This window comes from Chelmon rostratus, chromosome 17 (genome assembly GCF_017976325.1).
Source record: "Chelmon rostratus isolate fCheRos1 chromosome 17, fCheRos1.pri, whole genome shotgun sequence".
Taxonomy (NCBI): domain Eukaryota; kingdom Metazoa; phylum Chordata; class Actinopteri; order Chaetodontiformes; family Chaetodontidae; genus Chelmon; species Chelmon rostratus.
In genome coordinates, this window is record NC_055674.1 from 17739162 (window position 1) to 17798842 (window position 59681).

General features: G+C 43.4%; 3 protein-coding genes across 4 annotated transcripts in view; 2 read left to right on the forward strand and 1 right to left on the reverse strand.

The window, feature by feature from the left end:
* Positions 1–5523, forward strand: part of zgc:65811 (uncharacterized protein LOC393524 homolog) — a 7694-nt gene extending 2171 nt beyond the window's left edge. The window contains exons 5-9 of the mRNA XM_041957313.1: positions 1342–1416; positions 1533–1634; positions 2255–2350; positions 2567–2650; positions 4242–5523. Coding sequence (XP_041813247.1) covers positions 1342–1416; positions 1533–1634; positions 2255–2350; positions 2567–2650; positions 4242–4331 — 447 coding nt within the window. The 3' untranslated portion in view covers positions 4332–5523. The remainder of the gene's footprint in view (positions 1–1341; positions 1417–1532; positions 1635–2254; positions 2351–2566; positions 2651–4241) is intronic.
* Positions 5524–24779: 19256 nt separating this feature from the next.
* Positions 24780–30379, forward strand: LOC121621021 (epithelial membrane protein 2-like). Its single transcript, XM_041957316.1, has 5 exons — positions 24780–24917; positions 26591–26678; positions 27391–27502; positions 28731–28871; positions 28984–30379. The coding sequence occupies exons 2-5, from the start codon at positions 26601–26603 to the stop codon at positions 29142–29144; spliced, it is 492 nt and encodes a 163-aa protein (XP_041813250.1). The 5' UTR covers positions 24780–24917; positions 26591–26600; the 3' UTR covers positions 29145–30379.
* A 9634-nt stretch (positions 30380–40013) lies between these two features.
* tcf20 (transcription factor 20) lies at positions 40014–51046 on the reverse strand. 2 transcript variants are annotated; one of them, XM_041957292.1, is made up of 5 exons: positions 43251–51046; positions 42873–42966; positions 41902–41951; positions 41591–41691; positions 40014–40298 (listed from the first exon to the last, which is right to left on the reverse strand). In XM_041957292.1, exons 1-4 carry the CDS (start codon positions 50472–50474, stop codon positions 41632–41634), a joined length of 7428 nt encoding a protein of 2475 aa, XP_041813226.1. In that variant the 5' UTR covers positions 50475–51046; the 3' UTR covers positions 40014–40298; positions 41591–41631. The 2 variants fall into 2 exon arrangements, with proteins under 2 accessions (XP_041813226.1, XP_041813225.1); XM_041957291.1 differs by having other exon boundaries at positions 41888–41951.
* Positions 51047–59681: the final 8635 nt, after the last annotated feature.

Below are 59681 nucleotides of genomic sequence, written 5' to 3' on the forward strand. Positions count from 1 at the left end.
GGCGGGGCTCTTAAGAAGATGGGTGAACTGCTTTCTGTCAGAGGCAGAAGCCCATTTTTCATCCAAGGCCAACTGTTATCTAGTAGATAAGATCTGCTGCATATCTAAACCCATGTTTCCGTTAGAAAGCATCCACAGTGCCTGTTAGCTTGTACTTCCTGTTGCTGTGCTGAGATCACGTTTGCTCGTGCAACTTCACTGTAAATAAGCCACCCCCTAAGGTTCAGTATGTGGAAGTTGTGTTTCTCTGTAGCGCTCCGTCCCTTCACGTTCTGCTTAAAACGATCTCAGTGACTTGCTCATTCTTGTTCTTCATTATCATGATTGAACTTGCTGAAGCCTGCAGACACGTTGTTTTCCCCAATTTTTTGACCACAAAGTATCAAAACTGTCTCAGTTTCATGTTGAGAAACCAACGGGTGCGAGGGAGGAATGTAAAGAGATCCTTTTGTTGCTCAGAGCTCTTTGGGATTCTGCACTTCTTGTTTCCATTCGTCATCAGGTCAGCGTACAACGTTACATCCCAGACAAAGTGGGTATTATAAACCGACAGTGGGGTCAGAATATGTTGAAAAATCAAACGCATACACATTCTTTAAACGATCTGTGATTACCTCCAAAAGTTCGTTCATTCTTGCTCCTCAGATTTTCCTGTTCCATGGCATTTCCCAGTTTTATCTCGGTGTCGTCTCAGTGTCCCTGTGGGAAAGTTCAGAGGCATTCCTCTACTGTTACATCGCACAAAGGCGGGAGGCTGAGAGGGCTTTTGTGCTGCAGGAAAAAACAGGCTTTGCGACACAGAAGAGAATGTAATTCATGCATCAGACAGACAGAAACAAATTGCAACACATCATTTTGAAATGTGAGCATCGCAGCTGATTTCAGGCTCAAGGCGACTAAAACACAGAGACTCAACTGTTGTTATGACTTGCATTAATAGAAGCGCCTGCTTCCCTGTACAAGTTTTATGAGGTGGAACAGCCTGAATATATTAGAACATCTCTAAATCATTAGTTATTGCACGCAGTCAAGAGACGTTATATGCCTCAGTGGCCAGTAAAATGAATAGATTGCATATTAACTCAACATTTTCTAAGATAGCAACCAACTTTCATATAAGAGGTGAAAATGCTGCTCTTTAAAATATTTTGTATGTCATTTTTACATTTCTGTGAAGTTGAATGTTCAGCGTTCCTCCTACTGGTGAAAACAAAAACAAGCAGACTTTTGCATGTTCTTGTTTTTATGCACATGCACAGCAGTGGTCGGAGCGTGTTGAGCTGTTTATTAAACTTTTTCAGGCGTTATAATTCATTTACTTGCCTCTTCTTCTTTTTTCAGTTCTCCACTCTTCTGGCCATTCTGGCTTTGGCTGAAGTTGTTGTTGGAGTGCTTGCTTATTCCAGGAGTGATGAGGTGAGAGAGAAGCAGAAAAGGAGAGGAGGAAGACATAAATAAATACCTGAAACACCCATAAGTAAATGCCTCATATTAATGAGCATGATGTTGTGTTTTTAATCGTTGTCATGAAGGTTGCGATGAGCATCGTGGAGTTCTACGGCAGCATTTATGCTCTGTATTTGAAAAATGGAGACCCAGTCATTGGTGCCACTCTCACATTCATCCACAAAACGGTAAGCACAAACTCCATTTGATCAAAATAAAAGCGCAATTTAACTCAAAACTATTGCCTTAACGTGCTTAGAACTTAATGGTTGTACAACTACAAAAATCCTGAATAAATTGTGTAAATGATCCAGCAAATTGTGAAACAGTTGCGGAAAAATATTAACATTTCATTATACGGAGTGAATTTTTATTTCATCAATCATTTTTATGAAAAGTGAATTTGCTGGAAACACTTTTTATCTCAGCATAGACTTGTTCTTTTCAAAGATGCCCCTTTTCAAAAGTCTGTTTTATTTCATGTGAGTGACATGAAAACATTTTAAAAAAGGCATTTAGAAAAAATAAACTTCATGATAAAATAAAAATGGACAAGGCTCACTTAAAAACAGCTAAAAATTTGAATGATGAAATAACTTTCCATAATAAAGAGCTGAGTTTTAAAAATGTCTCAAATGATTTAACAAATGATTGACCATTTATTTACATATGGATGTAACTAATTATTTAACACATAAAGACTCCATATATTGCTGTGAAATAGCGAATGTGATGGTTTGCCGCTCATTCATTTCATTTGGAGGCTTCTTGCGTGATCTTAATCTGTCTTCATCCTCCTCCCCTACAGCTTCACTGCTGTGGAGTGACAGGGGTCCCGGTGGTAGAGTTGGCAAAAATGACCTGTCCCAAACCAGATGGGATCTTTGAGCACATCGTCATGCCTGTAAGTAAAAGAGTTGATTTATGTAGCCTATATGTTGCACGGTTTTGAGTTGGTGTCAGTCTTCACAGTCTAAGGTGACTTTTGTTTAAAAAGGAGAATTAATGAAACTTTTTTTATGTTCCTTCCACTGGAAATTAAACTTATATATGCTGTAGACTCTGGGTTAGCTACAGTACAGAGGGTGTAACCGTGTCTCTTATCTTGGTGTTCCTACAGAATTGTCCTGGGGTCATCGCAAATGTCTTTGACAGTAAAGCACCACTGGTGATGGGCATCTTTGTTGGAACTGGAGCTCTTCTGGTAGGCAAATGTTAAATTTTTATTTTAAAAGTCACTGCACATTTTCCTTGTTATTTTGTATTTAGAATTAAATACTGTGTGTATTTGCCCACTCACTTAATACAGATTATTATGAAGTGTACCACTATGCAAAGTAGAGCAGAGATGTACTGTAGATGCGACTGACTTGGGTAATGCAACCGTCATATCAAACAGCCAATCAGAAGCCAGATACAGACTTTGCAGTGCTTTGATTGGCTCATGGTCAAAGCAGGTACAGTGGCCTGCAGGGACAAAGGCTGAAGCAATGCATTACCCTCTAAAAACACCTGGAGGAGGTAATATGCAACCCTAGATTCAATCATTTCAAACTGATGACCAATTGTCCTTATTTATCATTTTTATTTTAAAAACTGTATTTGAATTTATGTTATATGTTTGTTGTAAATAATATACAATGGTTGAAAATAGGACCAAAAAAAATCTAAAAAGTTTCTAAATCTGATTATTAACAAGACTAAGAGTCCACAGCCAAGCTAACAGCTGTGAGGCAGGAAGCACAGCTGTGCTTTGAGCTAAATGCTAATCTCAGCATGCCACACTGACAACACCAGCATTCTAGTATTTAGTCCAGGGATCACCAAACCGGTGCCCGCAGGCACCAGGTCGCCCGCAGCATCCACATCAGTCGCCCGTAAGCCAGTTCTAAAAAAAGCACTAATCACGAATTAGCTATGTCAAAAATTTTATTTAATTGTGTTGCTATTCTTTTTGAATTACATTTACAGTGATGTAAATTTAAAAACGAATACATAAAAACGTAAAAATAATGTATATCATAAAAAAAGTTTAATATACGAACTCTGACGTAGTATGGGTCAGAGGTCAGTCTAGTGCGAGATGAGCTCGTAAGTGCTGCAAAGATGAGGAGACGAACACGTTTTCTACCCACAAAAACATGGCAGAAAAAAGGAAGAAAACTTATCATTTTCACAGTGAATGGGAGGAAGAGTTCTTTTTTACTAACGTGAAAGAAAACTGTGTGTGTCTCATTTGCGGTGCGACTGTGGCGACGGCTAACTTTGTTATTTCAGAAGTGTATTATCAAAGTGGTAGCCCTTTGCATTACTCAGTGCCCTTGAAGTAGCTCTTAGTTTCAAAAAGGTTGGTGACCCCTGATTTAGTCAGTATGTTATTTTTCAGATTTGCCATCTTAGTTTAGCCTTTAAGGATGCTAACACTTGCTAATTAGTATTACACAAAGTACAGAATCATAAACCAAAGTAATTGGGCAAATGATGATGCTGGATCGAAAGCCACGGGATCACTAAGTCATTACAGTCATTACAATTTTTCCTTTTTGGCATATGAATCTAGAGTTTAAGGATACATTGCCAAGGCTGGATTTCTCCTTTAACTTTCTCTCTGTGTGGCTGTGTGCAGATTGGTACTAGGAGCTTATAAATGCAACCTCTCTCTCACACACACTAACTCATTCTGTGGCTGGTTTAATCCTGGATGTGATAAGGAGGGAGAAGCAGGCTGATCACTGCACAGCTCTGTCCCATCCCTGCTCTTTACGCCCCTTCCTCCTCCTGTGTCTGCATGACAGATTATTGCCCTGGTCTGCGCCATTGTCCTGCTGAAGCAGATCAAGAGAGTCCAGCAGGAGGTCTCTGCCTACTACTCGACTGTGTACTAAGAAGTGGATTCAGTTTCCAACCCATACCCTCCTCTGCCTCATCAACGAAGACCATTGCTGGAAGTCAGGCTCATCCAGCAAATAAACGTGTACAGATTGTTTTTTTCTCTGTACGTGAACCACTGATTACACTAGTTTCAGAGCTGAGCTAGAGTTAAAATGACATTTTTATAATCCTAAAACATTACATTGTACTAATAATTTGACCCATTGTGGGGAGAAAACAAAAACCTGCTTTGTTCAGAGCTGTTTACAACCATCAGTATTTTACTGTGCTTTTTAAAATAATCACACAGCAGCTCCTGGTTAAATGGACGTTACTTATAATGAGCCATTATTCATCCAACAAGAACTGTCACAGCTAGACAGAGTGTGCTTTCCTGCCTGACAGGCCCCTACATCATTGTGGACTACACGATAAGTCATCTGAGGCTGACAGCACATCCGTTCACTAACAAACTGTTTGGTAGAGAATGAGAGGCTGTATTTTAAATTCAACTTCTACTTGTCTGTTAGCTTTTATGTTGCACTACGCTGACAGCAGCGCTTTAACACTGCTGCTGCTTTGTGATTTTTGTTTGTTGCTGCATGTGGAAGAGTTAAATACTCACTAAACCACGGGACAGTTATCGCTGTTTGTGTTAGATTTAGGTATAAATGCAAAAGGGTTAAACTATTTCATTAGCTTTATAATCACATCAGCCATTAAGTATGTCAGGGTGTATGACTAGGCAGCTAGTTTCACTTTACCTATTCATTTCTATACATTCAGGTGTCATGTTACAATTACACAACAGACAAAATTTTCATTTGCTATAGTTTTTGCAAAAAAAAAACAAAAATGATGATGATGACGGCCATAGGACTGATTCTGCAGGCTTAAACTGATTGTATAAACATTTCAAGTGTTGCATTGCTTTAGAGCTGTGAAGCAGAAGTGCAGCCTTCCTATCAACGCTGGTATGAATCCGAGGGAAACACCTTGCCGTTAACGACATTATGCTAATCATTTGCATTCCCATGTTTTCCGTCTGTGGCCAAATAGAAATACATAAAGTGTCCTGTTTAGAAAGAAAACTGAATGCCTTGAATTGCTTTTCATGCTCAGCACTATTTGATTGCATTATATTGTTTTTAAGTTCACACATTTTGAATAAATATTCCAGAGGGTTTTTCCCCTCGTCTTCCCGAATGAGTGGTGTACTTGTTATTTCCATGAAACGAAACAAAGAGTGCAGTTGCGTAAAAGTGTCTTTATTTCATTGTTCACACCTCAATGTCGGCACCTATGAGGAAAAAAGAAGTTAATGTCGCAATGACCAAAGCTGATGAGTCTCATTTTTACCAGCCGTCACCGGCATGATTCTTCTGTTGCCTTGTTTGTGTTGAATTTATGGTGCTACTGGCTTTTAGAAGGCACTGTTTTTAAAGCTCTTTGGAATTATGCAGTGCAAAGTGAAATATAATGACTTCATTGGTTAATGGGAACGAACATTATGTCACCACAACAAACACTATTCATTCATTAAAAAGGAGTCCATCTGTGTGGTATTTGTGTCGAAAACAGGGATTTCTAACAAATACATAAGGAGCCTCCTCAGTTTCTCCTTTATGTTGCCACTGTGTTGAACTTACTGTCAATGCAGCCTACAGTGCAGTCACCATTTGCAGCAGAGCACACTTCTGTCAGGCACAAGAAGAAGATCTGAGGGGAGGAAAAAAAATATGAGAGGTTTTACTACAAAATGGCAGTAATCCCAGCCTGCATGCAGTCAACGTTATGGTTTTTAGTGTTTCAGGCAGCCTGAGCCCAAAAGAACCACAAGTCATTCCAAAGACCAGGGTAGATTTTTATGAGATGGTGGTACCTCTGGGTCCTCCAGGTGAGAGTATCCACTGTTAGCCATGTATTTGGGACTTTCTGCTGGCAGCGACAGGAAGCTGGAGATCATGATCCTCCGGATGTGGTCGGAGTGTGGGGAAGGAAGTAGCTGAGAACCACCTCGGCTGGGACAGCTGAACAACACACAGCAGTGACAATTGAAACTAGAGAAAAAGAACAACTAATATGCAAAAAGTACAATCTTATTTGGATTCACAGCTGGAAGACTGCTTGCATTTTGACAAGATTCCTCCAATGGTAGGATTCATCCTCAGGACACCGTTGACGCTCATAGGATACTTTTCTAACGGTCGTGCCTGATGCTCATTGTTGTTCACGCCCCTGATCCGACATCCAGATCAGTCCATGACCACATTGAAAAAGGTGTCGTCTGGTCAACTACAGGAGGGGCAACAATCTTTTCCATAATTTGGCAATGGCTGCTCAGATTTCACATGAATTGTAGGAAAATACAAACTATATGAAGGAGAACAGATAATATCCCAACTGACTGACTCCTGCAGCTTCATGCGAAAAACAGTCACATAATACAACATACTGTATAGATACAAATGAGCTCCTACAGACAGAAAGCAAGAATTCTGGTGCAACAACACATTAACTCAACAACACACAGTATTAATATCTTCTGAAGGCACAAGATGCTACATATTTACCAGGCGCTGAACAGATCAGCTGTTCTTAAACTCCTGAGCTTTGCGACTATAAAGCAGCATTCAGGGAGAATCAACACAGAATGATTTGAACAGTCAAGAGGCACGCTGGCCTTTGACATAATCCTGTGAAAAGATCAAGCAGGCTGTACTCAAATAATCATCTGCTTAGTCCTCTTGCTGTGTGTAACGCTCATGACTGAAGCTGCCAACACTGATCACAATACAAACAACCCATATTTAATCATGTTGACTCCGCTGGTTTTCTTTTATCTCTGTGCAACACACCCATCGTAGACAAGCATCCAGCCGCTGTATGGAGCTTGGGTGTAAGCCAGGCAGGAGTGAACCAGCAGCACCAGGCCAGGCTCTGGGGGGTCCAGCAGGCTCACTTCCGCATAAACTGGTCTGCCTCGCATGACGCCGAGAGGCAGGTGAGCCTCGGGGTGGAAGCTGGCGAAGGACTCGTCTACGAGGAAAGGAATATTTTAACAGGCTCTTGTGGCTCGTACATCAGCTCGCTGATATTGAGCACCAGGTGAACACGTCAAAAGGCGGGCCTTAAAGAGGAAGATAAAGACAATCACCTGTGGCAATTCTCAGCTGCACCGTGGCCATGGCTGGTGTAGGCTGAACAGGAGGTGGAGGCAGTTGATCTACCACATGGAGCCTCACATCACCTGGAGAACTACATTCCACCATCAACCTATGGATCAACACAGGCAGCTGGCGTAAATGCTGGAAGACAGTAAACCATGGAAACAAATCTAACATGGTGGCTGCAGAGCGTGTCAACATCCTTCCATACTTCAATGATTTCATGTCATACAACTGCGTGTCACATCTCGTTTATTTTGACACAATGTTCATCGTTCATCCATCCGTGCTGCGTCTTTTCTCTTTCACTGGGACAGAACGTGGAGATGTGTCTGCGTGCATCTGTTGTTTTGTGAGCCCCTGCTTCGAATGACTGCAGCAGTATTTCCTGCCCGGTGACAGTGCAATAACTTTAAAAGTCAGGCGATGCTCGTGTCTGCCTTTCACCTCCCAGCAAACGGATCTGCGGCTCCGTATTCAAATTGCTGGAGATTTTGTTGCTTCTGTAGCTAGTTGACATTGTAATATTTGACCGTAACAGTAGAGAGGATGCACTTTCCAGGGATGGGAAGTGTTTTTTGTCTTCTTAGTGTAAGGGTTTGTGACAACAATTATAGGAAATGAATGTAAAATAAGCATGTTTTGGGATCAAAGCCATATCATTAATTCCTGCAATATCAAAAACAAGTGGAGAAAAATATCATGTTTTCATTTCACTGATTGCACCGGCAGACTACTCTCTGTTGGTTTGTGGACGTCCTCAGCCAAGCAACTGATTCTAGTGTGCTGGGGGTGAGAGAATAAAAGTAGAACAAATTTGATCAAAGACAATGGAAAAAAAAAACACCTAAAAGTAGAACTAATGTGCACCACACAGCCAACAGTAGACAAAATGCCAGCCTGTAAGAGACACACATTACCCATAACTGATGAATGTGTTTTGTTTTTTTAATCTAACTCATACAGAACACTTCAGCGCCACAGGATTGGTCGCGATGCAAACGTCCCACTGAAATATGTTAAACTCCTCCTCCTTTGCACATACCTGACAGAGTTCTCAGGCACAGAGCTGTGGTCTTGTTGAAGAGAATGGATACCTTGGACTTCCAACAGGTGAAGCACTGTCTGACCAAACACCTAACAGGGATGTGATGTTGGAAAAATGGTTTACACAATGTCACAAAAGCAACAATCTGATGCACGCCTCTCCAGTGAACAGAAGTTAGGTCAGAGCAACTTTGACAGAGCATCATCACACGACTGCCTTGTTTTGGAGCTCGACATTGCGTGGTGTGCATACAGTAGCAGTGTGCCTTACGTGTTTGTTTACTCCACAGCCTTCCAGGGGGACAATGTAGATGTCAGGGTCGGAGGTCAGCCTCTGCAGTGTGCAGGACACATCACTGGCCTCAGAGGGATGAGCCAGGGGGGCCACTGTGGGCTCCAGCACAGAGTCAGGCACTGCAAAGATTAAATGCTGCTGTACAGTACACACACACACACCTTAATTTTGTGTCTTGGGTGTCAGCCCCACACATAAATCATCTATTTTTCTCTTGTCAATTCATTTTTGTCAGACATGTGTTGACAAGATCTGTTCTGGCAGAGACTCACCCTTCGCAGGGTACAAACAGCAGCCCGAAGAGACGCTGCAGTGGAAATCTGACACGAGGCCAAGGCCACAGGCCCAGGGAGAGTACGGGCTGGCATTGAGGTGATCTGAGCGCAGGGAGTAAACAAAGTGAGGAGAGCTGGTTATACTTGAACAGCATGAGCAGCATGAGAGATGACAATATATTCCATATAGGTGTCTAGTCACGGCCAGAACCAGATGCTAGATCTTTATCAAGAATCAACACATCATTGAAGTGTCAGAGCAGTCAAAGGAATTTGGTTTGGTGAGGTTACAAAACCAAAAAACAAGAAGAGGCCTGTCAGCACTGAGTAATGTTCTGCCCCCTTGTGGTGATCCGAAGTCAAGACACAAAGTTACTTCTGGAGAATACATATGTAACCCATTAGCTCAATATGACGCTTACACAGGTAACTAAAAACATATGGCTTTCTAGCTGCTGGAGTTGCTATATCACTAATTACCTTTCATGTCATTATCCAGCCTCCCCCCTGCTTGTTCCCCATCATGTCCAAAAGGATCATATGGATGTTGCTGAGCGATATCATGGGAATAGACGCTATGAAAGGGACTTGACTGAAGCATGCTGGGATATCCGGCCTCAGCAGCGTGGTCCAGCCAACCCATCTGGCTGTAGTCAGCGTCTGATGGAAGCTGAGATTCTGCTTTTGAGTTCATGCGGCCTGCAGGATGTACGTCCTCATCGTCTACGGACACTTTAGGCTGGTGGTACAGGTGGTAATAATAGTAGTAAGGATGTAGGGGGCCATGGTGAATACTGTCCATTGATTTTGTGGGTGGAGTTTGAGGTTTGCCAGAGGATGGATGCTGTGGTGGGGATGAGAATGCTTGAAGAAGAGGGTTTAAAGTTTCTTGGGATGAAGTTGGAGACACAGGATTGTCAGTGTTGAGTAAACTCTCAGGTCCATAATACATCTGATAGTAGTGATAAGGGTGGTAGTAGTATGGGTAAGGAGGAAGACGTTGGTTGGGTGATGGCGTGGGGAAAAATGGTTGTTCAGGAGCAGCATCTGGTCCCGGAGGCTCCAGCTCTGCTTTTACACCATCACTGTCAGACAAAAGCAGATGTTCGATCCATCTATTTTTTGATTTGTGATTCATTTTATCCGGGTTTGACTGATCTACGTATGGATGTAAGTCGAGTTCGTGATGAACCTGTGATGAATGAGGAAGTGCATGAACAAAGACGTTTTGATTATGAGACAATTTTGTTTTCGCTGCCGAGTCGGGATTGAGAGGAGCTGATCGCTTGGCCTCACCTCTAGCAGCATGTGGAAAGTAAGAGAAGTAGTGGTATGGATGCGGCTGTGCAGGATAAGGTGTATAAGGTGCACTTGTTGGAGGGGTGTGAGGATGAGCGGCAGCCTCAGGCACAGGCTGAAAAGTCTGTTCTGAGTGATCTTTGCTTAGAGCCTCAGATTGTTGGAGACTGGGGGGCAACACTGGAAATTCTGGGTTACGAGGATTAGTTAAAGAAAAACCTGGATCAGGGTCTTGAGGTGGATCAGGAAGAGGGATTTTTGGATGATGGTAGTAGTGATAGTATTCATTGAAAGCATGGCTGGGGACCTGGAGAGGAGGTGCTTCAGTTTGGATGGGAAAGCCTGTATCTGTGGAGGGAGAATGTGTGGCACCATAATTTCCAGAGAGACCCAAGATTTCTTGCTTTTGTTGCAGATCTGGATACACCAGACTTGAATCCTCCAGATCATCTGGGGGTGACAGAGAACTCTGGACAGTGAAATGCTTATTAGACTCCCATACAGGAATCTGGTGGGAGTAGTAGTCCTGATAGTCTGGTTGGGGATCAACAGGAGGGAGAGGCTGTGGACCAAATGTAGGGTCAGGAGTTGAAGATGAAGCGGGATGGTCGTATGCATCATTTCCACCACGATACTCGTGGTGATACGTGGGATGGGGATAGTATGGCGGGGCCAGGTAGAAAGGTGGAGCCCATGGGAAAGGCTCCAAGGATGCGGGCACATGCTCTGTTGGCCTGGTTAGATGATGGAGGCTGTTGACCAGAGGCTGATGGGTTAGCGGGAGTTCTTTATGGGGAGAGACAGGACAGGCCAGTATGAATGTCTGCTCTCCTATTTGAAGAGAGAGTGTGTATTTTCCATCCTGAAAAATAAGAGCAGAGATTTCCTTTCTGTCTTTGACTCCGTGTGTTGACTCTTACTCCGAACCCAGGTTAAACTTCCTTGTCACATCTATGATGACTTGAATGACCAGATGGCAATTATTTGACTTTACAGTGCATTCAGTGGTTAAAAAAAAAAAAATCTATAAACATTTATAACTCAAAAGATATTGTAAAAATTTTAGTAGATTTTCTATTATTATTTCCATACTCAAGCTTATTTTACAGTTTGTTATTGATGGTTTTATTCAATTCATAATGTTAATACTATTCTCATTCACACATCCATGAGTTTCTATTCGTCATAAATACAGATTGTTTATACAGTATATCATTTGACACCAGCCACATATATTTGGCTGTCACTGTCAAGTAACTGAGTCATTAGTACTGAGACTGAGATAGTAGGACAAATGTGCTATGGTGACATTATCAAAACCACACATTTTGCTTATCGAAAATGTGATATAAAAATTTTCTGAAATTCACCTTTACTGTGATGCCACATGTAATGAACGGAGCAGCGATTACAATCGCTGCATCTCGCCTGTCCAGAGTGTAGCCACACTGCTCAGCCAACGCCACCAAAGGGGTCCATTCTCCTCTGACTGCCACGAAAAGGAAAAAAAAAAAACTCATTTATTTTAAAATCTGGACAACCATAACCATGCAGAAAATCATTAGTGAACCAAGTGCTAATACAACTAATAGTGAAATTTAGTTTTTGTGTTTACCATTTACCCTCAACTCCTCTGTGGCAGACAGTCCCTGCACTTTGACGGTCATACCATGCGGGGAGCAGCAGAGAGAGGGTGCAGGGGTTGGGTCCTCGGCCTGACCCTGGATCTGAGTGGCTGGGCAGGACATCTGGACTGGAGTCCCCCTCCACAGCAGGGGCAACACATAGCTGCCACCCTGCACACGTGTTGTAACAGCATTGTTTCATACTTTTTCTGCTGGTGGCTCAAACATTTCACATTCACCGGGACATGTCAGAAACAAGGCTTGTTAAGTTAGAATTAAAAGCATGAGTCAACAATCCATGAAAGCTCCTAACAATCTTGTCAAGGTGACATAAGAGTGTACTGAGTTATTTCAGTTTAAATAGACAAACCCCAATCCAAAAAAACATTGGGAGGCTGTATAAAACAAAACAGAAAGTGATTATTAGCCAATCCTTTCTGACATACACTCAACTGAAAGCGTTACAAAGTCAGTATATCTAATGCTTCGCCTTATTAGCTTCATTGATTGCAACAGGTTTCAAACAAGTTGGGACAGGAGTAACAACAGACTGGGAAAGTTGTGGAACGCTCCAAAAACACCTGTTTGGATGATTCAACAGGTAAACAGGTTCTCCACAACTTTGACCCTCAAAATGTGGAGAGACTCTGCGCCAGCACCAGCTGGTTGGTTGCAGTCTGCAGTGATAAACTAATCCGTGTGTGTGGATCCCGTACCTCCTGCACGACATGGCAGGCATCATACTGGGCCGTCAGACTGAGGTCTCTCCATGTGGCCTGAAAAGAGTAGCCACACAGAGGTGGCAGCTGGGACAGGGGCACGGAAGACTCATTCACTGGGACACAAAAAGACACAACAAATGCTTCACTCTTACGATGAAATCAATGTGATGAAGAAATTAACAAGACAAGTTAATGTACTTCTACATAAGAATTTTTTATAAAACAGATGCATGTCAGAATAAAGTGGATATTGATGTTTGAAGGACAGACACTGCAACTATACTGTGAAGTCTATCTCCAAATTCAAATTCAAGCCAAGTGTAACAAAGTCACTGCCCCAGACACAAAGATGGAGTATTTGTAAACAGGGGAGCTGCAGTCTCACCCCGCTCCAGCAGCAGCTGCACAGCTCGTCTCCTCCTGACGGTGAGGGTCATGGCGGAGTCTCCACACTCCACCACAGGCTGCAGCCTCTGCCAGCTCTCCTCCGAGCCGCTGAGCCGCTGACCCCTCATCCTCTCCTGGCCTGGTAAACAAACACAAACCATCTCCCAGTTCACAACAGAGAACAGAGAGTGTTGGTGTCTGTATTTTTGGGGAACATAAGTAGATCGCTGCGTCTCGCATCTCAACATATTGCACAATGGCCTAAAAGCCCAAATAAAAAATAGACACCGACTTCAGTATTACAAGTTGAAATGGGAGGAATGCTGCTTGAAATAAGAAGTGTAAAGCTTTCAGCTAACTACTGAGTTAATTTACAGGGTCATGGTCAAGATCATCTATTTATACAAGACTCATTAAAGCCTTGCTGGGACATGGAGAGAAGGGAAACAAAGCAACAGAACTACAGATGTCTCAAATAAACAAGACATCAAGCCAAAAGAAGAATAAAGATAAAGACTTTATTTTTGTCTTTACAAATAATGAAGACCTACACAGGAAGTCATCAGTACAAATATATTCAGATCTACAGAGATGCTTTGAAAAAATTCAGTCAAAATCCCGAGTTTCAATCAGTGATGGTTTATCAGTTTACAGCAGAGAGATGCTCACTGTCAGAACTCTTGTTAGCATTAAAGTGGATTATGGAGACGAGACCACTGAGAGCAGCTGTTTGTTCACAGTCCAGTTCATCACAGACCAGTTTGAGATACAGCAGAACAGATATATTCTGACTAAATGACAACGAACATTATACAGAATTCAAATGCTGGGACTGAGTGGGATTCTTCTATGGATACCAGGCAGCACATATTGGACACTAATAACAGTGAACTTCAGGCAGAATAAAGAGAGCGTAATGAAGCACATCTTGAAGGAAAAGTGGAAGAAGGCGTGGTGCAGCAGAGAAGCACAGGAAGGAGGAAAGAGGACACTTTGATATCCAATTTAAATAAAAAGATTTAAATAATCGGCATATTATTTAAAATAGGAAAACATTACAGGAAGATGCAGCTTTTGCAGACAAGAAGCCTCAGAGAAAGCAAATCAAAGTGTGATTTACGTTAGACTTTTGCAAATAATTCGGGAGAGGAATAATATGTTTGTTTCATATCTAAGAATAGTTCCGTATTCTTGGTCATTAAGTGTAAGTAGCTTAAATGCAGAGTACCTCCCCACCTTCCACAACGGTGGCCAAGTAGGTGAACTATTAGTAACTATTCGCTGTTTGCTGCCGGAGACCCTTCAGGAGCAGACACACCCCTCTGATGGGTCATTTCCTGTATCTGTGTCACGTGGGTGTCGCCACTGCCCCGCCCCTTTAGGAGACATTAACGGCAGGTCCAGAGATTATTGATTCCAACGGGAGAAGTGAACGCGAGCGCAGATTATGGCCGATTTTTTCGCCCCATAGCCACCACAGTAAACACTGGACCCATTTTCACAAGCCACATATCATCTAAACATTCAAACAATGAAATGGTATTTTTCAGACCGACAAATCAGGAGAAGGTTAACTTTGTTCGTGACCTGTCTGGCTCAGCAACATAGTCTCGCGATATCTGAGCATATTGGGTAAAAACGAGCGAACAGCGGGATGATGCGCTAACATTAAATTTATGCTGTATCTAAAGTTGTATTGTTTTGATATTGACAAGCAATAGTCCACTTAAGAGACAGAAAATGTACACCATTACAAACCACTGTGGCAGCCTGTAATGGACAATCCTGTCATAGAGCATCTTTGTTGCTACCTGCCAAAAATCATAAAGAAGCAGCAGGGTTTGTGGGAGGATCCCAGGTAGCTTACCTGAAACAGCAGAGTCTGACTGATAGCCCATACTAGGAGCGTTTGTTTCAAGATGACCAGTTATGAACAACTTGCCACGGATGACAGGCCTTGTGTCCCCCTTGCTACAGTCTTCCTTTGGAGGGTAAAGTGAAGTATCCATCCTCTCTTGCTCGGTTTGCTTAGGTTTGCCACGGTTTTTGAAGCTTTTGTCAGTAGAAGCAGACACCATTCTGGGTCTGAGAGGCCGCTCAGTCCTCCTCTCAGAGGTCTGAGTCCGTGTCCCGTCCCTGTTTTCCATATACTGAAAGTGTGGAAGATTTCTCGACTCTTCTCCCGGCCTTGAGTGGAGGTGTAGTCCGTCACCTCGGTCAGGGGGGTGACTGAGACCCCTCCTGTCGTTACGAGGAGCCAAATGAGAGCTTGTCTGTGAGGGATAAACAGTGGGCTCGCACCAGCCCACTGAAAGTAAAGCTATTGTTGTGATGGTGTAAATGTGAAGGACACTGAGGCCGTATCCTTTAAGTTTCAAATGCATTGCAAGTAAGAGTTTCTCTGTGCACACCAAAACACTGGGACAGAGTGAACAGCCGCAGTGTTTTTGTAGACTCCCACACCTGTTCACTAATTGGCCTTAATTAGTCAGGTGACGCATGCTCACTGGTTACCAGATTATTATTCCCACATCTTTCAAATTATTTTAATGTTATCAGTAGAATGTGATTAAAGTAGGCTGCATTTACTTAAGTACTGCACTTGACTAAAATTTTCAGTAACTGCTTTACTAGAGAATGTACATTTTCCTGCATACTTCTGTTTGACAGATGTAGTTAAAGAGAAGGGAAATAGCCCACACCTGTAGTACCTGTATCGATTTAACATAAAAAAAGAAACGTGAGTATTACAAAACATAACGCTCTGCTAACATTTCCAAACCCCTGTGACCCTTCATAAAGAAGCAGTGGGTGGTTGGGGCCCCTTGTCACATATCAGATGTCTATAAGTTGACAGCAGATGCACCCTCCCTCTGAATTTCTTATGGGAGTTTATTTAAATAGTGGCTAAAATTAAACAATGTTTCACGCAAAGCTTAGAGTTAAGTCCAAAAACAATGAATATAAATGTGTGGAACAAAACGTCTCATCTCACAGTTCCTCAGATTTCATTTATGACCTCCTGGAGGGGGCTCAGCTAGCTTCATCTAACCCAGCTATAGCACACCAGTAAAATGTTACAACTGCTTCCATACATCACTATTAAAATCTAATAATGGCATGGAGAACAAATCAGCCACAAGAGCCATTTTTCTGCATAGTGAGTTATTTTACTCTTGAGACTTGAAGTTCATTTATCTTATAATACATCTATAATTTTGCTTAAGTAGGATTATGACACACGACTACTCTTCAGTGAAAAGTCACGTTTATAATATAAGACGATCTACTCTTCTGTCACTAGAGGGCAGCGGCACTGCATTGCACAAAGTCAGCAGCTGTAGAGGATTATTTTATGAACGCTGATACATTTATGTAAAATTATCTCTCTGTCTATCTGTCTGTCTAAGCGTCATTTCTAAGATCATTTTAAAGTATAATTCCTAAGCTTTGAGACAACAGAGAGGAATTTTTCACAGGACACACACACACCATACAATATCTGCATATCTTGAAAATAACTTGCTTTTCTTCTGTTTAATACTATTGAACGTAGCGAATAAGTGAAATCATCTTAAAAAATACATTTAGACATGCATTTACTCAAACACATAATTGCTGTGCCCTTCTGGCTGATCTCATGCCACCCTGACATCATTTGACCTTTGCCCTCTTTCTGACTAAATCCTTCCCTCTGTTTTTCTCAAACTGAAACTCTCATCTGATTGATAGAAATAAGTCACACTAATTTGCGTTTGCAGATTGATTTACCACATAACTCCTGTATGTCATTTACATCCATTTCCATTTCATTGTTTAGTTTTTTCACATTAAATTTCTATTGCCAGTGTTCTTCCCCACTGCCACCTGGCCTGAATATAAATGTATCTCATAAAAGTTTAATAAACTAGAAATGCTCCATCTATTTATTTTAAAAAATGATGGTTGGTTCGTGATGGTGCCTGTGAACTACTGTACTTAGCCAAACATCCAAGCGTGATGATCACTGCCAGTTTGCTGCCAAGTCACCATCTGACAATAAGTGACTCTGCCAAGCTGTGATCAGTCGTCACATTGTGGTCATGATGTTATCAACTTAAGCCAACCAGATTGGTAGTTTTCTCACAGCGTCTCCATTATAAGGGCTGTCTTTGCATGTCTGCCTCGACAGCAGGTTAAAAGAGTGTGGCGAGGAACTAGGTGAACCGCAAAGCCGCACAGTTTGAACCAACACAGCCACAAAGTTTGAATGCTGCAAACAATTCCACTTTATAAAGTGGCTCTGAAGCAGTGTGTGTATGTGTGTACGTCGAGGAGTTTGGGGGGGGTGGGGGGGTCAGTTGATGATGGGCGCGGCAGTGGGATGACTCATATTTGGAGTTGCCTAGCTACAGCCAGGAGTTGTTTTCTTTAGACTCAGAGGGAGAGTACAGTGTGCATGTCTGGATTTCATTGAGAGAGCAAGGCTTTGTGGGGGCGGCATAAACGCAGGGGTGGCACTGAGCAGGAAACAGGAGGAGCACAAATGTTCCCAAAGAGGAGAAGAAATCACGTGAGGAGCAACTGGAGTTAAATGTAGTAATGTCAGCAAGGGAGGGGGAAAAACAAAACAAAACAGAGTGAGGTCTCCAAAAAGAGCGCTCAGGGTGAGGAAGTGAATCAAGAATGAAAACCCCTGGCCAGTAACCATGGAAACAGGTCGGCTCGACTAAATATGAGGAATTCTTTTTTTATTGAATGTAAACGGTGGCTGGGGCACCACAACCGACACACTCAATATTCGCCTCCCACTGGAGGCTGTGCTGCAGCTTTCAAAAAGTACAGTGGCTCACATCAACTGTACGACATCATCCACCACGTCTGGTTCATAATAGACTCCTGAAGCTGCTCCTGCCTGAGCTTTGTTCAGACCACAGGCAGGCGGCCAAAAGGGCACATGCAAATGCTTAAAGAGAAAATCTCAACATATTCTTTGATGTCTTAATTTGATTTTGATTGCCCCTTACTCAGAGTTTACCTCTGTATGTGTCTACCTCCTACATGGCTGTTTCTTTTCTCATCTGATTCCAGTATTTTACTCTCAGGGCAAACAGAAATGGGCAAACAGAAATGTTTGGCACAATTCAGACACTTGCCTCAACATGTTGCCCAAATGTACAGTACATGTAAAAATGTTCTTACTACAGAAGTGTATAAAAAACATCTTATTATCTTAATACTAATAATTATAATAATAATAAACCTTATCTGTATAGCACCACCTTTCATACAAAAAATTAAAATTTAAACAAATAAAAGGTGCCAAACATAATATTTAAGTGAGGCAGAGTAGAACAGTAGGAATAAAATAAAGTTGAAACTAAGTAAAAATACATTTTCGGTACGATTGAATCAGAGCAAGGATACGGACTAGACTAAACAAAAATTAAGTTAAACTGTTGAGATCACTGGATGCAAATTGTGCATACAGTTGTGTGTTGTGTGTCCTTCACGTTGCTGATAAAATTCATACTGTGTGGTTGTTTAACTGAATGGAGGCATGAAAAATGAAAATTATGTGTGCCGAGTATTGAACCCTGTGGAACACCATCTGAAGTAGTTGGTATTTACATTCTTACCAATACTTACAAAAAAACAATTAGATCTGTATAATCCTAAATTGAACCATTTTTTTGGGGGGCCCCACCCAGTTAGTAGCTTTGTCATGCTGCCTGTACACCCTCCAACAAAACACTTCTTAAATATGCATGCCAAGAAATATATCTTTGCTTTCTTACTAAGGTTGCCTTCAAATGATTAGTTAGTTAGACCTCAAAATGGACACACACCGGGGAGGTGATCATGACTGGAAAATTAAACTGATGATCATCTCACTCCTGAGTAACAGAGAAGAACAGTGGGAAGGAAGCTGTGAACACGTGTTGAGTTTTCTTTCTCCCATGCCCGTGGCAGCGCGTCACTCCCTTCGAGGATGATGAGTATGCACGTGTTGGTTTTTCTCGAGAAACTGCGGGCATGTGTCACTACTTTTGCATTGAGATGAGGATGTGTATGCGATTGTGCATGTATGTAGGTGTGAGTGTGAGCGTGAGTCCGTGCGTAAGAATGTGTGTGTCTCACTCCTTCACTGACATGCCTGTGCAGTGGCTTGTCATCAAAACCAGCCCGGTGGCGCTGGTAGCGGGGACGAGGGTGATGGTCACCTTCTCCAATTAGTCAACAGCCTGGGGTGAAGTGAGAGTTTCAACACAAAAAGGCACTGACAGTGGCCCGAGTGTTTGCTCTGCCTCATTCAAGAGAGCACACACGTTCAAAGTCTTTGAAATTACCCATGTAAATCCTCTAAACACACACTCTGGCTGTTTTTATACTGGGAGTTTAGGCGTCTCAGGGCAGGGTGTGACATTGTGTAAGACAGAGAAGGAATGAGCAGAGTGAGACAGTCAACCACAGACAGGGAGCATTACCATTGTGTAAAGCAGCAGTGACTTGGCTGTGGTCAGGCTCACTCCCCTGGCATGTAGGCACCGCTCTGCTGGCTTTGTTTCACACAGTCATGTTGAAATACTCACTCACTGAGACTCCTCGCAAACCCCTTCATTAAGGGATTTTGACATTACTCAAGCAAAAATAGCAATTTGTCCCGCAATAGGCCTATTTTGTCTATTTACATCTAAATCGTATTTTTGGCTTCAAGCTGATGTTCTTTTTCAGGCCAATTTAACATGTGTCAAAGAGATGAATGTCCAGCATTGCTAACTTTACATACAACCACTAAGTAAGAATGTGCAACCCCGATCCAGAAAAAGTTGGGATGCTGTGTAAAACATAAATACAAACAGAATAATTTGCAAACAAACTGTTTACCGACCCTCGCTCCATCCTCACTTGTGAGCGACTGAGCCTTTCCAGGATGCTCCTTTCATACCCAATCATGATACTATCACCTTTTACCAATCAACCTGTTTACCTGTGGAATGATCCAAACAGGTGTTTTTGGAGCGTTCCACATCTTTCCCAGTCTTTAGTTGCTCCTGTCCCAATTTGTTTGAAACATGTTGCTGCATCAAATTCAGAATAAGCAGATATTAAAAAAAAAACAATGAGTTGATGAGGTCAGATATTAAATATATTGTCTTTGTACTGTTTTCAGTTGAGTATATGTCAAACAGGATTAGAAATTTATCACATTCTGTTTTATTTATGTTTTACACAGTCCCAACTTTTTTTGAAATGGGGGTTGTGAGACCTAGTAGCACAGCTTTAAGACAGGAAATGTGAAGAGACTTGATAGGCCACATAACTCATTTTCCAGAGTGTGAAATGTCAAAGTGTAGCAAAGCTCATGTCTGTGTTTCCTGTCGGTTTTGAACAGCGGCTTCAGGCCTGCATTCGGCTCTTTAATGACCCCACAGTGTGCAGGTGAACCGAGCGCTGGAACCAACAGAGCCACCATGAAACCAGCCAGCCCTGAGCGCATTTCAAAGAATGAATGTTAATATTTGTGCACACAACAACTAACAGTTTAAACAATATCACAACTGTTCCAAGTCATCTTTTATGGCTCTGGTTTTTCCAGTACTCATCAGCAATGGTAGCAGGACAAAGGGCTGATTGTTCAGCAAGTCACCTCATTGGTCCTCTTCAGTAGTTACACAGGCATGTGATTTGTCGACTTGTGTTTGGATGTTAAAAACGTGTTGTGGCTAAGCTCCTGCTCCGCCCCCCCAATGCATACACCAGTAGACAGTTGCATGGGCAAACACCGACTACGTTTTACTCTGAAAAACGATAGATGACTGATGCATGACTCATGGCATTTCCTCTCCGAAAATATACCAAGAACTGAAAAATGGCCTGATTCTTGCATAACTCCAGCGGCAAATTGCTTCACAGACATTCACACAGTAGTTATGGTGCGTGGAAACAGGCTGGAGGGAGTGCCGTATCACACTGGATGGTGCTGTACAAATCTTGTCTTACCTCACCTGCAAGGTGGTGTCGCCACGCCCAGAACAGAATCAGGTCCGACCACATTCTCCGTTCTCGCCTCTCTATTTTTCTCGGTCTGTTTCTCTCTTGTGTTTTTCTGCGCTCTGTCATCTTTAGAGTGTGTCTCACAAGCATTTTAGTCAATTTATCACTATGTTGTTTTTGTTTTTTAAAATATAAAGTAAAATTGTGAAGGTCCTGATACAAGCAATGCCCTTGCAAGATTTTGATGAGATTAAACCCCTAAATTCCAAACCTGAATTGCAGAATTTCAAAGGACTGACATTCTTTGCCATAGGGATTTTGGTGGGACACTTCAGATGTTAAGCAGACCAATCAAGGTGTGGTGTCTGAAATTCAGACTGTTGAACATGAATGGATGGACCCTCATTCATGTCAGATGGGTGGTATGTTCACTGTGGCTTCTATGGAGTTTGATAGTGTTGTCATGGAAATCAGTGATGTGCATGAGGCGCAGAAACCTGAAGTGTTGCCATGGCAGAGGCATCACTTAGTTCAGCACTGGCTATGTTTAGCATTCCAGCTTTCTGAGTCCCTCTGTCTACATATGAAAAAGGTTATTTTCCATGACAACCACATTAAAACACACTATTCTTCTGAGCTTTCAACAAGGGAGAAGAGCCTTGGCTTCTTCTCCTAAGAGAGATGTCAGGCAATAGAATATTTGTATATGTGTGTATGTGTGTGCGCACATTTTTGTTACCTATTGGGGACCCTCTCCGGTATAAATACTCACCTTGATGGGACCAGTAGTCCTTATGAGCCTTAATGAGGCAAAAACATAATTTCTGAGGTCCTGGTTAAGGTGTAAATTGGTTATGATTATGGTTAATGTTAGGGTTTTAGTCAGGCTGTTTACAATGAATGGAAGTCAATGCCCTAACATGGATAGATGTACTAACTTGTGTGTGTGTGTGTGTGTGTGTGTGTGTGTGTGTGTGTGTGTGTGTGTGTGTGTGTGTGTGGCCATGTATGACTCATGTTGTGGGGACATAAATCTGTTTACATAGTCACATTGTAGGGCCTCGCCTTCCTTATGGGGACAGAATGCAGAAAGTCCCCATAATGTAAATCATTAAATTCTAGGGTGAAAACTTGGGTTAAGATTAGGTTTAGGTTAAAGTTAGGGTTAGGGGCTAGGCTTAGGCAAGTAATGGTTATGGTTATGGTTAGGGTAAGTCTCAAGGAAATGAATGTAAGTCTACGTAATGTCCCCAAAAATGATGGAAACGCAATGTGTGTGTGTGTGTGTGTGTGTGTGTGTGTGTGTGTAAACAACCTCTCGACTCCACCAGAATGTAGCCTCTTGAGTAGCCTCGCCATAAACTCAAGCAGGCTCTGCTGCCTTTCAAGGCCGCTGTATTGGCAGGTAAATCATGTCTGAAGCCTGTTATTATCCTGCTGGCTCACACCTGAGGCTGAAGCAGCCTGACATGTTACTGACCAGGTACTCTGCTGTGCCTTTGACTCAGACTTCTGTTGGTGTATCGCCACATTTTTATACTCACCAGAAGCAAACAAGTGACCTCAGTCTCCCAGTCCGCACCCACAGCAGTCTGTCTCTACCCACTTGCGTGGATCTAACTTTCCTGTCTGACTTGCATTAGGATACTCATGCACTGTCATATTTATATACGATTTAATCCTTTATTTAAGAGAGATCTGTGTACAAGAATACATATTTCAAGTGTACAAGTATGAACAGATGTCAGAGCCACTGTATTTGCATGGGACCAGAGAGCAGATGTACTGAGGCGGTTCTGGTAGTCGAGCTGTACGGATAAATAAAGAGGACCATCCCATCTTTTCATATAAGATGCAGCAGTAGTGAGAAATTCATCACCTGTGATAAAGCACTACAATGGCATGAGAGGCATGCATATATACAATATCACTGTAATGAAGATCACACATAATTGTGGATTGTATACTCAGGGCCTCATATACCAGTTGACATTTCACTTTGCAAACACTTGAACTCTCTTCAGAGCTTCAGTCCCTCACGCGTCAACTGACATTTCAACTGCATTCATCTTTCACTCTTCAAACAACACAGCACTGACATGTCAAATGAAACTTTCACTTCTTTCATTTCTTATTCTTTAACTGACATCTCGACTTTTAATGCTGACCCTTCGTGTACTTCACTCAGCACTTACACTTATATTGGCGTTTCAACTTCTTTCCGCTCTTCCATTTAACCACCATTTCGCCTTCGTTCAGGGTTTCCTCACTTCACCTGTGTCAGTATTTCAGCTATTTCAAATGCTTCAGCTGCAGTGAGACTTTTCAGCAGTGATGTATATGTACATTTTCTTCCGAAAATGTTGCCTTTACTGGTGTTTCAAGTCGCTGAATGCTGATGAAAAGCTTGTTTTCCTTTTATTTATGGTCACTGCTCGACAGTTGTCCCCGCCCAAGACCTTTCCAACAGCTTTCAAATCAAACCACGTCATAAAGCTATAAACTCCAGTTAAAAGCTGCAGCTTGCGTGCTTCTGCTTCTGTGAATTTGTTTGTTTGTTTGTTGATTTTCAGATCTGAGCCTGATTTAAGACTCCCAGTTCTCTCTAAAAGAAAGAAAACAACCATCCTCTCTTTGTGTGTCTCGTGCTGTGAGGGGAACTTATTGAATTGTTAGATATGGTTAGCAACGAGACTCTGATATTTTCACTCTGCCCCAATAATGTCAGCAATTTGCCACAGGAATTCAACCACAATCTGGAGCAACAAAATCAGCGAGCTCTACGAGTTATTATCTGTGAGTTATTCTGCTATAATGTGATGTGATACCAGTCGATATAGGTTCACAGCTGTTAAAAGAGTTTCCCCTCAAACTAAACTAGCGCATGTGATCTGCTCAATAAGCAGATGACTTTGACTCATTGGACTCATTAGGAGCATGTAAATGATGAGAAAGATTAATGAACTTGCAGCAGTGTGAAATGTCTCCAACAACCCACCCCACCCCCACCCCCCCATCCTTTCAAATTCCTCTCTCACTGGTTTCATGTCTCCCTCCATCTTCCTCCCTCCGTTCCCATACCCTCCCTCTCTCACTCAAGCTACGACTTGCAACCATTTGCCCCCACCTCTCTGTCTCTCGCCCTCGCAACCAACAACATTCCTTCATCCTGAAACTCCTTCCTCTGTAACAAAAGCGGGAAAAGACGAAGGGCGGCAATCAGGAAGAAACACCACACCGTCGGTTGTGCCTGCGTGTGTTTATAGGCCCGACTTTGACTGTTTGTTTATACGTTCAACAGCAACGGTGTGACTGTGATCAGGCCGGGGCTGCAGTCTGTCGCCATGGTAGCGTGCGTGGAATCATTGTCAATAATGCCCAGTGTTGTGGGAGTTCCCCCTTCAAACATCAGTGAGTCATGGCTGCCCTCCCGCAGAAAATCACCACCATCAGCTGGGCGACAAAGGCATTAGACACCCAAACACAAAAGGAAAATCTATCGCCTGCCCACAAAAGTTGTTGAAATAGTGGCCGGTTTGAACTTTTGCATGTGTGCTAAGCAGCCAGACGCAGAGAGAGAGGGTGGGACAAGGAGCAGAGAGTGGAGTGGGAGGGCTTAAAGGAGGCAGAGATTATGTGATCAAGCGAGCAGGAGGCTTGCCTGGGGTGTGGACTTAAAAAGAGGGCTGGGTAAAAGTAGGCGGACAGATAGATCCTAGTGTTTGTGCATTTAGACTCTGAGTCTGAGAGTAGTATCCTTGAGAGCAGGAGGAATTCGACTTGAAGAGACCCACAGCCATCAAACAGTAAGTCAGAGAGTCTTCTTGTGCTTTTTTTTTTGAATCCCTGTGTTTCTTTCCTCTCTGTAACTGCTACAGGATGATCAACTGTGGTGTCTGAATAGGATTTGCTTCACAGTGGCTTTAGTATTTTCTGTTTGTATTTAAGAAAAGCAAATAATGAGGAGCAGAGTTCCTCCCATATACCTGTTCACCTTCACCAGCGGCTTTGCTATTGAATTACAGTCCTTCGTTGCTGGCCAGGTGAGGCTGCCTTCCAGATGTGCTCAGTCCCTGCAGCAGATGTTCTACTGAAGTGATTAGTTTGATGTGTCTTTAAAAAAAAAAAAAAAAAAAAGACACATCAACTACTTTCTTGCTTGCGTTCTAGATTTTTGACATTCTCAAACCCGACCTCAGGCATATGTATTCCACTGTGCGCAATGGAAAATATGCCACATCCAGGCCAGATCTACAAATGCCCAGCAGCAACGGTTGACACGACTTATTTTAAAGGGAAATTCTGATCAAAGTGTTCCACCAGTGTGTTTTAAATGAGAGCATCCAACTGCTGAGCATGGAACGTCACATGTTATTTTTTCCACCCAGAAGTTGTTCATTAAAGTTTGGTCGTCAAGAGCACGTCTGCGTTTGAGCTCTTAGCACTGCAGGCAGGCGTTCTACGAACCTTTCGCTTCATCGTAGCCCTCTGGAGCAGATGAAAGGTGGCAAATATTGGTAAAGATGCGTCAGGCGCGATCACATGTGTATCAGGGTGTGAGCCATATGTGTGTGTGTGTGGACCCAGCCCTCGAACCGCTCCTTTACCATGGAGAGAACCAGCACATTCCAGATATGCCTCTTCCTCCGTTCACACCCAGCGCAGCCTCCGCATTGGATACAACCACAGATAGTTCACATACAAGAGTGTGACAAATTATGATAAAATCTGTGATACCTCGGGGCGGACACACCTGTAGTGGAGCCAGTGAAGTAGAGCGATGGCAGGCACAGTAAAGAAGCCTCAGGAACTGTGGGAAAGAGGGTTTTTAATTAGTCCTAAGTCAGTTTTTTGGGCTACAGTTTGTGATAACGTGTAGCAATTCAAATAAAGGGGATGGGGCGTCGACCAGCTAGCAGGTAATCTCTACAGTTATTTTAAGGAGTGGCTTGTCTTCTTAGAAACACACGACAAGCCCAAACTCATCTGCCTGCCCTGAACTTCCCTCCTCAACACTCTGTCTCCACCAGCAGTGTCTGGATCAACTGATTTTGTTCTCCTCATGTCCACCAACACCTCTCTGATTGTTGATAGGAACATTATCTTGCTGTCTATTTGCAGGCGTTTCGCTGGGAGCTGTAACTCAAAGTAATTAGAAGTTGTGAAGCCACGCCCTGAGTGGGTGCCAGGTTTTTGGCTTTGCTCTGAATGAGCGTGTGTGAGTGTGTGCGTGCGTGTTCATGCTTGGAGCTGTCATTTAATGGCTGCCTTTCTGAACGCAGGCAGGAAGTGCCAGGCCTTTGTTACAGGCCGTATTTGATTCTTTCAGCTCATATTAGCTGCTGGTCTGTTGCGCGTGTGCGTACGTCCTTTTTTTTATTAGGCTGAGTTCGCCCTCCAGTTATATTCATCCCGCATAATAACGGGTGGAAAGTGGTGTAACAAGTTTCCTCTTGTGCCTCTCTCTCTCTCTCTCCAGCACAGTCATCATGCTGATTCTCCTCGCTGCCATCTTTGCCCTTCACATCATAGGCATCATCCTCCTCCTGGTGGCCACCATTGACAATGTAAGGAATTAAATTCTGCTGTTTTGTGTTTAAATCGCTGGAGTTGTTTTCCCACATACCTGTACAGTGCAGCGCCCCCCCCCCCCTTCATAGACTCCTCACAGCCCCAAAGCATAATTGTCCCAACATAACCCCTAACTTCCTCCCTAGTTTGAGTGTTAAAATGACAGAGTTATGTGCATTTCCTCGCTGACAGACAGCGGAGAGTGGAGCCCGATGAGTGATTGGCTGCTCACCTCTCCTTCATCACTCCAGGCCTGCATTCCTTCTCTGTCAGCGGTCCACTGTTCCTCTCAGGGCCACATGTTTGACATTTCTGAGTAACAGATGGGCCAGCCGCAGTGTCGTAACCCACTGCCACTCAGTGCATTTCTGTGTGTGTGTGTGTGTTGCATTTAAACTGCAGGCACAGTGTCAGTCAGACGGTGCACATACACATGTAGATATGTCAGATTCATACCTGAGTACGACTGGAATGCCTCAGTGACAGGTGGATGTGCATTCCTCCCTCTGGTCGTTGTCCTTTTGCCTGCAGCTGCCTACAAATACATGTCAGAACACAGAGTGAACGCACACGCTCTGACTTCCCTCTCTTTTAGTATTCATTCACGTTCCCTTGGCATGTAGGAATGTCCATATTTATGCAACTGCTGCAACGAAGTCATCACAAGATTTGAACTGTAACATTTTGCCCATCTTCTCTTCTTCTCAGGCCTGGTGGGTGACTGATACCTACACCACTGATGTGTGGGCCCGATGGGTTCTGGAAAAAAGCGGCGTGTGGAACTACACTGATCTTCCCACAGGCTCGCATTACCCAGAGGGTAAGCCATGCACACACACACAGAACCCATGCAGCAAAGAAGGAGAGTGAGGAGAACCTGTTTCCATGCATACAGCACTCAAAGTCATATTTACTTTTCAATTAAATGAAAATGTTCCCACAATATTTCATTGATTTCCTGTAACACACTATGAGCCAGTGGCTCAAACATCTGTGAAGCCCCTAAAAACCTGCCTTCAAATCTTAAATATTTCTCTAAAACATTAAAAGTTGGCGCTCACAGACTCAGCCAGCCTGCTTCATCAGGGCCGTGCAGGTGCAGTCTAATCAGATTTGATTGACAGTGACCAAACATCCAACCAAGTGTCATCATGTTTAGATTCAAATGTTGTGAAATCCTGATTGGTGCACACAAATACGTGACACCACCTGCTTCTTGCTGAGCCCTGCCCCTTTCAAAAGTGCTGCTCGTGCTCATGGAGGAGCTTTTAAAGACTCCCATGAAACAAGCCTTCCTATTGATAGCTTGACTTATTATTTAGCTTATTTTGTGTCATTATAACATTTTTAAATCTGTTTGATCTCGTTGGTGAACAATCCACAAATATCATGAAAATCACAGATGAAGCATTATGGTGTTACAGAGATACCGCGGCCTACACAACATATTCTCTGACGTAGGTACAGACCTCCAACAACAATCACGATAAGACTTTTTCCCCCCGTATTGTTCAGCCCTTAACGATCCACATTAAATACAAATGTTCAAGTGATGTGTAAAATCAGTGTTGTCTTGTACAAGCACGTAGCAGCAGTCCTATTGTGTAGTGCTCTCTGTTCTGACATCCTCCCAGGACATTTGCATGGGAAGCAGTTGGAGACACACAATGGGTTCACAGCTATCCAAATTCTTTCACATTGAAAATTAAGACCAGTGTGAGTTAAAATTAAGCGTTCATATAACAAAGACATGCAATTGTGTTAAAACTGAAAGCAAAGACTTATGTTTATCCCTTGAACTTGCATGGTGATGTATAGCGATGGGTTTAGACTTGGTAATACGAAAATTACAACTTTGGACAAAACATAGAGTAGCTGTTTGTTTTCACATGGCAGCATAAAATATTTAGGATATCTAATCCAGATTTGTCAAAAAAAAAAAAACAAAACAAAACAAAAACCCAAACCTGTTACTGCAGGATGTTTCCTGGGTGTGTCAGTCTGAGCACATCTTCATTGTGTTGCCCTCTCTCTGGCTCCCCCTGCAGATTACCTCCAGGCAGTGCAGGCCAGCTCTATACTTGCTTGTATATTCTCCATCCTGGGCATCTTTGTGTTTGTGGCTCAGCTCTTCACCCTCAGCAAAGGACAGAGGTTCACCATCTCCGGCATCTTCCAGCTCCTCGCCTGTGAGTATTTTTTTTTCTTCCTCCTGTCTTTGATTTCTTTCTCTCTCTGCATCTCCCTCATCCCGTCCTGATTCTCTGCCCTCACCGACGCCCATGCCTCCTTCCCCCCCAGGCCTGTGCATCATGATCGCAGCCTCCATCTACACAGACCGCTTCCACCTCAATGAGAACTTTGGTTGGTACGGTCACTGCTACATCCTGGCGTGGATCTCCTTCGCGCTCACGTTCATCTCCTCCATCACTTACTTTGTGCTACGCAAGAAGACAGCGTGAGAAGGACACTAGAACTAGCTCCAACCAGCCCGAAACCTTTGGCCGGATCTACTCTTTCAGCTAAAATCTGGTTTTAGTCATGTGTGGGTTGGTGTTTACATTTACATGTTTGGGACCTCAGATTTGAGCTGCTTGTGTATATTCAGCCACAGCCATAGCAGACCTGTTGATCCTCTCAAATACACACTAGTGCTTCGCTGAGTCTGCTGTCAGGGCTTCACGCTTTGTGGAGTGTTTTGGATATTCCTGCAGCAAAAGGCAGGCTCAGTCAATCACACTGGTATTTGAGGGAGTTTTCAACCCAGAGTTGGGGCTGGATTTCTCGAGGGCATCTGAAAGGATTAAGAATATTTTTGCCGTCAACTGCACAAAATTTGCCTTGATCCGTATAAGATGCTACGATAAATTAAGATCTATCATTTTTTTGTGGTTTATAAAAAAAGCAGGTTGAAGAGTCAAATCTGTGGTCTTTTTTTTGTAATGTATATTTACATATGGATATGAGTCTTGGATAAAAATGGGTGAGTTTATCATTTTAGTTTGTTATATTATTTTATTGTTAGTTCACCAATTTGTGTTTCATATATCTGCTCTGATCTTACTTTACATAACATGCCACTAATAAAACAGAGTGTAACTACGATGTGATTGCAGTACTTGGCAAAGCTGTGCTGTTCTGAAGTCTTAAAAAAATCGATTGATGTGTCACCTGTTGTAGATTTGCGTGTGATCTAATGATATGACTATGCAATGATATCAAGTGTAAAATCCACTATATAATGCAGTTTGCAGTTATTTCTGATAGAGGAAAACAACAAACCAGACTATGTGTTGAAGTACAGAAGGAACTCTTACACTTCATTATGGCATTGATAGTCTTGAACTCCAAAGTAGAAAGGCTAAAACTAATCTTCTGTTACACTCATCTAGTATGTATGAAACTTGCCATAACTGAACTAATCAGTATAATGTAATGTAAATCCAACCATGTGCCTGTAATATATCACACCTTCACAACCTCTCATCTACTTTCAGCCTTTGTCAAATCAGCTCCGTTTCCTCTCGGTGTGACAGAAAGGCAACTGCCTTGACTCTTAAAGCGTGAGATGTAGTGTGTAAATATGTTTCATTTCCCATAATGCTCTATGTCTAATGCTGTTTTATTTTTGCTACTGTTATTTCTCATTATATATGACAATGATTTTTACAATATTAAAACTTGATTTTCAACCAGTTATCAACGTTATGTTTTGTTTCTTCTGCATTCGTTATGATTAGGAGCAAAGACTGTTAGTACATCTGTTTAATTATGTTCTACTGGCTATTTTGGTACAAAATGCAGACAAAATGCAGTGAAATATTTCAAACTGATGGCTGATGATAAAATTTATTTCAAATCTGTGCATCAGCCAAAGCAAGATATCTACTGTTCAAACAATGAAACTGCAAAGTGTTTCTATATGAATAAAAAAACATTTTTTTTTCTAAATACAGTATATAACATTACATTGCATTGCTAAGATATAGGCACAGGCCCTCTAATCGTAGAAAGAGCCCAGTCTGGATTTACTGTACAGTAGTTCAAAGTGGGCTGTAGTCCTCCTCCGGCACATAATGGTCCCCCTGGTGTCCTGGCAGGGTCATGTAGGCAGACCGGGCGGGTGATGGAGACGGAGAGGGGAGGGAGAGGCGGTGGAACGGGGAGGCAGGAGCAGGGTGGGAGGGGGGAGGAGGGAAGGAGTCAGAGTGGGGCAGAGGCAGGGGGCGGGAGTGCGTGAGCCTCGGAGCGGAGGCCGGTGGCGTTGCTGTCGGGGGCTCATAATAGGGAGACAAGTGGGAGATGCGGGGGGGAGACGGGGGACAGGCCAGGGTGAAGGCTGGGTTCGCAGGCGTGTAATAAGGTGGCAGGAGCCCCACGAAGTTAAAGCTGCAGGAGTTGAGGCCCGAGTTGCGCCTGGGTCCCACCATCAGGACCTTCTTGGTGTAGTTGTTCAGGGTGGAGACGCCGGCTGACATGCAGACAGTAAAGGCAAACCAGGCAACACTGATGGAGACAGAGAGGAGCAGAAAGGAATCACACTCATGCAGAAGGCGTGCACATGTTCGCAACCGAGTATATACTGGCTAACATCCAGTCATGCTCTGTTGCATGTATAAAAATGCTGAGCAGGCCCAGTTGATTCTGACTTTGTGTCAAGATGGCGAGAGGAAAAGATCTAAGAGACTTTGAAAGAGGCAGGGGCTTCAGCCACAAAGAGTCAGCATGTTTCAACAGGAACAGCGGCTTACGTGACATCTGCATTCAGATCTATGGGAAAGACATGGGTCAGAAATTGCAGTCGACAGCGCACTTTTGACGGCCGCGACGCTTGTGCGTGAGTGCGATATGTAAAGAAAACAAGACGAGCAGCTCTTCCACAGATGACTGAGAATGTCAGTGCGGGACGCGAACAGACCGTGGCAGCAAGAACAGTCCGTCGACAATTACATAGAGAGGGATAATATGGCAGGGCTGCAGTCCGTAAACCCCTCATTACAAAGATGAAAGAACATTTGAGAGTTCAGTGGTGCAAAAATCATAGGCACTGGTCTGCAGAGACAGATACGTCTCTAGGTCAGATATGTGGATGGCAAGTTGGCTATGTGGGTGGATAGTAGGATACATTTTTCTTGCAACTCAATTGAAAGACATAGAGGTAACTATGCCCCAAAACATCATGGTACCTGCTCCATATATTTATACTATTTATAACACAGGAGCTCTTAGTATATTTTTTTCTGAAAGTGATAGCAGTGTGTTCACGTCTGTATGTCATGTTGAAACATGTTCACACACACAAAGAGGATCTTATGTGTTTGTTGTGAAAAACCACCTAAAACTGGCTCGATAATTGGCCTCGCAGACGTTTAATCACACCTGAGGCCACGTTCTTGAGACGACGTGTGAGAGAAAGAGGGTGAGCAGCGGAATGTCACGATGATGCCTTCAGGGCTGTTCGGCACTCGCGGTTCCGCGTTCCTGACATATCAGCAGCAGCCACGGTTGTAAAGTTGGGATTTTAAATGAATTATGATGCCAAAAGATATAGAACAACATATGTGATCCCACATGAAGGTTTGTCGTTGCAGCTCTGCTTTCCCCGCAAACATCATTGTCAGGATACTCAGTACACTGTGATCCGAGATTCAATCAGTCCCATGTGCATGTAATTTCAAATTCATTGTTTCATGAACTCACTAGAACGCCCAGGAGTAGCCATAGCTGTGAGGCTTGAAGTCTTCTGGTCCCATTGAGACAGTGGTCTGAAACACCTGCATGAACATCATGTGACCCACCATCCCGAGCAGACCTGTGAGGACAATAGAAGTAAATATACCAGCCGCTAACAGCGGTCATTCTGTCTCGTTAAAGCTCGACTGAATTACCTCCCAGGACCGTGAAGACTGCAGCGAAAGCATTGAGCAGCTGGCCCCAGCGCTGCGTGGAGGGGAACCAGGCCCTGATGCACAACTGCACAGACAGCAGCGTGCAGCTGATCACCAGCAGGCCGATGTACATGAGCTCCATCGATAGCGACAGCCACATCATCGCTGCGGAGGGAGGAGAGCAGGCATGAGCACAGAGACGGACGACGGTTCGGATTTGAAACAATTAGCCAACCAGGAGCAAAAAAAATGGAGGAGGAAGACATGATCCATTTACCTTTTTCAGAGCCTGGAGTCAAAGTATAAAACCCCCGACACTTCTCCTCTACAAATCAAAAGACAAATGCAGATGTAGTGATAAACTCATCGAAACATGGCAATTTGCACCAGAAAGCCTTCAGTGAATACCTGAGCAGGTGAAGTCAAAGTAACCACTACAACAGTGATATTTCACTGTGTAATCAGCATGCTCTCCATTTCCAAAAGGAACCGATTCAACCCCTCCCCCAACCCACACTCAGCCCCCCTACACACATAGCGTATATTGCACATTTAAATGAACTCTGCAATCTAATTACTGTGTGAATAAGTAGACTGAGGTAGCAGATCACAAAGTGTTTACATGGCCTGGAGTAACCTGATGGGAGATTATGAGATTTGCCTGGTACAAATCTGGACGGATGGGGCCTACAGGAAAGATCGTAGCGGCACACTGGCAAAATGAGACTGCCAGTGTGTCTTGCTTTTCATTTCACTCATCACTTTCAACAAGAAACTATTTTGTTTTCCCCCACCTTTGCCTGCAATGCTATTAAAACAAGAGAAATAGAAACAACCTGCTCCTGCAGTTGGCTAAGCTTCTTTGTGGCTTGTTTACCAATGTGTCTGCATGACAGCTGCAGTGATCAGAGAACCATATCTGGCTCTAAACTACAGTGACCCTGAGAGATCAACACACTGCGCTGATGTCAAGTTAGTGAAAGTGGTTTCTTCGTTTGCTGTCGCTGTCTAATTGCGTCGTTGGGTTGTGTTTTTCTTCCACTTGGCTCTCCAAACGGCGCGCATGTGTTGTCAAATTGGTCAGCTTGCGGTAACGAGTTGCGTCGTGTTTAAAGGGTGAACTGATAGGAGATTATAAGATTTGTCTGGTAGAAATCTGGCTGGATGGGGCTTACAGGAAAACTCTTAGCAGCACAAATGAGACTTTGTCTATTGTAGTTTTGAATTTTGGGGATTTTTTTTTCATTTCACTTCTTAATGTCAACATAAAAACTTTTTGATTTCATCCCCAAAATGTGTTTTTCCCCCCACTGCTGCCAATGCCTTTTTGAAAATAAATAGAAACAACCTGTTTTGTAAGTCGGTTAAGCTTCTTTGTGGCTTGTTTACCAGTGTGTTTTCATGACAGCTGTAACAATCAGAGTACCGTACTTGGCTCTAAATTACAGTGGTCCGTAAGCTCAACACGCTGCGACTTAAGAAAACAGATGCAAATGGACAAAGCACAAGAATATGTAGGAAACATATCCACCAGCGAGAGAACATGTGCACACCATCTAAAACACAACCAACACTAAGTTGTTTTTCATTTACTTGTGCTTTGCTTGCATTATGTTTGCTTGTGTTTTCAGCTGTTACAGTGTGTTTTCTCTCATTGCAGTGGTTTTCCTAAATACTGTGCATGTGCTGTCAAATTGATTTTCTTCATTTGCTGTTGTTTGTTTGTTTATTTGCATGTGTTGTCTTAAGTTGCCGTGCATTGAGCTCTTAGGACCACCATACGAAAGTAACTATTAGCATTCATTCAAATGCTTGGAATGATGTAATGAATGGATCTTATTACTCTGATACACATCCATCGACAACACAGATTCTAAAACTATTCTAATACAATGCAATATAATAAAATATGATAATAGTCATCATTATGACATTTCGACTAATTATCAGGGGTGTCTCTTAAAGCTACAACACTTTTGGCCTCTTGGGGGCAGCAGACACAAAGCTGTGGACACAACACTGACATGCTGCCCCCTTTTTAATTGACATGGCTAACATTAGCATACTGCTATCTACAGTATTTATACATCCTGCAGATATGGTCCAACATTAGCATTCAGAGTCATCTCTCTGTCCATCCAGTGCATGCAGGCCCAATACTGACTCTGCTTTTAGCTCTGTTTTGGGCCTCCACCAACTCTTGCTAGAAATATCTGTGTCATTAGCTCCTAAATTCTCCAATTCTCTTAATTTGTTCATGTTTTTTTTTATGCAGAGGCATAGAAACACAAATTATAGTTCAACAATATCCGTCTCCGTAACAAAATACCTTCATTAATACATGAAGAGGGAGATTTACAGCTCTTGTTGCGGGGCAGATTAGGAGGATTGGTTTTTGCTTTCACCACTGCCAACCAATACATACCAATCTATTAATTACAAAAAGCAGACCGATTTATATCACTAACCACATTAGTCAGTTGAAACTTTTGGCCGAACTTCAGTATCATTCAGGCTGATGACTTAAAATCTGCTGCAAATCAGCTGCAAATGAGACGGTGAAAACCCAGCCGATGTTTGTGAATCCTATTAACCTTTCTCTCTCTGGGTTTCTAATCCATAATTGAGTCATGCTGTTGAAGTCTAAATCTCTGTGAGCACAGAACACTGATGATAATCCTCTTTGGGCTGAGCACATAACCCAAACACACGCTCGCTCGAACACGCATGCAAAATTAACACACCTGAGGCCTCGATTCATATCATCACCTTGGATTTCCTCTCCTCCTGCGACCCAGTTCATTGCCTGTCGCACTAGTGCCACAGTTATGGTACAGCTCGTTTCGCTTCCTGTTTCAGTGCCGACCTGATCTCACCTTGGGAATATCCTCTACCGCACACACGACCAGATCGGCACATATGGTCAGGGACATGCTTATGAAATCCTGTCCAATGATGCTGACTGCATACTGTAAATATGGCTCCATGTATTACTGAGGTCTGTCAGTGCCTCTGTGCAGATCTCTTTGAGCCCTCTCATTTATTACTTTCTGTTAACTGCTTCATCCTTCTCAGGGTCACTGGAGACACATCTGGGCGTTTATTCTTTTGAAAGGCATCTTTGGCTTTTGACCTTCCGTTGTGTTTCATTTTCAGCTGAGCAGACAGGGAATTTATTTTCTCACATTTTCATCTATTTTAACACATTTTGCCTCTTTAGACACACCTATACAGTCTCTTCTCTCACCCCATGCGTCTGTGTAGATGTTCTCCTCGCAGGTGACGAACAGGCCGGTGTGGAAGGTTGGGAAGACAAAGCGGTCGTCGCCCGTCTCCCAGGAGAACTGGATGCTGGAGGAGTTGGAGACGCCGGGAACGGGGATGCAGTTGCTGTGCTTGGTGGGTGTACAGAGTGGCTTGGGCACCTTCTGTCTGCCCACGCACCAGTAGGAGGACATGAGGGCCACGCCACCCAGGAAGAGAGACACCACCGTCTGGATGAAGGAGAGGCGAGGGGAACGCATCTGCTGCAGGAACGCCATCATGCCGGGGATTAACTACGGGCTTGGGCTGGTTGTAGGGATGGAGATGGATGTTTGCACATTGAGAGATGGTTAGATGTTCAAACTCTTAACTCAGTGCTCAAGAGAAAATATGGGCTACGTCACTCAGAAAACAAAAGGTCAGATGTCAGCACTTTATGTTAAATGTCCAACAAAGGAATGAGTATCTCTAGTTTTTCGCTGTTAATCTACTTGACTTTAGGTGCACCTCCACTTTGGCACGTCACTAAAAATATCACCAGCATGTCATTAGTTTCCAAGGAGAAACAGCCCAATTGCCTGAGATGATTAGTGAGGTGTTTGAAAGAGAAGGTGCGGGGGAGCCATCGGTTTTACATGACTAATCACATTTAAAGAACAAAAAGACTGTGACAGAAAATCAGCACACTGCTGGTAATTTGTGGGAGGACAGACAGCTAAATAAGAGGAAAATAGAGGGAAATTGCTGTCACCATGGAACCTCTCCAGGAGACGGATGCTCAAACCAGTAACTCTGAGCACTTGGCATCACACAATGAATCAAATTTGACCCAAGCGGGAGAAAGAAACGCTCACCTCCGTCAGCCTCTGTTACTTTGTCCTCAGTTCCTTCATGGAGTTAGGCGTAGAAGGTGAATGAAACATCCGGTCCTGCTCCTCCAGCCGTCCGCGGTCCTTCTCGCTCTTCATCAGATAGTGAGAGTGATGAAGGACTCTGGCCGTCACACTGACCTCTGCGAGCGGAGCGACCGTCAGTCTTTATGATCCGACCCCCGGCGCTCAGACACCACTGTGAGCATATCACACGGGCACGCACACGCCTCTTCTTTAATCCACCCGCACAAATCCAAAACAGGCTCCTCCATCTGTTTTCATTTTGATTCCTCGACTCATTTCGATCTATCTCTTTCACCTCTCCTCTCATCTGGCCCCTCGTCCAGCGCTCATCAGCCTAGTGAGGGCATGCAGCACTCACTTTCTGATGTGAAAATCAACATGACCTTGAAATGGTGAATAAACACGTCAGATAGCCTACATGCTAATACATGGGCAATCTTGCTTTGCAGTACCTGATCTGTACGCCAACTTTCAATGACAACTACGTGACCCTGCGAGGCCGTGGTTACTTAACTGCAGTCAACACAGTCACTTCAATGTAGAAGCTTCATGTTGTTTCCACTTTCAAAAAGACACAATATCCTAAACTGGATGTTGTTTAACGCAATTACAATTTTTTTTAATGTCCATTTTTAAGGTAGTTTGGTCAAGTTAGCATGTTTGAACCGTTTATCAATTACTTTTAGCTAACTCATTCAAGTAATTACGTATTACTTTTAGCTATCTGACCAATTGAATTGTTATCTTAGCTGTATATTTCAACCACTAGTTCTAGCTATAGCATCTGTTTTGACCACCAATTATGAGTTTAGCTGTTTTAGCCACTTTTCCATCATTTTAACTGCTTGAGCATTGCTGGGTATTTCACCATTTCTCTTATAATTGTAACTAAACCGGATACTTCAGCCATTATCCATTACCGTTAGCTATTCCAACCAGTCAGCCATAAGTTTTAGCTAACTATTCAACCAAATTATCCATTACCTTTCGCTATAGCTATCCATTTTGACCATTATACTTTTAGCTATCTTTACTGCTTTTCTCTTACTTTAAACTAACTATTTCAACTGTTTATGGATAGCCAAAATACTTCACCATTCCTCAAATACTTGTAGCTATTCCACAATATGGGCATTACTTGTAGTTAACAATTTAAAACTCCATTACGGTTATCTGTTTCAACATTTAGCTATTACTTTTGGTTGGCTATTGTGACCATTACTTCAGCTAACAATTTTAACCATTAATCCATTACTTTTAGCTAATAATTTAAATTGTTTAACATTTAGCTATCAACCGCCTTTTAAGCTAACCTATCCATTACTTTTTGTTAATGATGTGTCCTCTCTATTAACTTAAAAACTTCACGTCAATGCTTTTTAGTTTAGTGATAACATTAGTTAACTGCATTGAGGTGTTACAGCTAAGTACATCTATTTACTTTTAAACCTGAGCAAATGCACAAATAACAAACTTCAACATGTAAATGTGATTAGTGATGTCTGAAATTTGGAGAAAGTGTTGTCCTCTTTAATGACTGCATTTTAACATGTAACCGAACTTTTACCTGATCTTAGTCAGACATTTTGGCTTTCAGATTCAATTTTGAATTTATTTAAGCTAGGTTGTGAAAGTGTTCACAGCGTCACGCTGCTTCTTCAGACACTGACTGACAGAAACACAGCATCCTTGACCTGGTACAACGGTGTCTCGTCTCGAGATAGCACTCACAACCTGTCAGAGCGGGGTTATGCACTCCCTTCAAACTGAAATGACAGGAAGAAGAAACGAGGAAGAGAGGAAGCGTGGGTGGGTGTATATGACAGAAATAGAGATGGGGATGGCTTATATATTTGAGAACACATCTGCAAAAAAAGAGAGGCGGGAATAGAGTTTGGTAAGAGTGAAAATGAAACTGGGACAGAAAAATGTCAGATGAAACTGAAACAGGTGGTTTTATCAGTGCAACAAAGGTGACGAAAATATGCTTGAGAAATAATAAGAAGAGCATACTTGAAGCATTTTTTGAGTGTATTCATAATTCATATACATATTGACAGGTTTCTAATACAGCATGGTTTTGATAGTGTAACTGTCTTCTTCTCAGCTTGACTTTTTTTTTTTACAAGAATAACAATAAAAAATGATAAAGACAACACCATGTATGACTCACTTTTAAATTTTATGGCAATGCTTCTTTTGAATGGATTTTGCATCTCCCGATCAAATCGCTGCTGTGTCGCTTAAGACGGAAACCATTCAAAAGTACTTGGTAAGGCTTACTCCCCATTTGCCAGTACGGTTGGCCAATCACAGCCTTCATATTACACCCTCTCCAAAGTTTTCAGCTCGCAAAATGTTTCATCACTGTCCGAGGGACCGACACCCGTCAGTCAAACGTAACTTCCTCTGTAGAACAGACGCGCCCAGTACACAGTTCCACACCGATGAAAACTCTTCAGCGTCCTGTCCATCATCTTTTCCCACTCAGCACGGTTAAAGATAGCGGACACGCATTAGTCCATAGTGTTATCTCCTCCTCTTACAAGGCTCCATCCTTCGCTTTGCGCATTACGAACATTTGTACTTGAAAAATAAGATTGTGTCCATCTGATTTTTCATGAATACTATCTGTACCGTAAAAACCCCAGTGATGAAAAATAAGAACACTTTTCAAAAGGACCAAAATGGAATCAAAGACCCAAATATCGGCATTTTTCAGTTTCTCACACACGCTCACTTCTCATTCATACACGTGACTTTTGAAAGGCAACAGATGTCCGTTCTCCAAGGCAATAATGTCTTTGTGGCAAACTCGACCCTGACATTCCAGACATCGCTCTGGCTCCTCCCTCTCCAGGAATGAAAAAAAAAACACAAATAAAAATCCAGTTCATGTGTTGACTGACTATAATGTGAGATACATCCACTTTCATGAGTAAATAATGATGAGGATACAAAATAATAATGAGGACAAAAGTAATAATTGTCATCCTAATATAAGATAAGATACTACTTGTGAGAGGATATAAAATTCTCTCCTGTTCTTTCCTGGGTTTGACACCCAACTTGCTCCCAATACGCCTCTTCAAAGTAATCAAAAGAAAACCAGAAAACAAAGGTAACTGATGATAAAATAAGAGTTTAACACGTTAGACGGTGTCTGAGGAAAATCAAAGTGAGCCTAGAGAGGAAGTCTGTTTCTTTTGTTCTTCACAGAAAAGTTCCTTTAGTTCTTCCATCAGTCTTGGCGTCTCATTTTATTCCGCATTGATCTTTGTAGTTTTTTGTTTTGTTTTGTTTTTTTTTACTTGTAGCTCCGTTCCTCTATGTTGCATGTCCATGTTTTTTTTTCTTTTTTCTGCTTTTAAGTAAAGAGCAATAATTCTCTTAGAAAAAAAAGGTTTCTTTTCTCCATTATCTCAAATGTAAAGTATGCTGATTCCCATTGAGAAATTGTACATTCCCTTTTGTTGTTCTCTGTCACAGATGCCAGTCCTGTCCTTTCACATTGGGGGCTGCATCACAAACAAGCTTCATTTCTCAGTCTTCTGTTGTCCAAACTAACCTAAAAAAGGAACACAAAAAATGAGGTTAGCAGCAGGATCATCATCATCATCATCATCATGGCCCATGCATTTTCAAACAAAGAATGAACTCCTCTTACACATAACACAGCTTATTAAAGGGACACACCCTCTGTGAGGGGTCTTCTCAATAGGACCAACAGGCAGATAGTCACAGGTTCTGTCACTATAGCCATGCAAGCTCGCAGAGAAAAGTTGAAAGTCCTTTGCTAATTATCCAACTCACTGGCAACCTCCACGTTGTTTAAATATGTATGCACAAGTTCAGGCATGTAACCAAATTTTTAATTGAAGGAATTAGAAACTAGAATTACCACCTTGTGGTTGTACGCCTCCAGCAAACAGTCAAGCTTCAGTTTCCATCCATGTCTGACAATAATTCCAGTAAATCATTTCCAGTGAGAAACATGCTGTCTTCAAACAGTGACCCTCGACCTCTGATCACCAAAATCAAATCTGTTCATGCTTGAGTCCAAGGCAACGTTTCTGCCTAATTTAAGAAATTCCCTAACAGCCCCTGTCCCAGTATAGACAGATGGACAGCGCAAACACAAAATGCTCTCACCACCTTGGAGGCATAAAGACAGATTTCAACAGTAAAACTTGATTTTGTACCAAGTCAAACAGCTGTTACCAGGTAAACTTCACTCTGATCAGGTGTCTACTGCTGTATGATTGGTTACAGTCAGGAATACATTCGCGCAAAACATGACAAAGTGAGGTGGAAAAGCTGCTGAATCCTTAGCATACCATCAACATTCAACTGCAGCCTTAAAGGGAAAGAACAGGAGAGATGTGGTGTGGCATGTCTGTAGTTTCCATTAGGACAGAATAGATTGAAAGTGAGGGGGAGGTAGTGACAGGCAGGAGTAAGGCCACTAAGGGTGAGGTGAGGAGGAGTGTGGGAGCAGGATGATTTCCCTCAACAGCAGTCCCCACTAAGAACCAAAAGGCTGTGTTTCCCTGCTAAAATGTATTTGTGTTGATGGAACCCTTTAGGTGGCGAGGTGGGTTTTACACCGTCAGTCAGCTGCAGAACAGCATTACATTACATGCTAACATCCAATTAGGGAAGTTGTATTTTTCAGTCTATGTGATTTTATATGGATTTTATATGGATGGAAGAAATGATAATAATTAAAATATGTTGGGATGAACAAATAATGTGTTTATAAGAATACACTGAATGTTCCGTCTCACACACGCACACGCACACGCACACACACACACACACACAGGCACACAAAACACACATAACTGAGGCTAAACTTACAGCTCCCAGACCACTGCGTCTCTTCGTCTTCTCCATTTCTCTCAGCCTCTCTCTGACTGCTCCAGGTAAACTGACTTGGCTGGCCGGATGCTCTGGGTAAACTGAGTAAAGAAGAGAGGGAGAGCGGTGAGAGAGAGAGAGAAAGAAAGGAAAATGAAAATTCTTGGGGTTAGAAGGTGAGACTGAAGGAATCGAAGTGGCTCAGTCAGTGATTGGGTGGTGAGGACCTACAGTGGCAAACAAAACAGCAAGAGGACATTTTCCCAAAATTTCCCAAAAAAAGGTATGAAAACCAACCTCTCCTTCTTTACCTTGTGCTTCGGACACCGCAGTGAGAAGTTGTCTTCATTCAGAGAACAATCTGGAAGAGTGACAGGAAATATCAATAGCTCTTACAGTATAAGAATAATATTTGTGTTTTGCAGCAGCTTAATCGGCTATGTTGACCCTCTGAACACCACAGCCCAGCAGTGGGTTTGAAAAGCATGTCTTCTAAAAAAAATGACAAAATGACGCCATTTATCATAACCAGAAACCGCAAAACAACAGAAATTATCATTGGATTTTCATATTTCGGACAGTCCATGAACAAAACACATGCTACTAACGCTTCAGTTAGGAAATATAACCAAATCTAATCTTCAAACAGTGAGAGATCATTTTATCCTAGATGTCATCATTTTTATTTTGCCAAAAATAAACCAACTGCACTAACCCGATCCTTTAAAACACATAAAATTCTATGCTCCTCTGTGGGAAGCCTTGAGTGACTTTGCTAAGACCTACAGTCACACGACAACAATTCAGCAAATAGTCAACTGAACTGCAGGAGGAGGAGCAGCCAGGAGGAGACCACAAGGGAAATCTTTAGTAGAGGTTGCAAAAATGCAAACAGTTCCATATGTATAGCATGTGGAGCCTCCCTTTATTCCCCAATATTAGCAATACTTGTGGGAACTTGGAAGAATGTTGTACATTTAGTTTCCTTTTTTTTGTTTTGTAAAATAATTAAAGAAATACAACTATGGTTTCTTCTTTTTGTAATGCTTGTTATACTGCACAGATAAATTTTGAGCTCTCCCTACTTTAAGACATGAATGAGCTCTTTCCATTTAGGTGCATGATTTACATATTGTAGTGAAAACTGAGCCAACAGTGAGCAGGAATGTAAGAGGAGCAGGGGGTCAAACAGGCTCAAATATCCATTATTGAAAGCCAATATGTTATTGCTAGTTATTAACTCACTTTTTACAATACGTCTGTATTCAATGCATTCGCTCACCTGCTTCAATTGCGCACAGGTAGTGGTAGCGAAGTGTACAGCCTTTACTGTAGCAGCCCAGGGTTGAGCCAACCATCTCACAGTATGAGCAGCACTGAGCAGAGACAGACAGAATGGCAGAGAAATCAACACACCTCAAACTGTACTAGACAGCAAAGAACATCTCTGGGCCTGGCAAAATGATAGAAATCAGTCACCATGTAAGACTATTATCATAAAACTTTGGAACACTTGTTGTTATATAACATATATCATAACACATAAACCACTGATATATTCAAAAACCTCCCTTTAAAGAGCTGCAGTAAACACTAGAAATACCAAGTTATAAACATTAAATATCCCAAAATAAAAACAAAACAACCACGGGACACTCACTGTTTCTCTGGCGCCATCTAGTGCCTCCTGCAGGCCATACAGTCTCCCATTGACAAGGTACACCCCACTGGTCCACACTATACATCCTTCGTGGACCCACAGCTCCTCTGGGTCCATGGGCATCTGAGGCAGCTGGGCAAGTTGTGCCAGTGGTCCCAGGGAGTCCAAGGCTGGTGGAGGGGGCTGGAAGGGCAGGGACGCCTTACTGTTAGATGGCACCATTCTGGGGGAGTCCTCACTGGATTTGTGCCTCCTTTTAAAGCGGGGATGTGAGGTGAGCTTTCTGTGTTGAGGTCGTTGTTGAGTTTCGTCTGTTGGCTGCTGCAGCTGCGGCTGCTGCTGTTTTCGCGTCTGCTGCTGGTCAGCCTCAAGGTCCGTCTCTCTCTTAAGCTCAGGGATAGGTCGGATATCTAGATTCATGTCCCAGGTTAGTGATGTTGTTTTACTGGTAGTGGGGGAGGAGCAGGATGGAGCGTTACTGAGCTTGCCAGCCATGTGCATCATCATTTCCTCTCTTCCAGCTATGGTGGCAGTTCTGACTGTAGTGGTAAGAGATGTTGGGTTTGAATCTAGGCTGATGGCAAAGTCACACTCAGTTGAGGGCTTGGTAAACTGAGCATCTTGTGTTTGTGTGTCTTGGACAGTGCTCAAAGCATTTGAGCTTATGTCTGAATTTGGTCCTGTTTTGTTTGTGCCTGTGGTTGCCTGACATTGTCTGACCTGGGGCTGGTTCTTGGGAAGCTTTGCAGCATATTCAGCTGGATAGAAAGGCCCATAGAGATCTCCAAGGTGTTTGTAATTTGCCCATTTCTGACAGAGGCAGCAGAGAAGGCGGCCGGAGTGATTGGTCTCTGTAATCACGGGGCCTGCAACAACATAGCCAGATGAAGGAAGTGCTTTTCCTGACTGAAGTGTAGTTTCCACCTCGTCTGGCTCCCTCTTCTCTGATTCTCTGTCTCTCCTAGATAACTGGGAGGAAAGAGCTGAGGTCAGGGGAGAATCAATTCCACTCCCGCCTGCTTTCCCTCCGACTGCACTACGCTCTCCTTTCATCTTGTCCTCCTCAGCATTTACAATGGTGCATACTGCCCCAATCTCTGGTATTTTGTTCTCCACATGTATGTGTGGAACAAACGGGCCTTTTCTGTTTGGATCCATGAATACTCTATTTGAGCCCAGGCTCCCTCCTGCCCCTAAAGGTGTATCTGGGTCATCTTTGGCCACTGATGGCGACGTTGCTGCTGCTGCTGCGCCTCTCCTTCTCCTCCTCTGACGTCCCCTTGCTTCTAGTGGCCCATCTTCATCTTTTACACCTCTGCGTCTTCTCCGCACAGGTTTCACCTCAATCTCTGGCTGGGTGTCCTCACTCTCAACATCCACTTTCACTACCTGGGTTAAAATGGGTGGGGCCAGCGGGGGAGTGTTTTTATTGTCTGATAGAGGTGGTGCTGTAGGGTCTGGTGGGCTGCTAGCAGTCTGTACTGTCGGTGGGGTTGTGGCAGCAGCTGCAATTGGAGCGGGTGGGGCTGGAGGGGCACTCAGAGTTGTGCTCGGAGCCTGGGCCTGAGACTGGCCCTGCGCCTGTGTTTGGGCTGGGTTCTGGGCCCGTTTCTGTTTATTCACGCTCCCTACGGGCCTGCCCTTCTTCTTGCCAGATGGGAAATAGCCTTTAGGCACGACACTCTCTGGTGGCTTAGAATCTTGTGGTGACAAACTGGACCTAACAGAGGACATCTGATGTTGTCTATTCAGCATGTGTCCTTGAGCCTGGCTATGGTGAGGTGGGGTGGTTCCGTAGTAGTCGCTGCCAGGATAATCATCAAATCCAATGCCAGATTCTTGAAGTTTCTGTCGAAGGAGATTAGCAGCAGACTGCTCTCCTCTTCTTGTCTCAAGCTGCTGGTAAGTGTTGGTAAAATGCTGAATGTCAGACAGCGCGGACGAAGATGGAGGTGGGGAGCCCTGGACTGGGCGAGGAAGAGGCGGAGGAGGGGGTAAAGGCCCGAGCAAAGCGAAATCCTCCTTGTCACCAGATGCTGATGCCACAGCAGCTCCTAATCCAAAGTCAAAGTCTTGCTGTTTTAGGGCTTGGGATGTCTGATGAGGGTCACATGGGTAGGCAGACGGAGGTAAAGGCCCAGTCTCATCGACTACTCTGAAGGGAATCATGTCGTTTAATGAGTGACTTTCATCCATGTAACTATCATCCCCTCCTGTGACCCTGGGGAAATGTGTTAAGTCTTGGTCCTGTGAATCATTAAACGCTGGTATGTCTGAGTGAGAGAAGCCTGGGTAATGATTTGACTCATCATCAGCATGGCCTGCTGGCTTTTTAATATTTGGGGTGATTTTCTGCACTATTGCCTCGAGTTTCAAACCTCGTCCTTTCCTGGGAGGCAAAACCTTGGTATTACTACTTGATGGAGATAGAGGTTGTGAATAGGTATTCTCTCCAAGCAAAGGGGACGACAGCCTGGGACAGGGGATATCTGAACTGGATGAGTCATCTTCATTGTGATGGCTGGATTCAGACTGAGCCCCAGGAGAGTGATGAGAATTTGTGGCAGCTCTAGGCTGAGAAACATCCTGGAGTTGCCTTTTGGCGGGAATAGGAGAGATGAAAGAACGAACTCTCCTTCGCAATATTAACGGATTTGTGTCTCCAGAACCCCCAGTTTTAGTCTGGCGCTGCACCTGTGGCTGACTGGAGTTCATGTCAGCAGAAGGCTTAGAGGAGCTGGGTGGAGGGGGTGGGCAGGGATGTTTGGCTTCCTCTGTGGCTCCTCTGGAGACCTCAGGTTCAGCAGCATTTTGGCCATGAGTCATTTGTGGAGGAACAGGGCCATGTGAGGCTACAGGAACAGGAGGGGGAGGAGGAGGAGGAGGTAGGGGAGGTGGTTGTGTTCTGTAGTAGGAATCTCCCTCTATCATTCTGGCACCTTCTCTTCCAGAGTGCGTTGACTCCCACATTTTCAAATCAAAGAAAGCGCTTTGATGATGGAGTGAAGTTTTGGCTGGATGTTGTTCACTGGGCATATCAGTTTGGGAGATCATCCTCTGTCTCTGCTCTGATTGGCTGACCTTATGTCGTCCTGGAGAAGAACCAGGCTGCATCATCATGTCCTTCGATGGCCTGTTCATTGCTTTTACCCAGTCGCTCATGTCATGGGGGTGATGGGGGCCACGAGGGTGAGGATACATTTGAAGCTTATTCGTGGACTGAGTCTGGGGGGATAAATTGTGGTAAGGATGGTGAGAGGGAAAATGAGGGTTGCTGCGCGGCATCATATTTCCTTCTCTTGCATCTCCATATCGATATGCAGGAAAACTGCTGCCACTGCAAGTTGATAAATCAACACCGTGAAGATAGGACTGATGCCTTGAAGGTGAAGACAAGGGATTGGTGCTCATAGGATGAGAGGGCAAGGCTGAAATATCAACATTACTTCGCCTATAGGGGTCAGCATTCATTACAACAGATGAGTGAACAGACTTGGCATGATACTCCATATCAGCCTCATTAGCTCCACCGCTGCCATGATCAGTTTGTAAATTTGCAGCGTCTAGGCCAGCCTCTTTTGATGCTGTTTCCATTTTCACCACTTGTTTCTCTCCAGCATCCTTTTTACTCAGATCATTGGCTGCTGCTGGAGAGGAAAATGGCTGTTGAATCACAGAGGCTCCACTCTGACTTTTCTCCCGCTCCCTCTCTCTGTCACTTTCCCTGTCCCTCTCTGGTGTGCTGCGTCGGTTTGGCGACACATCACAGATGACAGAGCGCCGCTCTGATGGGGCTAATATGGAGCCTGATGATTTTTGAGACTCTGTTTGACCAACGCTGCCTGTTAGTGGCTCTGGCTCTTGCAAAAGGAGCTCCTGCACAGCAGAGGATGGGGTGGACACATTAGATAATGCTTTCCTCTGTGGTAGAGAAAAGTCAGCTAAGTTTATATGTTTTGTTGGGGGTTGCCGAGACTCTGTAGGCTGTGGTAAATTACTCTGGGACACACCCACTTCATTTTTTTCAGTATTTTGCAATATCTTAATATTGGACACATCTGACTTCACTGAGGACTGTGGATCTGCGGTAAAATCAGGGTCACTTCCATGCCTCTGGTTTGGATGTGGGGGCTTTCCAGAGCTACCCATTTGGGCAGCATGAGCCAAAACCTCAGTTACTCCACTTTGCACCCTCATACTTTCAGTCATGCTATATGGGTGTCTGGACTGAAACTGTTGCTGAACATGCAGATGGGCAGGAAATGCCTGTTCTGGTCTGCCATAACGTCTATCTAGATTGTAACCTTGAAGAACCTCTTGCAAAAGGCTTGGAAATTGCTGCATTTGCGAATTATCCTCATGACCTTTAGCTCCTGCTCCTTGCCCCCTCTTCACCAAAGCCTCTGCTACAGAGCCTGTATCTTTTGGATGCGCAGGGCCGTAACCAGTTTGTGATTGTTGGTACCCCAAGTATCTGGAATTTGATTCCATTACACCCGCTGGGCCAGCCCTCCCTCTGTTCTTCATTGACAGATCTGAGCCATATGTTGATTCTGGGTGGCCATATTTATGTGGTCCAGACTGGGGAGGGTTTTGAGGCCGTCCAAAATTTGATTTCTGGTGAAGGGAAGAATATATACTTAGATCTACACCTTCCTCCCCATTGTGGCTGCTTGACTCTCTAAAGTAAGAGTGTGGCTGTTTCTCTTCTATACAGTTGTCTTGGGGATGCTTGCCTTTTTCAGTGTGACTTCCCTCAGAGCGGGCTGAAACTATCACACCAACACTACTGGCACTCTGCTGTTCCTCAGATATGTGCTTTTCTTCCCTCTCATTATTGTGTAATCTGGATGCCGTGTGCAACCTATTTTCTTTGTCCTGACCATTTTGTGTATTGACTTCTCCGTCTCGTTGCACTTGGCTACTGCCTTTCTCTGTTTTCTCAACTGCGCCTTCACTTACTTTTTTGAGGACTTCATTTTTAATTTCTGCTGTCTTCCTATGGCCACCTCTGTGGTCACTGTATGCTAAACCAGGCTCTGAGACACAATTTGGCTGTGGAGGAGGAATACTGGAGGAGGTGGATGAGGGGGATGAGGAAACTGGAGGTGTTGAATGTGAAGCTGGGCCGGTCTCTGATGACTGACATCCAAAGGATGGAGATGATGATGAAGAGGGAACGTGAGATTCATCTGCTTTTGTTTCAGAAGCAAGTGCTTCTTTTGACGGTGAATCAGAGGTGACTGTTTTAACAGTTGATGCTTGTCCAGTCTGTGTTTGAGTCTGAGATGGAGGGTGATAGCCAGTTGGTTCAGATCCACTGCTGGCACCACTCATCTGCCTCACTCTCCCACGCTCCCCCTCAGAAAACTGCTCCTCGCGCTCCACCTTGGTCCCAGATGAGCCTCCGAGTGGCATCAATGAGGAGTCTTCATCAGCACCAGCATCTAAGCTTGCACCATCACCAGTCCCCATTGCACTTCCATCTTTAACTGTACTAGTACTTGAGGCTGCACTTGCATTTCGACTCCTTGGTTGTGATGGGGGTACGCCATGTGTTGCCTGTTGCAGCCCCCCATCTTTTCCCTTCTTCTGTGAGAGCACTGTGTCAGTAAGGAGCATGTGCTGAACTGTGTTTGGTAAATTGGCTACTTGGGAGCTCAAAGCATTAAGACTATTCAGGCCAGCATCCTGCATTTTGTCATGCGGAGAAGATGAATAAACAGAGGAGCCTTCCTCTCGAGATCCAATTCCTGTGACTAGACCCATTTTGTTGCGGCCTGTTGGAGGAAGACTGCTCCCTCCAACTGCACTCATGCTGTGAGCTTTATGACTGCCACTGCTACCACAACTACTAATGCTGCTATTTGAGTTGGGTGTGGGACTTAACTGAGGCATGGTCTGCAGTAATCTACCCTGACCATGGCTGCTACGGGGGTTTGAAGCCGGTGGATGTGAAGGACCATGACCTGAGGGGTTTCCATGTGCCTCTGAGACACCCATCAAAGGGGAAGGAGAGGAGCTACAACTGGGGGAATGCACTGCAGAGGCAGCTGGAGAGGGGTTGGATATCGGGCTAAAGTTTTGGTTAATTTGTGTTTGTTGAGCATTGGGGTGCATTGGTGATTTGGATATTTCTTGAGATGCTGCTTGAGGTATACTGGGATTGGAGGCTTGATGATGTTTAGCATATACAGAGCCTGGCGACGGGCCCTGGTGCTGCATCTTGAGAGAGTTGTCATAACCTACCCCTAAATTGTGCTGTGAGTTGCGGTGCTGTAGTGTGGCCTGCTTGTGAAGTGAATGAGTCTGTGGGGAATATCCAGGATAATTTGAAGCATGGTAACTCTGCTGAACATTCTCCATTGCCCCCACATTGTTAGCAGCAACTGAACTGGAGACGGAGTTTGAACTGGAGTTGACACTGGGAGAACTGTTGACTTTGGGATCGAACCCAGTGCTCGGAGCCCCATCAAGATATCGCTGCGGAGGGGGGCTGTACATTCCTGATGACCCTGTGGATGCTCCACCCTGTGGGGAGTAGTGTGGATACTGAGGGGTCATTCTGTGCCCAGAATGTGGATAGCTCCTATGTTGCTGTGCATGGGGGACGGCTGCGAAGGTTTGCCCGTGCTGGCGGTGCTGCATTTGAGAACCTGGCACTGACTGCATTGCAGGGTTCTGACTCATATTGTACTGATGAGAAGGAGAGAACGCTCCAGCACCAGCACCTCCACCTGAACCAGCACTGGAGCCATAGTCTACTGGATAGGGTGACATCAGGCCAGATGATGGTGCAGAGCCAGATCCAGCATGCCGGTACTGGTGAGGTATATGTCCATCAATGTTAGGGTACCCAAACCCTGCCCCATAACCCATGCCCCCCCTTCTGTGCCTGTCCTTTCCACCCATTGAAAAATAATAATCCATGACATCCTTCCTGTAAGGGTTGCTAGGGTTGCCACTGTGAATGTTACCCTGTGTTGGCGGTGGCTCCACAGCTCCTCTGTTTCTAGCACTGTAAGCAAGCATGTGGCTGGCTTGAGTGGGGTGGTGATGGCCTCTGTGCAGGCTCTGCTGTTGCATCCCCGCGTAATCATCTGTCATCCTTGGGGAGATTTGGGGATCTGCTGGCTGAGGGGGATACGGAGGACCTCCTCCACCCCTCCCACTGAACCCCGGGGGGACAGAGGGGGGAGCTGGACTGTTAGAAAAATTCTGCATTGTTTTTCCAAGTTTGGATTAAAAACGGAAATATCTGTCAGTGTCTATACCAGGGAATGCTTCTGATCAGAAACTGGAAGGCTTACGGCAGTAACCATAAATGACAAAAAGAGAGTCTATGGCCTGGCAGTAAAACAAGGAAATGCTTTCGAAATCCACCAAAGAGTTCAGGCTGAGGAATATATATCGCAGATGTTCTGATCACTTCTTTCTGTAGCAGAGACTGGATGGGGAGGTTTAACAGATGATGATTTTATCAATATATGAAAGGCCAAATGGTGAAAATCTTACTTCTTCAATGGGATGATAGTATGGTCAAAGGTTCTAAAAAAATGCCTTAAAAAATGAATTTTCAAAAAGAAAAAAGAGATATGTGGGAACCAGGTTTCTAATGCAGAAAATACAAGACTAAAGGTGTGCAGTCACTTCCATGAAGCAGTTTGGCACTGGGCAGGCAATGGTATCATGGACGACTGAAGCACAACCATGTGAGATGTTCAACCTCAACGTCTTTACATGTATACACGCTGCTATAATCACAGCTCAAGCAACCAGAGCTATGTTAGGATTAAATTTTGTTATGATCCAACAGCATCTTGTGCAAAGAAAAAAAAAGAAAAAAGAAAACTTCTCAATAAAACCATTGAGACTCTGTTCCGTCACAGCAATCCTTCTGTTTGCCGGGACCTGACTCACACCTGTATGAGACGAAAACTGCAGTAACTTGAATCAAGCGGTCTGAATACAGACCGTCACTAAACGCTCCCAGAGGTAAACAATCCATTGATATTCTCAGCAGCTCTTGGATGCAGAGTGGAATACTTTTGGAGATGTTTTTTTTTTCTTGGTCATTCCCTTTGAAATACTGTTTTCTTTTTTTAGTTTTTTTGTTACTGCATGCATTCCTTCGGACTTAGAAGTCTTTGGTCCCTATTTAGTAATTGTTCTTTCTTTGACTGTGTTCAGATTCTTCTTGATGCTTCCCTGTGTCTTCAGCATATAGCTGTCTTACCTTTGTTTATTCTGTCAACCATCATTTAATTCTACCTAGTTCCATGGCAACAATTTTCCAAAGGAGGGTAGTCCATTTATTCCACTTCAAGTTCAGTCAATTCAAGCTCCTGTTTTCTGTTTCTCTTCAGTATTTCCATGCAGATACGTTCATTTTCCAGCAGCTGCTGACCAGAAGCCTTCACAACTCTGCAAATACAAAAGATGAACCAAAAAGTTAGCATGCAAAAATGAAAAGGTGCCTTTAATTACCATACCTTTAGCTAAGGCTACAGCTCTGCTGCTGTAATTAAATAATTATAAAGAGAAATACACTGTGGGCATACAATAATATCAAAATGCCTATTTGGGCTAGTTTAATATTCATTTGTCTGAGTAAGAATATTTTTATTCAGCAATTTAATTTCATCAATCCAGTGGAGACATATATGTAATGAAAAAATAAAATTTAGCTTTCAGCCTTTGTTTAGGCTTTCTGTAACTTCCAAATTGGTGAGGCTGTGTTTGCTGAAAAAAAACACAGTGCTGATCTAGGCTCACATATTTCAGATTGCATCAGCAGTCCTCATAAGTGGATTTATTTTTAGTGGCCCACCACAATAATCACACAGGTCCATCACAAATAGATTCACCAAACCAACAATAATGCTAACATTACTTCCATGTTGCATATTCATTCGACTCCTGACTTCACTACTTAAAAGGCCTGCTGGCCTCATATCAACACTCCTCTTCTAACATGCAGTACGAGTACAGCCTTTACTGTGGCTGCAGCTTTAACAATACATGCCTAAGCTGTAGCCTCCGACTGATAACAAACAGAGTTGGTGGAGAGAAACGTGGGTTAGTGGCAGCATGCAATTAAGGCAACAAAGTGACACAGACAAGGTCACAAACACTACTTCACATGTAAACAAACAACCTCCGGGAGCCAAGGCGGAAGCAGTCCATCTCCAACCTCTTTACAGTGAGACTTAAGACCATTAACTTTTGTGTATTTAACTTGTTTTAATGGGCTTTCATTATTATAGGTGATAATTAAAGGGATGACGCCACCTTTACCGGGTCAGTGCCCATAATTGCCATGTGTGACACAAGCCTCTATTGTCTGCCTCAAATACACTATAAAATAGTTAATGGCCCTAACACAACTTCGTTTGACTTTTGTTGTAGTGGTGTGGACCTACTCTGAGCCCCACAATAACAAGCCACTCCTGTTGATGATGATTACAACTATAACAGGTGTTATCTGTCCGTCAGTCTTATCATTAGTGTGAACCTATCTTCACCGATGTGATATATTGTTTTTAACCACAGTGAGATGAGCAGCAGAATGAAAAAAACGTGGGAAAATAACAGGACCAGGAGGACAACAAAACAAACTGGTAAATCACAGTGAAGTCGAACACGCTGCATACAGGTCAATGTTCAAGTGTGTCATTTAGGGTTCAAAGCTAAATGCACTGTACAATTGATAAAGTTAGAAGGACACTATTGATTTCCATCCGTCTATGAGCTCATATCTTGATTACTAATTAATCACAGCAGCTCACTGTGCATGACCAGGCAGCAGCATTCACAATACAGAGAACAGTGCAGCATTAATACACAAACTGGCTCAATGCAGTCTGTCAGCAAGTCAATCAATGGCATAGCTACATATTGATAAGAGCATACGCAATGGGCTTTGCAGACAATGATCAAACGCCAGCTCTGTTGTATTTTGATGATTTGCCGTCTCAGATGGTCATTAACACAACACTTGCTTTTGTAACACAGCCTTAGTAGCTACATTAGCCAATAGCAAGGTATACGCATTACAATTAGCTTTGTAGTGCTGCCTCTCTTAGCTCTGTAGGGTTAGCGTTAGCTAACATACCTCACATACTGCAAATTAAATATGCGAACTAGCCGCATATGTTAGGAGCTAGCTAAGCTACACACCACTAGTTAGCATCGTAGCAAGCTAGCTCATTTGCGTTTATTACATTATTACTAGCATTTGAGAATGTGTAGAAAACGATAGATGTAGCAGGCTAAAGGCACGGGGCAGCCAAGCAGCGTTTAGCTACAAAAGAGAGGTGATTAGGTGCAGATGTTTCCCCCTCTGAAATTCAGTGGGGCTGTGAGTAAATGGGTTAGCTAGCATAAATAACGTAACAGTTATACTGGCAAGAGACCTGGTGTGGGTACTGCATCAGAAAAATATCATCACGCAGCCTGACATTTCCCTTGAATAAACAGAGCTAACGTTTGCCAGGGAGAGGCAAGTCAGGCAGAGACAGGCTAGCTAACATACTCCAAATGCATACCTGAAAACGTAGCAATACAAGGCCCCTCGAAGACTGAAAGGCTGTTTTGTGACAATCCCGCTGCTGTGGCAGGAAACCCCAGTCTAGAGTCGACTGCTCCGCCGCTTTTCCCTCACCCTTTTGAGTCCAGACAACCCCGACCAGCGGCGGCGAAGTCGGGGGCCCCGTCACGACACTCAGATCCCGGGCCTTTCTTCCGATATCCCCTTTTTCCTTTTGTCCTCACCTCCAAAAATGATGAGAGCAGAGCACAATCGGGGTGCCTGTAGGTCCCGTAACCAGTGAGGTCCATACACCCCCGCCCCCTCCCCTCTTGTTCCCTCGCCTCTCTCTCCCTCTTTCACACACCGCTGAGGTGATTCCACCTATCTAGAACTAAAATTAAACACATTGCCATCTCACGAGCCTCCACTAACACATGAAGATCTCAAACGTCAGTTTCCGTCACTAAATTGCACTTGCATGCCTTCATCAGTAGCTCGACCTCTTCGTTTTCCTGTTAGACTACTGTTTTTTTTCTTGCAACAGAAAGACCGCCTTGAAAATGCATACACACTCATATTCCTGCACCCCCTCCCTCATCTCTCTCCATCACATCCCTCCAACTCCCCTCCCTCTCTGAAGCTTTTGCTATTTCACCGATTTCCACCTATTTCTACCATAAAATCTAAGATTATAGTAATATTGCAAATGCATTTGTGCATGTCTGGGGTTAGCATTTTATCACAGCCCCTTTGTTCTTATTTCATCTCAAGTGAAAATGAATCAGGGAAGCCTAATGAAGGCACCAGGGTACAAAGGCAATATGGAGAGGAGACGGGGTTGAATGGAATGCTCTGTCTGAAATGAATAACAGATAAAAGACAATTTGTGAGCTATTAGGTGCGTCTGCATTAGAGGGAGATTGCAGTGCAATGGATGAAGCTTTTTAAGTTTATTGTGGTCTCCTCATGCTGAAACGCAGACCCATTGTACGCACAGTGCTGCCACATTGTTTAGTTGTTTTTCCACAAAGAAAAGCCACTTAAATCATTACCATAATATCTATTCATTGGTTAATGTTTGACACGACACGCTCAGAGCATCATCGTGGCCAGGACAACAATGGAGGTGCTGCAAACAGAATCTTTTCCCCATTAAATTTATTGTCTCTGCCCGAGCTTATCTGCGCTCAAACAGGGCCAGTGAGTGCAACGCAGACCCACTCGCACTCTCCCACCATCATAATGATGTGCCCTGTGCCCCCCATCCATGGTGCTGCACTTTAAATGTACTGCTGTGTGTCACGCATGCACACGCTCGCACGCACGCACGCAGACGCGCACGTTCACCACGACATACATTCTGTACATACAAAGAAACCACACGTGCACATGCAAGGACACGCAAGCAGGCACGATCACAAAAATCCAGTCTGAAATGCACAAACACACGCGCGCGCACAGTTAGCACACACGCATACACATCTGAATGCACTCACTTAACCTGTCAATCACAAGAGTAAAATCTCCCTCAGTTTCTAAACAACAGTTCAATACATTTCATTCCCTTGCAGATACACGTCTATTTCTATCATAGTTGCCATAGCAACTGCATCACAGAGCCTTAACTGTGGATAATTTTCAGGCTACGTATCTACACTTGCTTTTTACATGTGCAATTTCATGCAGACGCTCTTGTTTGCTGCTACAAGTCTTCATCCATGAATCACTTACATGCAGTTGTGTACTCGTATTGCCGCCAAGTCAAAGTGAAAGAGCTGAGAGGCGAGATAAAGGGCATTGATACTCTGAGCCAGCGAGTCAGCCAGCCAGGCCTATCCAATCAACAGGAACGCCTGCTGGGATTCACACAGACTCTCTCCATCACGAACAAGGTCACAAAATCTTCCAAAGAGGAGGCTCAAAGCACACATTTGTAAAGAAAGCAAGCAGTTTTGAACACGTTTGATGCTCTCCACATCATTGTTCATTGTACAAATGCACACACACTCACACACACACACACACACACACAATTATGTACGAACACAGTCCTGCAGAACTGCCCTCGCTCTTCTATTGTGTTGCCAAAGTTTGATGCTTTTTACAGAAAATGCACCATTGCAACCACAACCAAGTACTCATATCCTTTACAAAAGTAAAAGTACTAATACGACACTGTAAAAGTACTCTCGCACTCTAAGTACAAGGCCTGCATTGAAAATGTTACATAGGTAAAAGTATGGAAGTATAATGAGTAAATTGTAGTTAAAGTATTAAAGGAAAAAGTATTCAATGCATGAAAACGTCCCTTGTGATGGTTTTAATTTTTATATACTATATTATATAATTAGATTATTATTTCTCATGCATTAATGTAAAAGCAGGATTTTACTGCTACTGCTCATTTTAAGCTACTTTGTAAAGGAGAGCAACTGTTGATGAATTTCATTATGGATTTATCCACTGATAATTTTCTCGATTAATAAATTGATTGTTTGGTTTGTAAAAAACCATGATGGTTTAGAAATGCTGTCACGATTACCCACAACCCAAAGCGACACCTTCACAATGTCCAACCAACAGTCCAATAGTCACATTTGTGAAGCTGGAACCAGGAAATGTTTCTGCGTGACAAATTACTTAAAATCTGAAAAGTGACCAGTAACTAAATCTGTCTAATAGATGTAGTGAAGTAAAATAAAATAAAATGGAAATACTCAAGGAAAGTACAAGTACCTCAAAATTGCACTTAAGTACAGTAGTTGAGTAACCAGCTTAGTTACCTTCCACCACTGCACATGCTACTTCACAGCTGCTCTCCCACCGTCGTTACAGAGAAGGATTCTGATTCACAGCTCCCTTTTCTCTCCATCAGCTCCTTTAAGCGTTTAGATTTCAATTTGCTGAATTGTATTGGTAGAAACTTTAAGTCACCTTTGGGACAGATTTTGAAAATTTACAATAAGAGAGCCTGCTATCACACTCACAGTCAAGCTACCACTAAAATAATTTGTACGTTTATTCATATAATACCGGTGAAAAACACGGCTGAAAAGGACTCGTGCTTTCTTGCAGACAAGTTGAATAGCTCCCATGTTGGTTTTGTTGTTGTATATCCATAGGTCGTGGTTTTCAGTTTCAAACGATAAAATACAAGAACTTCAATTTGATTTGATTGTATTTCCATCACAGGAACCATCTCAAGGCTGTAAGGCGCTGTGTCTCTGATGGCTGATATTGTCATGACTTGTGTCCTCTCCGGCACAGAATCTGCTTACAGGGATGGCTGAAGTGTTACGGATCCTTGAATAAATGCGAGGACTAAACAATTTGTTGACTACATTATGTATAAGGCCTTCACATCTGAAAAGTCCAACACGACCCAGCCATGTAAACCTGTGAATAAACCGCACAAGAGCTGCTGCACAGCCTGCAGTTTTGACACCACCTGCTTTTACAGAAATCGGAGCAAAGATCTCCACTCAGTAGCCCTCGCACAAAACTGAAACCCATCGCCCTTGAAGCACCAAAACTGAACAAGGGCATTTTGCATCAACATTTACATAGAATTAATTTCGACATGTTGAATGTGACTGTCTGCTTTTCCGCTTAAGGTCTGCAGGCCTGAGACGCGGGCGAGTCGGATGTGACAAAAGCAAGTGAATGGACGGCTAAAACTCAGCTGGAACACGCTTCTATAAGCTGGGTGCATGGGGAGAGGAACAGTGGATAAGTGCCTGCACTGCGCGCTCGCTGCTCACCATGAATACCATCCACTCTCAAGTGAAGGTGTGAGGCTAGTTGGAAGGTTCTTGCCGCCGCTGATTATGCCTGTGGATATAGCAACCGCTAATGACTCCATTTTGAGTGCTGATGCGTTGATAACATTTGTAAGACTCCTGCAGCAGAACAGTCACTCCAAGGGGAACAAATGGCAATTAAAATGTGTTGTATGTGATGTTGGTGTTCATTTTATATGTGTACTAATAACAAATATTCTATACTGCAGGTCACATTGTTTCATTCATGAGTATATGTACAGACGGGTGAGAAATTAAAGGACAAACCTGACTAAATGAGCGGAGAAGCATAACGAATGCAGATGCTGCTACACAGGTGCACTGCATGGTACTATTAAGCAAACAACATCTAATCATGCTTCTTAGTGGCAGGTATAACAATGCTGAGCACACCCAGCTGATTCTGATTTTGTATCAACATGGCAGGTGGAAAAGATCGAAGTTGTTCAATAGGAACGGTGGCTTAAGTGACATCTGCCTCAGATCTATGGGCGAGACATCAGTAAATGTGGCTGGAAACTGTGGTCGACAGCGCACGTTTGATGAGCAACACTTCCTCAGGTGACTGAGAATGTCAACGCAGGACGTGATCAGGCCGTGGCAGCAAGAGCAGTCTGTCGACAATTACATGGAGAGAGATGTTATAGCTGCAGTGCGTAAACCCCTCATTACAAAGATGAAAGCACATTTGAGAGTTGAGTGGTGCAAAAACCATAGGCACCGGTCTGCAGAGACGTGGAAAAAGGTGAGATGGTCAGATGACTCATCCTTCACCGTATTCCCGACAAATGGGCGAGCGCATGTGTGGCGTACATCAAGATAACGGTACAGGCCTGAACGCTTGAGCCAGTGAGGGGAGCCGGCGGCTCTGTTATACTGTGGGAGGCATTTTGCTGGCATGGTTTGGGTCCACCGGTCCACACAGAGAGAACGGCCACTGCAAATCAATACAAAGTTGTTCTGAGTGATCACCTTTATCCTATAATGAAACATTTCTATCCTGATGGAAGCGGTCCCTTCCAGGACGACAATGCCCCAATCAATAGGGCACGAGGGGTCGCCGAATGGTTTTGTGAATGCTGCGGCCTTCGCAGTCACCACGTCTCAACCCAATTGGACACCAATGGGAGATTTTGGACCGACGCGTTGGACAGCGCTCTCCACCACCGTTATCAAAACAGCAAACGAGGGGATATCATTTGGAAGAATGGTGCTCATCCCTCCTGTCATGCTCCAGAGATTCGTAGGATGTATGGCAAGGTGCACTGAAGCTGCTCTGGTAGTGCATAGTGGCCAAACACCTTACTATGGCACACACAAACACACACACACACACACACACACACACACACACACACACACACACATACTCACCTCTCAATTATACAACCCTGATTCCAAAAAGTTGGGATGCTGTGTAAAACATAAAGTAAATATGAATGTGAAAATAATACTCAATTGGAAACAGTACAAAATATATAATGTATATACATTTTTGTAAATATATTCTGAATTTGATGCAGCAACATGTTTCAAACAAGTTGGGACAGGAGCAACTAAAGACTGGGAAAGTTGTGGAACGCTCCAAAATCACCTGTTTGGATCATTCCACAGGTAAACAGGTTGATTGGTAACAGGTGATAGTATCATGATTGGGTATGAAAGGAGCATCCTGGAAAGGCTCAGTCGTTCACAAGCAGGGATGGAGTGAGGTTCACCTCTTTGTGAACACAGGATGTTACTACATGAGCTCAGGAACACTTCGTTCATAAAATTGTTTGCAAATGAGAGCATTCTGTCTTTATTTAGGTTTTACACAGTGTCCTCACTAGAATCGGCTGCACAATGCAGCCATTATTTATGGCAGTGTTTTTAGAATTTAATTGACTTAAAAAAAAATCTAAAACAGGTTCTAAGAAAAACAAGAAAGCACTCAAAACAAAATACTAGCATGGGCACCACGAACATCCTGCTGCATCCATTCCTCACAGCAACAATTTGCAGTTTCCTTGATGACCACATGGAGTCAGAGTCATACAACAAACATGCAGCTGTGATGCTCAGACACTGGCCTTGCATTACAACAGGAGGCTGAAATAG

What these genes read in the sequence shown, in the direction of transcription:
- LOC121621021 (XM_041957316.1), top strand. Translation starts at nt 26,601, where the DNA reads ATGCTGATTCTCCTCGCTGCCATCTTTGCCCTTCACATCATAGGCATC. An exon ending in AGGCTCGCATTACCCAGAGG is followed by an intron (nt 27,503 to 28,730) that starts GTAAGCCATGCA and finishes CTCCCCCTGCAG; the next exon opens with ATTACCTCCAGGCAGTGCAG. An exon ending in CATCTTCCAGCTCCTCGCCT is followed by an intron (nt 28,872 to 28,983) that starts GTGAGTATTTTT and finishes CTTCCCCCCCAG; the next exon opens with GCCTGTGCATCATGATCGCA.
- tcf20 (XM_041957291.1), bottom strand. Translation starts at nt 50,474, where the DNA reads ATGCAGAATTTTTCTAACAGTCCAGCTCCCCCCTCTGTCCCCCCGGGG. An exon ending in TAGATGGCGCCAGAGAAACA is followed by an intron (nt 42,967 to 43,250) that starts GTGAGTGTCCCG and finishes GTCTCTGCTCAG; the next exon opens with TGCTGCTCATACTGTGAGAT. An exon ending in CACAAGGTAAAGAAGGAGAG is followed by an intron (nt 41,692 to 41,887) that starts GTTGGTTTTCAT and finishes TTCTTTACTCAG; the next exon opens with TTTACCCAGAGCATCCGGCC.